The sequence below is a fragment of the Carassius carassius genome, chromosome 27 (assembly GCF_963082965.1).
Source record: "Carassius carassius chromosome 27, fCarCar2.1, whole genome shotgun sequence".
NCBI lineage: Eukaryota > Metazoa > Chordata > Actinopteri > Cypriniformes > Cyprinidae > Carassius > Carassius carassius.
Window position 1 is genome coordinate 4,582,145 of NC_081781.1, and position 72,089 is coordinate 4,654,233.

Sequence of the window (72,089 nt, forward strand, 5' to 3'; positions counted from 1 at the left end):
TTTCTTTGGCATGGCCTGCGAATGAGGAGAAAAAACAGCAAAAGATGTATTTAAAATTCCTTTTGAAAATGTAAACGGCTTAATTTATATTTTACACCATACTTGAAGTTCAAGAAGCCTTGGATATGAGCTGCAGAGATAAAAAAAAAAAAAAAAATAGTTGAAAACCCAACTCTTGAGTAAAGCCCACCCCAAAATAGAATGGTACATTCCAAACCAATATAACAGTGGCAATACACCATCACACGACCACAGTAAATGGTAAAATTATTGTGCGTCCATTCTAAGGCACGCCTAAAAAAGCCCACTGTGTCCACACACACTACCACAAGCATCAGATAGCACTTAAAAAATCCCTCTTCCTAATGTATGACTAAACATGCATTGCCAGTTCCAACAGGACAGCACGTATGAGTTTACTGTGTCACAATGCAGCAGAGCTGCCGTCCCTTGAATAACAGGATATGGTCATGGTTTGCAATGCATAAAATGCACTTAAATGGCATTTTAATGTTTTTCTGCCCACTTCCAATGGCATTTTGGAATTTGAACTTCGTTTACTGTTTAGCCAAGCAAGCTATGCCAGTCCATTCAGCAGAACTCAGATGTGATTAAAAAAGGAAGAGGTTCTTATTACAAGCGATGAGAAAACTCAATTAATACCGCCATTAGATTACTTCCAAGCAAGAGGAAAGGACCGACCTCAATAGGTCGTGGTTTAATGCTGTTAATCGTCTGCGCTATAGCACGGCCTTGATCTGCATACTTCTGCTGAGGTTCTTGGGAGTGTCTAACCCACAGCAAAACCAGAAATATATCTGCACCACAGTTGGTCTTCGAACCACCCACTTAAAACTTCTTCTAAGGACAAAGAGAACCCAAATGACATACACAAACCAAGCAGAAACGCACACGAATTTTGTGCCAGTACTTCGAGTCATTTTTATTTCGTTTGTTTGTTTTTGTCTTCTCTCCAGCATTGTCATCTTAGAATTATTATTTTTTTTTAATTGGGGCATGCATTTGTAAATATGTATAAGCAAGGCTATGATTATGGTAGTTGTTATTTATTTTGTTTGTTTGTTTTTGTCTTCTCTCCAGCATTGTCATCTTAGAATTAATTTTTTTTTTAATTGGGGCATGCATTTGTAAATATGTATAAGCAAGGCTATGATTATGGTAGTTGTTATTTTTATTCTTTATTTTCTGACTTATTTTTCTTGTTTCTATCTGTCTATATATCTGTCTCTCTCTCTCTCTCTATGTGTGTGTGTGTGTGTGTAAACATGCCATATTAAAAAATAAAATAAAATACACTTATATGTTTACAAAGATATTTTACTCGATGGCTTCAGTGTAGTTCATGGGTAAATGAATAGATAAAATCTTTTTCCAGTGAATATTCCCTTTCACTCAAGAAAGTTAAAAGTTAAATATGTTGTGAATGCTGTTTTATGTTGTTTTCAAAACCTAATTTAAACAACTGTCAAAGTCTTTTAACCTGGTTTACGCTTTTGGCACACGGAGATGGCTCTGCCTTTATGGCTGCCAGTGTGGCCAACACACAAAACAAACAAGAACTGTTTTTGTTACAGCTACCCCTGATCTGGCTGACATAGTAGAATCTTTTGTATTTACAGTTACAGTTTGGAAGTTCTGTTATGTTGTATTCAAACTCATTTGTTCACAAAAATGTACACAACCGTTTTTCTTTTTTCCACAAATGCTTAACATTTTGCTCATTGAGTATGTATGTGTATATACAGTATATGTGTGTGATTTTTATTTTATTTTTATTTTGCTCAAAAATACATCATTTATTCCTGTGATGCATGGCAAAATTTTTAGCATCATTACTCCAGCCTTCAGTGTCGCATTATCCTTCAGAAATCATTCTGATATGCTGCTCAACAAACATGTATTATTATTATTGTTATAAATGTTAAAAACAGTTGTGCTGCTTAAAATATTTGTGGAAACTATGGTATATTTTTCAGGCGTCTTTGATGAATAGAAATCTGAAACAATTTAAAAGCCCTTACTCTCACTTTTGGCCAATTTAAATCAACTTTGCTGAATAAAAGCAATTATTGAGGAAAAAAAATTGAACGAAAATGTTGTAGACACTGTTTTTACTCATTTATATACGCACATTTATTAACAAAAAAAAAACAGAAACTAAGTTACAGAATGAATTAATTAAACATTTGAAGTAGAAAGACTGAAATAGTATTTTCTTGTAAAAAGTCTAAAAAAAGTATGCACTCTAACAATTGATTCACAAATTTTGCAGAACAGTTATTATTTTTTTTTTATAAATATAATTTCTTTCTTGTCATTTGTGGAGGATGCAACAGATATACATTCTGGTGTACGGTATAGAGAATTTACAGCACTGCCATCTCTCTAGAACGCTGAGTCCACTCCACTGCACGAATGGTAGAATAAAATATGCTGTCCATATGTAACTTTATATATGAAAATAACTTTTTGTGTAATTCTCATCTAGCAGTCACATCTCTTTCTCTAGCAGAAGCAGAACCCTAGTGAGCATGTGTACCGTGTGTGTCATCAGTCAAGCTTGTTTCTGATTGGAGTAGTTGTGTGTATTTCATTCACTCCTGTCTCCCCAACACCCATTACAGAGTCAAGCGAGCGGTAAGCCAGCAGTCTATGTACTCATAAAACAAAGCTGCAGTAGATATATTTCATAGACGTGATTAACTGCACAGGAAAACTGTGACTAAATGTTGAAATGAGCATTTTCGAGACTCTGAAGTGAAGAATTGGGCCATAGAGTATTATCGTCACTGTATTTCATAGTAAAAATGTGCTCCATTCAGCAATTCTTCATTAGACTCATGCCAACATTAATTATACCGTCTGTATTTAACTTGAGTAATGTATTATTAGTCTGTGCCATTAAACACACATCCGTAAATTACGGCCAATGATGGTGAGACCATCTTTGAGGTACGGTCTGAAGCCGTGTAGAGGATGTATCAGGAGTCGCCTGCTCCTGATTACTCAGATTTACCAATGACTTAGTGGGTTTACTGAGATACCAGCGTCTCTCATCAGCTCTGTTCACTTCTGACTACAGCATTCAAACCATATGTGAGGTGAAGATGTAGACAGGGTGTCATTGACTAAGGAATCCCCAGTGTTGCTCGAGCATTAGAATTGAGTCTAGGTAGTCTCTCAGAATAAGACCGTGTAAAGCCATGCTTATTTGACCACGTACCATCCGCTTAGACAGGATGAGATTGTCCGACTGACATGTAAAGTTTTCAGCAGCGATATTTAGGGAAAAGTGAATCTGAAATTGAAAGAAAATCATAATATGCTGGTGTGCATCTGCATATATTGGGAAAGTGATTGAAACAAAACTTGATTTGAAATTTGAAACTTGGTATATTCATTGAGCAAGTAAACAGCTTTTGTTCCCTGCAGGTTAATGGAAAGTCACAACAATCCCAACTGGTGTTTTTGCATCCTAGAAGGCCACAAAGACCTTCACGACAATTTAAAATCACTGTTTTCTATTTAAAGGTCACGTTTTTTGTGTTTTTTTGAAGCTTTGATTGTGTTTACAGTGTGCAATATAACGTGTTCATGTTTCGCGTGTAAAAAAACACAGTATTTTTCAAACAATTAACTTATCTGTATACCTAGGGCTGTGCAAAAAATCAAATGCGATTTTCATGCACATCTCATCAGTAAAGACGCTCCTGTAATTAGAAGTATATCTCCAGCACGTGCGTTCAGATCAGGGTTGCCAGGTTTTCAGAACAAATCCTGCCCAGTTGCTTCTCAAAACTAGTCCAAAACTAGTCCAATCGCGCTTCCAGGAGTTTCCCTGATAAAAATTGCTTCCCATATTATACAATATAAGTTTTTTAGCAGGGTTGCCTTGGTAAAATTCACATTTTAGGTGCTAAATATCACGTTATTTGTATTGGGGTCGCTTCGACCCGCGAACATGAAAAACAACCACAGACTGGGCAACACTGGTTGGCATATACTACACCGAGCCGTAATACACTGACAATCTACACAAAATGGATGTTAAAATTGCAGACGATTCTTTGTCGATTTTGAAAACGATTTTGTGTTAGTTGTCGGTAGACTACGGCTCTGTGTAGTAACTGCTGCTCCACCTGAACCAGTGTTGCCAAGTCTGCGATTGTTTTTCATGTCCACGGTTTGAAGCAACCCCAATACAAATAATTATATAATGATATTTAGCCCCTAAAATGCGAATTTTACCAAGGCAACCCTTCCAAAAAATGTATATTTTAACCCCGGGAAGCAATTTTTATCGGGGAACCTCCTGGAACCTCCTCCACAGCCCTACGTATACCGCTGATTTCACTGTCATAAAAATGGGCTGATGTCTTCCTTGTTCTATGAAGTCCCTCCTTCAGAAATACGTAACGAGTTCTGATTGTGCCAGCGGTTCCTGTGTTGTGATTCGACACCAGCTTAGAGCACGCTGCACTCCTGGAAACGCGAATGGGCTAGTTTTGGACTAGTTCTGAAAAGCAAGTGGGTAGGATTTGTTTTGAAAACCTGGCAATCCTGATCTGAACGCACGTGCTGGAGATGTACTTCTAATCACAGAACGCCTTTACTGACGAGATGCGCATGAAAATCGCATTCGATTTTTTTCACAGTCCTACCATCTAGTTAACAAAGCTTAACAGCGTTGCCCTTTGTGTAATAAGTTACAGAAACTGTTAAACGCACCAACTTTAACAAAATACACTTACCGGGTTGTGGTCCATAAATAATGCCTTCTCCAGACAAAGAGGGAACTGCTCCATCTTTCAAGAATAATCTTTGTGCGAATCCGGCATTAAACTGATTGAGATTGAGGAAGCTGTCCTCAGCAAAATGTGCTGCACATAGTTTTACATGTGGATTATAATTTTCGGGAACCGAGTTAAACATAAATTGTAACCATTGATCTCCAAGTACAGCATCCCTGGGAAGCCCAAACAAAGATGATTGGACTCCGAGATGAAAATAACAGCATTTCAACTCCGTCGGAGCGCAACAAGACCACGCCCCCTTTTTCATGTATTCCTGTGGGCGGAGGTTAGTCAAAAAACAGTTCTAGTAACGTCATTACTGCAGGAAGTAGAAGGATGTAGTCCAAACTGGTTGTTCGATGTAGGCGAATTCTGTCAAATAAAATCTCGCTTGGCATTGAACTTTGAGCTTTAGAATTTTACAGATATTATTTATACTCTAACAACAACATTACACACTAACTAAAGTTTGAAACATGGGTTCACGAAGAATGGAACCTTTAAATATATTTAAAATGTCATTTATTCAGTGTCACATGATCCTTCAGAAATCATTCTGATGTGCTGTTTTGCTGCTCAAGAATAATTTCCTAATGTTGAAAACTGATGTGCTTTTATGAATAGAAAGTTCAAAACAATTTTTTTTTACTTTTGCAACATTATACATGTTATTACTTTCTCTTTTGATTCATTTAATACATTCTTCAGGAATAAGAGTAGAACAGGGTCCATAATTAATTTCATGCAAACAAACAAAAAAGGCTGTGAGAGATAAAAGTACAGTCTTGTTTATGTACCTGGGTGTTGATTTTTACACTTTCAGTTGATGCATTTTTAATGTTCTGCCAGTTTGCTCCTCAATTATCTGCTGTACAGCATATTAAAAGGACTGTACTTCCATCGCATACTTCATGTACAGAATGTCAAATTAATTGTGCCATCTTTCCTGACTAAAGTCTAGTCTGCTTTGCTTGTTTGTTTGTATGGAGGATATCAGGTTGTGTAAGCCTTTTGAGTTGAGTAACTTGACAGCGAGTAGAGCTAGAAGGACAGCATCATATATATCAATCAGAGATTGAAACAAGCTTCCTCCTTCCAGTTTCCTTTCAATCTCTCCATCTCTGTAATTCAGTCTTAGCAACCGCATTACCCGGAGTGTTTACTGATCAATTCGAGATTTGATTTACCACAAAACCAACAAATCTGTACATTCACGTAAATGTTATTAGTGCCACTCAAGCTTGCAGTGAGAGTCTCGTTCGCTTTTATTCATCCTCGATTAGATTTGGCAATGAGCTAGCTGCGCTAGTCCATTAGCACTGCGTAAACAAAACAAGTACTTCATAGTGTGAGTGCAGCACTTTCCCAGAAAATAAGCCTGAATTATACAAGTCTTATTGTCGAAGTTTTATTATTTATTTTATTTATTTATTTTATTTTATTTTTTGGTTTTGTGGATGTGGGGGGAAAGAAATTATGAACATTAATGAGTGTTTCTTTAACTTGGGTTGATTTTTGTGCAGTCGAAATTGTTTTGTTTTTTTACATTAAATATAGATTTTATTTATTTGTATACAGTAGATTCTATTGTTTAGACACCTTTCAAAAATATGAAAATTCTGTATAAAACTAATAATTATAATATTAAAAGTACTATAAACATCTAACAATATTAAACCATTTCCAGTTGTATTGTATGAAACTATATAATTGTTCATGTTTATTAATTGCTTCATTTATTTGTTTATTTATTTATTTATTATTCATTCAGTTTGTTTTATTTGTAGTAAAAGCACAGATAAGTTGTGTAAGGGTCCCCATGACCCAAAATTTGACCTTTAATAAAAATGGAATACAAATTTTTTATTGCGCTATACATAATTTCCAATATATTATTTTGTCATGAATAATATTTAATTGTATTTAAAATAAATAAAATTTTAGCTGCGACACTAGACTTGCTAGTAAACAAAATACATAATTTGAAATGTGGTAAATGTTTTTTGAATTTTCGTGTACCGTACGTTAAGTATATACAGACCATTGGACATTAATGAACAAATTTAACTAGTGAGAATGTGAAATGTTTAACAAGAGTATTTTCTGAAAGGGCAAAAATTGCTCATATATTAAAAGAAACACCCAAATATGGCACAATTTCCAGCGTTAAACAGATTACGTTAACAAATAAGGTTTTCAAGATATCGCCAAGTACCAATCCAATGAAGTGCTTGAAGAATTTATAGCAGAACAGTACAAAGTGTTACTGCTCCCTTAACATTTCTACAAATGTCTGTTGAGTATGACCAATTGACTGAGACATGTAATACAATCATGGGGGAAATTAGTATTCTCCAGACTACTGAAGGAGAAATTAAAGCAAAAAAGAAAACCTGAAGTAATAAATTGTCATGCAAACTGACTATTTTAAAAAGTCAAATGGACCTCATTATGACCACCCAAGAACTAGGTGTCATTTCGTCTTACCATGGGCCTTACTGAAGATTTTCACAGAAGCATACGAGTTCTGCCTTATTGACCACACGTAAGTGTAATCGTAAAACAGGGAAGATATTAAAAGGAGTAAAATAACACATTTCCTTGAAAGGTTAGCAATAATGGAAGGTTCTTTTGAAATGAACACTGTATCCGGAGTCTGCAGCCCTCCAAGGTTTGCCCTCGCACTTCCAAAGCAAGCAATCCAAGAATATCAGATCCCAGCTCAAATTTTACCCAACAAAGAAAGAACCATTTCAACGACATTAAATGTGACATGAGCACAAACTTTAGGAAAAGAAGGAAAGGTGTCCAGGTTCAGGAGTTTTATCTTAATCTCTATCTTAATCTCTTAAGGTCTTACGTAGATTTTTGCTGTTTCTGGTGAGATCCTCCAGCGATAACTCATCTGCATTGTAAAAAATATAGTGAAAATTTAATCTATCCATCTATCCATCTATCCATCTATCTATCTATCTATCTATCTATCTATCTATCTACAGTATCTATCTATAACCAAAATGCAACGTCGTGAAAATATTGAAGGGCTTTAATGAACTATGAGATGTAAAGTGTGATAAAAAAACCCCAAAGAGAAATCAGACTTAATGGCACGTTTATAATAATAATATCATAATGTAAATGTATTATTTTAATTTTACAGTAGATAATGTTTGTAAACATTGGAAATCAGAATGTAATGTTGTGAAATTTTGAAGAGGTTGAAACTAACTATGATGGGTGAAGAGAAATCAGACTAAATATGTCTTTATAATTCTAATATTGTAAATACATAATTTTTATTTTACAGCTGTGGATTGTAGAACATTTTTAAAATATTGTGCAGCAACTGTACTGGATTGAAACCAAAATGCAATGTTCTTAAAACATTTTGTGCTTGCTGGGACACTGCTGTCTAAATTTGGAAAACGTGCTTCACCCATTGTTTCCCTACCAGTGAAGCCTAGTAATACTAACAGAAAGGTGTAAATTATGCGTGAAACTGTGAACTCTTGAAAAGCTGGGTTTTATTGCAGGAACTATAATATTTTGTGAGACATGAGATGGTCAGATTCAGCATCTTACTTGAGGTAAAGGCAGAAGCTAACCAAACCAAGAAATTCCCCTAAATAAAAACACAGGCTTTTTTTTTTCCTCATCATGCTTTTCTAAATGTCAGGATGAGGAAAAATGCTTGTATTTGAAGTTAAAATTAAGTCTGGGTTAAAGGAAGACATTTGAGGGAAAGGAGAAAGTCTTCCAAGGTGTTTAAACTGTCTTGCATATGGTCATTTGCACAGGGTCAGTTGTTTGAGGAATGGTCAGCAAACAGTCGAGCAAATATATATGTTGGATCCAGCCTTAAAGCTTTTACTTCGGAGCCAAATGAGCATCTTATTAAATTTGTGACCGGTTCATAACAAAATAGCCCAAATCCCTAATCCATTTTCTTAAAAATCACACATTAATATAATACACCATAATAGCATCTAAGCTAATTAACGTTCCAATGAATTTCAGTACTTAAAATCCCAAATCAAGTCATCTGCGATTATCATCAGGTCTTACTCCAGTGGCTGCCTTCCTTTTACCCACAGTCCAACACTAGCTGAAGGGGTGTCAGGGTTACTGTTGAATCATGATCTCTCAGGGCGATAAAACCGTCTGTTAGTATCTGAACTCTGAGGATTGAACAGACCACCATAATAGAGGATTGTTGGCACCGAGGCAGACTCTTTGGTGAGCCCGTTAAATCATCTTTGCCTGGTTCCATCTCAATATAGCAGCAGAGTAAATATTTGAGTAATACTTACTGAAGGTACAGCTCTGGGTTCGGGCCAAAATCACCACTAAGGGCAAAATGACTGAATAGGGAGCATTCAGTATAGCCACCGATCATCACAGAATTCAGCATGTATGCGTCCCAGGTGTAAACCGAAATAAAATGACGCTGGTCCTGCTTTGGGACCTGCGGGTAACAAACCAATCAGGCAAAGGCTATTCTTTGAGGGTAGTGAGGTGAAGATGGGTGGTGTTCCTCTTACCCTAGATCAATAGTGCTAAAGCTTTCATTTCACACTTTGGCCAATAAATATTATTTGAAACGCTTGATGAAAACTGTAAAAAATGTATTCACCTCAGTGGAAGTTTTTTTTTTCTGTGAGTTCTCATTCATTAGCCACTATAAGTAAATAACTAGAAGAATAACAAAAGTGCAGTAAAGGGTAAGGGCCAGATTTACTAAGAGTTTGTGTCTTTTGACATTAAAATAGTAGTGTCAGGATTTACCAAAGACACGCAGTGCAGAATTAGAACTAAAAAGACACGGATAGCTATTTTTGTGCCCTGATCCTAATTGATTATGCATTTGTAGGAGTTTCTTTTCAGACACAAAATTTATGGGAGGAGAATATTAAAATGAATCACGCAACGTGATTTACTATCTTTTGCCATGGTCAAATTACTGGTATTTACATCATTATTTAAAACCCAAAAAACATGTCTTAAAGCAGGCAGTAGATTGCGCTGGCCTTCAGACCTTGTCTAAATTCTGGAACGGGTTTTTTATTTGTTATTTAAAGAGCGCGTTCGTAATATTCGCCTATAGGCAGGTGCACAACGCGCGTTCACTTTGTTTATTACACACACAGGGCCGCACAGCAACACACAAACATTTTTTAAAATAAAAAATTACGTTCCACCATGTAAATAGCGCAACTGGCCTTAAAGGGGATGGGAGATGAGACTCTGATTGGTTTATGGCACGTTACACCCAAAAAACACCCATCACTCATTGAGATAATAGGGACAACCCATTTAGACCATGCACCCGGGTTCCGCAACCATTTTCCCGTTATAAAATAGCAAAAGTGGATTCGGACACACCCTGAGTAAACCTGCGCCATGTGCTTTAGACCATGTGCTTAGATCATTCAAATAGGGCCCACAATCTTTTAAATGTTCTGTTTATGTAACATACTGTACAGTAGTAAACTTTTAAGTTGTGTGGCGGTAACCCTGTTCTTTTTAGTAGTTCATATCTCCTAATTCCGACTTTATAACTTCAAATTCTGAGAAAAAAAGAAAGTCAGACTTCAAACAAACTCAGAATTGCGAGTTAGAAAGTCAGAATTGCAAGATATAAACTTGAAATTCTGACTTTTTTCTCATTAATATCTCTCAGTTCTGAGAAAAAAAGTCAGAATTGTGAGATAAAAAGTCGCAATTACCTTGTTTTATTTTTTATAAAACTTCTTCCATATTTTTTTTTTTTGTGTGTGTAGCACAATAATTTGTTTTTTTACTTTTAGTTTAATGACATCACCTTCACTGAGATCATTTTTTATTTCTTTATTTTTGGTCCAATATATGCATAACTCATTATTGAAATATTTTTGCAATGGAGGTTAAGCAAAATGTTTACTCATGTACACAAGAATGTTGAATAAGCAGGTTTTGCCCCAGACCACCTCAAACTATTCATTTCATCAACATGTTTCATGACAGATGTGTCTGAACTTCAGCCTCTAATCACAATGCCTGCTAATTTTAGGTGCAGAATGTTCATAGCTTCGCAGTTCTGGCAAGCATTGCAGCGTAGCATAGTACACTTCTTTTATGACAGGAATTTTTAGACATATCTATATCAATGTTAACATTTTCTTGATTTGAGACAATGCTTTTTTCGTTTTAATAATCTCTGTTGTCAGACTTTGATTCTTGATTTCAGTTCAGGATTTAGAATTGAATTCGGCCAAGAGTAAAAGCAGTTTAAAAATATGCAACCAAACACAAAGATCAATACAAAACAGAGATTAGAAAGGCGGCTTGACCCAGCAACTCTGACTCACTACTGAGTCAGACAGAACTCCAGCTCAAAACATTAAAGCTGAGGACAGGGAGCTTCAGTCAGATTATGGGACTCATTGTTTTACTTCAATCTTAAATGCAGTTCTCATGTGAAGAGGCTGAGCTCTGTCATCCAGTCTCACCCAAAAGATTTTTCGAGCACACAGAGATGTTGTTGTTCACATTGTTTACTGCACAGTGTAGATCACAGTGAAATAAGGCTGATTTCTTTGTCAAAGTGAGCATTTTCAATGAAATTATCTATCTATCTTTCTATATATCTATCTGGCAACTAGAGATAGATTGACTGTAGGTTAATTATTTTTTATATAGAAATACACAATATATTGACTTCTAAAAGCAATAGAAGTATCTTAAACTTTTCATTTAGAGTTTTATTTTAATAATAATAAATGTTAATTATATTTATGCATCACAGGAATAAAATTGTAATATGTTAAAATAAAGTTATTTGAAATTGTAATAATATTTCACGATATTACTGATTTTAAAGTAAAAAAAGCTGATGTGTGTAAATTTTGCCCCATTAGAAATATTTAAAAATAATAATAATTGTTTTCAAACAGGTTTCCCCAAGCATTTTATTGTCTGTTTAAGCCTTTTCATAATAATTACACTGCTTGAACGGTTCTTCACAGCGATCTCTTTCTTACCTTTTTATAATTTAAAGATACTTCTTTTGCCACAATGAACCTTTTGTGAAACAGAAAGGTTCTTCAGATGTTAAAGGTTCTTTATGGAACCATTTAGACAAAAGGGTTCTTCTATGCAGGGTGCGATTTGTGAAAAAAACTGAGGGGGGGATGTTTTGAAACATTTTTATTCATAAAAATAAATAATGAGAACATGAACTAGATGACGTCATGCGCTAATTAGCATATTTATGACGTAAGTGCGTCGTATTGTATTGCCTCCCTATGCTCACATACTGCAATTTAATTTAGCCATTTAATTTAATTCTCAATAAAACAGTTTGTATTACTATATTTTAATGTTTCTGTTGTCAGACAACGGAATGAATATTATAATGACTGAAACGCGGTCCATGAAGACTACATAACCAGCTCTCAAACATTAATCTGCACTAATGAAATCAAATACACATACGATAAAGTCAGTGGTTGTGCTGTGACTGATGTGGGCTATACTTGCTTGTAAAATAGAGTTAGAAGCAACAGAATATCTTTTTTTTTTCACCTGAAAGTGCTGTTCCTCTCTGCGCTCGCTGAACACAGCAGATGCAGAGAGAGAGGCTCGCGCTGGGACAGCACCAGAGAGTCCAAAAAGTCGCTAGATTTGTCGCTAGTCATTTTTTTGGAGAAAAAAAAGTCGCTAAATCTAGCGACAAAGTGGCCAAGTTGGCAACTCCACTGCCCAGCGGACCGGTTTCAACCGTCTTGCAAGTGTTGATAGGCTATTACTCGTGAGGTGTAACCAATCAGATAGCGCCGTGGGCGGGACATTGAGCAAGTCTGCAGAGTGGTGAATACAGAGAGGATGAGCCAGCCAAAGTAGCGCATTTTAAAATTAAATTGACTTTAATCAAACCACAGATCCGTGATATGTTTTGGGATCCGTCTCGCCACTAGTGTAGTAACACTGATCACTTTGATTGGAGGATAAATTTATCCCCACCGGGGATAAAAATAATAAAGCAGAGGGATACATTGACCAGAAAGGGGGAAATCCCACGCATCCCCCTCGGCAAATCGCACCCTGCTTCTATGGCATCGTGAAGCATCTTTATATTTAAGAGTGTAGTTCACAATTATCTGTATGTTTCATAACATTTTGACTTATTTTGCGATGATTCTTATGCTTAGAAAGTTCTGTAAATGCCTTTATGCCTTCAGGACATGTAAAGCCATTCATAAATCACGAAGAAGGAAAACTGATGTATGTACATATACATAGGTAGCTCCTAATGCTCTCCAACAAGTAATTAGACTTGCGAAGGAAACTTTGGAAATCATCTGAAGTTCCCCAGAGACTCTGGCGTTTTGAACTGCTGTGTAGGTAGACTCATGTTTATCCTGGACGGGATTCTTGATTAAAATGGCAGAGAGTAAGAAATTGCCTGAGTTTGCAGTGGTTAGGCCACCAAACTAAAATATCCTCTTTAGCAAAATAATGTTGTTTCGCTGTTTCTTACTCTTTCGTTCAACAATTTTGATTTAATTTCAGTTCTAGGAGTTATTTTTAATGCATGTTGTACTTGTGAGTGTGCCATTCAATATTAAACATCCCCTCTGCCCGTCCTATGCTGAGGGCGATTTTTATTTTCCTTCCAAGCTGCAACTCCAAAAACAGTCGAGCAGACACCACAAGAAAGGCCCTCTAGGTCACTGGAAGATGTAGACTCACGATTGGACAGCAAAAGAAAAATATCTACTTTCATTCAAATTATACCTTACAGACCATACTGAACAATTCACATCAAATATAAACATCCTTTTGGAAATATTACTTCACATATTGAGTTTCTCTCTCTTTGGCTGTGCCATGGACTTTCTAGAGGCCGGACAGTAATTCACGAGTCCCTCTCTTCTGTAATATGGCGGATCGTCTTAATATAGTAGATCCGCACCTTCAACGATGCTCATTATTTGTATTTGTAGCTCCTGCCAACAGGAACTGCTTGCAAGTGGTGTTTGTTTCCTATAAAAGCATGTTAATTCAGAGGCGGCCACAGTGTAAACTAGCCTGGCGTTTTACAGATGTAGCCTGTTAAACTAAATCACTGTACCTGCCTGTTCATTTCGTAAGGCTAAGGGCTGGATATCAAGCCAAGTCTTAACGTGTGTGTGTGTGTGTGTGTGTATGTGCATGTGTGTATATATATATATATATATATAATATGATCTGTGCTGTTGCAAATTTATTTTTAACATTTTGAAAACATTCTGCCAATTCGGTCCTTCATTATGAGGTATTCATTTGCAGATTTTAAATATCATATCTAAAATTAACAGCCTCGAATGACTTGGTGGGGAATACAGTTTGAATTTTTTAAAATATTTTACAAATGTAATATTCATACATATTTATTTTAAAATAAGGGGGAGCTGGGATTTGACTTGAAAAAAAAAAAAAAGATTGATTTCTTTATTTTAATTACTACTATTATTCATACTATTTTTCAGCAATAATTGTGAATCAAAAGATTTCTATTTCAAGTAAAAGCTGTTCCTTTGATATTTCTATTTATCAAAAAACCTGTATCGTAAAAAATGTATAATGGTTTCCTCAAATATTAAACAGTATGAATGTTTTCAATATTAATATGTATTTTTAAGCAGCAACTAAGCATTTTATTTTATTATCAATAATTATCATTATTTTATTAATGATTAAAGGATCATGTTGACACTAATGACGAGTTATGATGCTAAAAATTTTGCTTTTTCATCAAAGGGAATAAATAATTTAAAAGTATATTCAGAAAGGGAATATTTATTTTAAATTGTAAAGATATTTCATAATATTACCCCTTTTTACTGTATTTTTGATCAAATAAATGCAGCTTTTATGAACATAAAAAAAAAAATTACTCATCCCAAACTTTTGAACAGCAGTGTATGTTTGAATTTTTTTGTTTCATGAACATTTAATGACATCAGGTGACAATAATAAGGGTTGTTGTGTTACCAAAAAGTAGCACATTATCACATTTTCATATGCATTCAGTTATAAGAGACAATTCTAATATTTAAATTAGCGTAATGCATTGTTGATGTGGGTGTGAAGAGAGAGAAAAAATATTTACACAAGAATTTGTAATGAGCTTTGAGCCGCTGGCTATGCCTTGATAATGTTTAATGCCTTTCATAATTAACATAGCAAAAACAAACCATAAATTAAAGCTATTGTTCAAACGGTTTCACTTTCTGAAGCATTTAAATATTCAGTTGAAAGTCCTTTAAGGTATAATGTGGTGATTATAGATGTTTTCCCCCAACAAGTACATATGCCACATCATTTTATAAAAACATACAATACCATTGTTTATGAGCTTTCCTTATATGTTTATTATGTAATTTTGTATCTGTACCTTGCCAAGCTACAAGCTTAAACTCCAGATAGTACCTTTTTAAAGTAGTTTGCTACACTGCAAGGGTACTGACATCTGTATATACTGCATTAAACCTGAACTAGAAATTACCTACTGTAATTATTTTATTTCAAAAGTTAAAATGCAATGCCGCACATGGAGTGAATGTTTTTTTGAACTGCTTCATTGAGCTGCAAAACAATGTGACGCATAAACCAGTAATGTCTCATTTTGTCACGTAACACCACTATGTGTTAGTGGAAAAACTACAGTGTTATGAACAACTGAGCTATTGTTATGCTATAAGTTTAGCTCCCCATACTGCTGTGCTCTGCAAAAAAGGATTTCTTCAAAATAACAAAACATTTTTAAATGAAGAAAAATACACTTAAGTGACTTTAAGTATCTGCCAGTGGCTTTCTCCTTTTAAGTATAAACTCACTTAAAGAATTTTTTCAATACATCTTAAATAGGTTAACTTTAATATCTGACACATTCCATACATCCCAGACTTTTGATACATTCTAACGACAGCATTCTTTGATCTGTTTAAACAAATACCTACAAGCAGGATCACAGAGCCGCCCAGAGCCACTGCCAGGCAAACGTCTGTGCCGTGAGAAACCAGTGAGTCACAGAGCATGATAGTGGTTTGTCACATGCTCTTCTTCACACAGCCGGCTGTCAGGTACCGAATAATGTATTGCCTCTTACAGGAATCCCTCATTTGGAGAACAGAGAGGCCGACTCATTCGCACATGCATACCGAGATGGATTCACATTGCCAGGCATATGTTGGGGCTTTATGAGTAAGAAACTGAAAGAAGAGATGCACACCTCCGCGGTGCAAGCAGCTCTCCTCAGATCACCTCAGGGTCAGTGGAGACAGGCTGCAGCACGCCGACCGGCCGTGAAAGATGGAGAGGTAGAAAGAGAGCAAGAGGGAGAGAAGCGCAAGAGTGCATATGTGGAGAGGGAGACGCTCTGCATTCACGCCCCCCTCTGAAGCTTCATGACTCACGAGGGGTGAGCAGCAGCATCACACCCACCCCTTCCCTCTCCAGTGCCAGGAAGAGCCGGCGAACCACGCGTCTCCAGAAGGAAAACAGAGAAAGGAAAAAAGTTGGCCCACGCGACTCCAGTGATGTCACGAGCATGTGACCCTGCTTCTCCAGTGACAGTGTACTGAGGGAAAGAAAAAAGATTTTTTAAAGGCTCGTGCCTATTTGGGTTTGTGTGAAGGCTCCGCTCACCTCCTGAGCAACCACAGAACCGCAGAAAAGTTCGGCTCAGGATTTTTGCACGGCGGCACGTAAATGGTTAAGTGTCGCCGGTCAACTTCAGGATTGAGGACCGCACCAACCAGTAAGTATGCTTCGATCCTCTGCAGCGAGCTTGGTTCCGTGCTGTCCAATAAGGCGACAGATTTTAGCATTTTTTCCTGAACCAAAACTGGTCATTACTTGTGGTCATGAAAATAGTTGATACAAAAACGCATTTCTTGTGGATGTTTTTTCCTTTTTTGCATCTTCTCCTGGCACGCTTTTAACCTAAGAGACGTCAAGGGTCACCGAAAACCACAGAGAAGCAAAATTTGGGCGACCATGGCATCCAACAGCCTCTTTAGTTCTGTGACCCCATGTCAGCAGAACTTCTTCTGGGGTAAGTGCCCGAGGTTTTCACCCTGTTTTTGACCATGCGCTAGAGCGTATAAGAAGGAACTGCATTTTGAAAGGCAACAATCATGTGTTGATGTTTACAAACATTTGGCTAGGCCAGCAGACGGAAAGCCTGACCGCGTGCAGGAACCGATGTAGGGAAGATCGGGCGCTGGAGTGTCATTTTTGGTGTAATGCATGCTTTTTGGGATGTGCGTCAAAATGCAAGGGTATGAAATCTAATATAAAATCAACTAAGTGAATGTTTGACATTGACTGTTAGGTTTGTGGGTGTGTACAAGCTAAAAGCCCAGAAGGGTTTCAGTTGAGAAAGCCACGATAAAATCTTCAAAAGTTGAGAGATGTACTAGATATTCTTTGCACAATTTATTTAAATTAGAATAGTGTTCATAGCTTTTATATGCATCTTTCTCAGACTATATATATATATATATATATATAGTGTGTGTGTGTTTTTTTTAATTCTATAATTTTTTTTTAAATTTCTATAATTTAATGTTTGTTGACACCTTACCTTCTGTGAAATACTATATATATTGTATATATATCTGAAGAATGTCTGACATTTTATAAAAATAACTAACAGGCAAGCACAAATCCATACTGTGCACAAAAAAAAACTTTCTCATTTCATGAAGGAAAAGTAAGAGAGGCCATTCATTCTGATGTATGGGTTTTGCCGAATCCTCCAAGAGAAATGTTGTAAAGCCGTTTGCAAGTCTGAAAGTCTGCTTTCCAAACACAGCTGTGCGAGGCCTGTTCCCTCAGCACACGTGCTGTTCTCAGCCGTACACAAACCCGAGAGCCACTTGCAGCAATCAGTGCCTTCTATTAGCAAGTTAACCTCCGACCCTCAGCATGCTCCCAGGGATGAGAATGGGATAGGGATAGCTTAACGCCTGTTGTAGGGTAGCATGTCTTGATTGTGGTTTGTGCAGATACTGTATGTGCATATGCATAGTAAAAGCCCACCTGAGACCCTCACTTTAAGTTTCTGTGTGGTTTTATTACGAGAGGTGCAGTAGATGCTTGGCTTAATGATTAATGATTTTATTGATTTGCTATATATATATATATAGTAGTATAGTATTTGCACAGTATGTATATATTACTCTGAGACTTTTAAAATAGCCATGATTTGATTTAAAGCATCGTTATATTTGGTGGATAATTGCATTCTGGTTCCAGATCTGTTATCAGAGACAACCAGTCCTGTTTGATAGCTCAAAAAAATTATTATAACTTGCTTCATATGTCTTTCATGAAGAATGAAAGAAGATGTGTTTTTAAAGACTCCAGATATAAAACATGAGTAATGCTATAAATTGATTTTATATTATTTAATCTACAGTATGTTTTTAATGATATCATTTTTTATTTATTTATATTACATTTTAATGAGACTTTGTAATTTCAAATGTAGACTTATTTTTATGTTACCTGCTTGACGTATTTTGATGAGGTCAGAGGAACATATTAGAAAAATATGATGAAAGTAAAAGGCATTTTTAAGTTCTCTTAAACAGAGGTCTCTGTAAAGTTTATATTGTGTGTTATACACATTTTGATCTGTTTGCCTTAATGCATTCAGCAGTTTACATATTTGCAATAATATATTTTATTAATACATTTGATGTTTTAACTAATCTAAAATGAGATAATTTTAAACTTCATATTAGTGTGAGTTGATATCAGGACCAGTGAAGAACAAGGAGGCAGAAAAGAAACCAGACCTAAACAGACACATTATATTTCATTCAGGCTCCACTATTGAGAGATTTGGTTTTAATTAAGTAGAAAACATTCTCTGTAACGCTGCCTAATGGCAGATGGGTGTGGAGTAATTGTCTACATGTGTGGCATGAGACAGACTCGCTAGGTTTCTCCAGGGCATATTTTGTTGCTCATTATCTAAACCGAGCTATACAGTATTGACAATTATCCCATGGTAGCAATTATCATTTAGCGAGAATGTAAGGAAGACATTTAAAAATAAAAAAGCTAAGACTGATGAAAGAAAAGATGTTTAGAGACTCTTAGGACTCAAAGTGCATAAGCATTCCAGAGAATCCAAGAATCTGTAATAATTTGAGAGCAACATCAGACAAGTATTAAAAGGCAGCTTCTGTTGCCTGTGTCGTCTGTTCAGATCCCACCGCCCGCCGTCATTCCTGAGACATCTTAAAAGCAAACCAAACTTACTTTTTCCAAACCAGTGCCAGAGCAGGGAAGCCCTCTCATCAATAGGTAATTGAAGCGAGGGGAAAATCTCTGACCATCTAAAAATACCATCAAAGCCATATTCATGTAGTGCTATTTAATTGAAGCTGGCGAGCAAACGTGTAATTTTGACAGCAGTATTTAGATATTGAATGGTCCTTTGGGTGGATTCATGTACTAATAGTCAGGTAGGGCTTTCTGTCTAAATTACATCTTTTATGAAAGGACTTTGAGGTTACAATCTCCTTAATCACTGCTGATGAATTCTTCAACCAAAATAACATCATTTAAAAATCAGTAGCAAATATAATCTATCCCACTTAAACTCAAAAAAATACTGGGTTGTTTCAAACCAAATTTTGGTCAAATATGGACTAACCGAACCCTTGGGTTAAGTTTTTAACCCAAAAGTTGGGTTAGTCCATAGTATACCCAGAGTTGGGTTGAAACAACCCAGCATTTTTTAGAGAGTACATTCTCACTAAATAGCTTCAACCATGGGATAATGATACATACGAAATGCTTCACAAGCACAGCCAGTTGTTCTTTCTTTTGGTTTCTGCAGTTTGAACTGAAAAGTGAAAAAGAGAAAAGTCACATGACAGGAAGCAGTGCCTCAACAGTGGCCGACTACCATGTCAGTGTTATAATTGCAGTCTATGTACTTTAAATCTTAATGATTGGCTCATTTTATAGGTAGAATATTGCATATTTATGTTTTTGAAATTTGTTTTAAAATGAACAAAAAAGCATTTAAAAATCTTTACACTTGTGAACTGAATTTTTAGTGTGACTTGGGTTTTCTAAAAAAAAAGATGTGAAAGTAATGGTTCACCCCAAAATGTTAATTCTGTCAATATTAACTCAGTGTCGTTCCAACCCTGCATGACTTACTTTCTTCTTTGGAACATAAAGGAAGACATTTACAAATATATTTATCCGTACCATGAAAGTCAATGGGGTCTGATGTTATCTGGACACCAGCATTACTCAAAATGTTTTCTTTTATGTTTAAATAAGTCATACAGGTTTGAAATAATTTGAGGGTGAGTAAATGACAACAGAATTTTCACCAAAATATTATAGCATTGGCTGCTTAGATAAAAGGTGTAAATGAAACATTAATTTCCATTTCAGAAGTCCAAACCACACTTTAAAATGATGTATATTATGAAAAGTGCTACTGTATATAAATCCATTTGTATAGCACTTTTCATAATTTGACTTGACTTTACAACACCACTGAAATTAGTCTAAGCTGAAATTATGTGATGACTGTATGTGTCCAAAACGTAAGATTCTCATGAGATAAATAGGTTAATAAATAATGAATTAGATAAATAATAAATAACGTCTGTTAAATTTTGATTAACATGGGTGGGATGTATTATAGTGTTGGACACCTGCCTTTGATCTTCCCGATGAAGCTGGTACGAACTGATGAATGAGAAAAGGAAGAGGTAATTTGATTACTGCACTTAGTCATACAGCTGAAGAGCATGAAACCAATCTCTTTTGTCATGGTCTCAGCATATGCACAGACTGAGTGCCGGAAATGAGAATAGCTGGACATATAGCATCACGATGCAATGGGTACCATCTCTTAATTTGGTTCAATTACCAACCCACACACCCCCTTAAGGGTAGAGGTGTTAAATGGATGAGTTGCACACCTGAAGAGTAGTTTGTTGGCACTGGGACGCCAGCCCTGGCTGTGGACACCCACACAAGCCTAATGCTGTAATCTGAGCGGCCCAGTGACACGAACAGGAAGAAGTAAAAAAGGCAAGGGATCACCTTGCGCCTCAGAGCTGGTCCAGTAGTATGTCACAGGAGACAAACGACCAGATCAGACACCACCCATCTGCTTCAGTGGAGGCCTTTGTGTCATCTTCATCGCCCTCGTCTTGTTTCCTCCCACACGTTTAAATGCGATAGCTCAATCACACTCCCCACAAAAGACCCCTATCGGCTGTAAAAAAATAAATTAAAATCACTGACATGCCACCTGTGCTGCGTCCCGCACCGGACACAAAGGTTTCTGGAAGGCGTCCCCACCTACAGCAGTCCACACACACTTTCACAAAGCCCGAAATGAAATATGCATGCGGCACAAAGCCCAGAGAGAGGGAAGGAGAGCGCACACCTTGGCACTGCATTGGGGAATTTCCTTTGATGTCACTTTAACAGTGTCCTGGGAAATCCACGCATGGGGCTGGGTTCCTCTTTTCAGCTCTCTACTCACTTTTACTCAACACGTATTCAGACAGGATAAAGAGAGAAAGCCTTTTAAAGCCTTCAGATCAGCACTTTGAACTTCAGTCTAACAGAACAAGCCTTTACACTCCAACATGTCCTCCTGAGTTTTATTTTAGATGCTCTTGAATGTTCTTTGAATAGTAAGGGTAAATATGTACGGGCAGCAAATACTAGGAACTTCAAAGCTGTAACGTGTAATTACAGCACATTAGTTGATTTGTTGGTGGCGTGCATGTCTCAGTGTTGTTTTGATGTGTATGTGGGAAATGGAATGTCTGTTCTCTTAGGCAAGAGAATGGCAAAAACACTGATTTAACTAGAATCTTCCCAGACAATTTAAAGCATATTGTAATGTTTTTTTGTTTTTGTTTTGTTTTTTAACATCAGCTCTGTTCCAAAAGCTAGTGAGCTGCTGTCAACTGGCTACAAAGAGGATATCCTAAGCATCGAACTTTACAAGTGGCTTATTTGTAATGAGTTTCTGTGATAGAAAGTCATAGGATGTCGTTCAAAAGTTTGGGGTCGGTTAGATTTTTTTTAAATGTTTTTGAAAAGAAGTCTCTTGTGCTTACCAAGGCTGCATTTATTTGATCAAAAATACAGTAAAACTGTAGTATTGTGAAACATTACCATTTAAATTAACTGTTTTCTATTTGAATATATTTTAAAATGTAATATATTCTTGTGATGCAAAGCTGAATTTTCAGCATCATTACTCTTAAAATATTTTTCTGGAAAATTATTTCATGGGATTGGTCTCACTCTTCACCAAATACAGTAACTTGCAAAAAAAAATTAATATTGCAAATACAATCTGTGCACAGAGCAGCATGCAAAATATGGTAAAATGTTTCCATCGTAGTTTACCAATATTTGTCCGGAAAATTATTTCATGGGATTGGTCTCACTCTTCACCAAATACAGTAACTTGCAAAAAAAATTTAATATTGCAAATACAATCTGTGCACAGAGCAGCATGCAACATTTGGTAAAATGTTTCCATCGTAGTTTGTCTTCAAAAAAAAAAAAAAAAATAGTTTGGATGTCTTTGGTGTTTTTATACAAGATTTTTATGCAGTATCCCAAAATGTGCACATAAATATGTGGATGGAAACCGGGCTATTGTCTTAGTGACAACAGAAACTCTCTGTGAGAAAATGCACTTCAAAGAAAGAATGATGGGATTTAACTGACAGCAGAATTCTCAGGCCAGTGTTTTTCTTCTTAATGTCATTTTTTTCTTTAGAAGAAAGGCAATATTGTCTGGGAAGATTATACTTGACATACATAAATGCGCTTTCTTTAGTCATATTTTGGTCTGTCATTCGTTATGTGCCAAATTTCGAATTAATCAAAACTTAAAAAGCAATAAACTGTGGGAACAGTGTATTTAAAGAGGTAATTGTTGTTAGTACAAAAAAAATTAAAAAAGAAAGAAAGAAACTGTCAAAGAGTGTGAAAACATGAAGATCTCGCCAAATATTATAGCTTATAAAGATGCCTTTGATCTTACTGTTTTTCCTCACTGGCATCATGTTGCTTTGCAATTTCACAATTTCTCTTAATCACAAAGAATTGAGAAACAAGGAGCCGGAAGACTCTGTGTGGAAACAAAGCAGCCTGTTCTCATCGGATTTCAAATAGCCCTTAAAACAATCCCACATATATGTGAACACGCTCTAGCCACATGTTCATACCAACCTACACTTGACCACTGGTATACACACTCAGCCCACACGCTGCCCATGACCTTCCCCTTCAGGGACAGTGGAATTTATCTCATTGGTAAACAGCAACCAAATGGCCACTGGGACACTCCTCAGGGCTTCAGAATTACAGTACGGTTAACCCAAGTCTAGGTGATGTGTCATCATGCTAAGTGTGTGCATTTCTTTTTGTGTTTGGGTCTATGTGCTATGGAAATGTGTTTCTGACATAGGACTAAAAAAATTAAATGTTAACTCCGACTTTTTATCTCACAAATCTGTCTTTTTTTCAGAACTGTAAGATTTAAACTCAGAAAAGCAAAATATTAACTCATTAACTAATTGCAAGCTTGTATGTCGCAAATTGGTGCGAAATTGATAAACTCACAATTTGTCTTTTTTTTCTGTGGTGAAAACATAAAACAGAAGTATACATGATTTTGAAAAAGTCAATTCCTACATGTTAACTCACAACTTGCAAATTTATAACAAGCAATTTGTACATTTATACCTTGCAATTTCAACATATAAAATCACAATTCTGAGAAGAAAATCGTAATTTGTGAAATATAAATTCGCAATTGCAAGAAAAAGTGTTCCGAGATAAAAAGTTACCTTTTTATTGACAGACATTGCGAGCAAAAAGTTTTTTTTTTTTTCAGGCTTAGACATTATATATGTTCTGGTTCTGTTTTATTTCAGAACCTATATAGTAAAGTATGTATTTCTCTTTTTTCCACAATGTTTAGCTAATGTTATCAATCAAATATGGCAAAAAAAGAAAAAACTGCACACTGAATTGGAAAATTAACATTTGCATATCATTTGCCTTTAGTGTTTTGTTTTTGCTGTTATCTCTATGTCTCTAAACCAATCAGAACAGACTTGCACATGTTAGGTTGAGAAGCATTGCTTTATAGTTCCTCGAGGGAAAGTTCATAGGAGGCTACTGTTTTTAAAATACAGAAAGTTTTCACTGTATTCTGTTTTGTGCGATTTATTTCCATTCGATTGTTGAAATTGGTGTTTTATAAAGATCTGACAGTCTGGCCCTGAAGCCAGTTACACAATAAACATGTATAATTACTGTAATTGGATAGCCTCCGGAGTTTTAAATCAGCACAGTAACTTATGTTGATTTAATTAGACTTAGATGTGTTGCACATTTAGATCAAGATCTTGATGTCTAGAGGAGATCTTCACAAGGATTATTACATTTTTCCTCCAGTCGCAGTATCTTTATGTAGAAAAAAAAATCTAATTGTAAAGCAATTAAAGATTATTGGAGTAAGTTTTACTATAAAGTTTTACTATTTCATGATTTATTTATTAAATATGAAATATTAAATGTTATCTTTTTTTATTAATAATACAAAAAAAAGATAATTAGATGTCGAGAATAAATACTGCATTTCAAAAAGTCACAATTTTGCATGCTGCAAGGCTTAGCAAATTCTTATAGTTCAGACGTTTTATTGTTGTTTAACCCCTCTAGTTTAGGAGTTAAATAAAAAGAGGAACACAACGCAGTGTATTTGAGACATCTGAGATCCCCGCAGTTAAATGCCAAAGAGTCATTTTGTTCAATTCTTAAAAATGTCTAGATTGCACTGGTATGTCGCAGGCAAACCACAGGCATATCTCTCCTAAAGTGCAGCGCTTACCAATAATATAAATTCTCCCAATGGGATTCGGGAAGTCAGTCAAATGTTCCTTCATGAACTGAATTTCTTCTGAGTTTGGTTCAACACCCTAAATTAGATATCATTTGGATTTCAAAATGTGGTGCACATTTTGGCTGCTGCAGAAAAATTGCTCCAACTTTTGCATGAAGCAAAGACTTTTGCTTTTACTGTAGTTTCAGTGTAGCATTCATGAAAAGAGCTGCAAATGTCATTAAACATTTCAATTTATTGGAACATGATCACTTGTGTATCATATTCAGGGGTGCCTCGAGAATATTCGCATGTCATTTTTGTGCAGACAGAGAATTAATATTTTGGTGAAGCCATCAGTGAAATCAATCCTATAAAGCATTCTGAAATGGTCAGTAAAGACGTAAAAGTGTACATCGTTCAAATGTTTAGGGACTATTTTTTAAGTGCCCATGGGTAATGAAAGGTTCATATTTTGGTTTTGGGAGTCCCCAATAACATGATGACATGCATGCAAGGTAAAAAAACACTTTAATTAACTTATAATTTGCATTTATTTTTACCTTACTTGCTCAACGACTCCCAAACGATTCACTCAATGATTATTTTTTCCAAACTCCTCCTATGCGTGACTCTAATCTGCGGTGATTGGTCCGATTGGTCCGATTGGTCTCTTTTTCATTTCATCATACCTGTAATGCCTGATAAAGCAGTGCTGCTTTGTGTACAGTGTTACCTGGGAAACAACTACATATTTGTACGGCTCCAGAAGCAGCACTTAGTGGCAAGGAATGAATTCGCATTTTCATTCAGACCAATGTGACCAATATGCTAATGTTTCATGTTGACGTCAACATGAAACAGCTTGGGTATCGTTTTAAAAAAGAATTGTTTCAATGATTCAGAGTTGACTCTTGTTTTAAGTGGGACAATAACTTTATACACAGTGCACTTTCGGTTTTAAAACTTTGCAGGATGTTTTTAATCACTTAGAGATTTGTTACACACTGCATGAAAGGTCATTTTCAAAAATCCTTTTTCTTAAAAAAAATTTTATTTTATTTTTTTTTTAGCAAGGACACATTAAATTGATCCGAAGTGACACAAGAACTTTTTATCTTTCTGTGGATATAAAAAGAGATGTCTGCGTGTTGGGAACCTATTACTTTTTGGCCATTTAAACACATTCAGTCAACCTCCAGTGCTGAGGATGAATATAATCTTTGCAGGCTGGAGTCAGTTCCGAAAGAAAATATTCCCAAACCCTAAAGTCATTGCGGCAGCATCATTACCCTATACTTGCAGTAGCATTTTCTCTCAATTACCTCCCTGCTATCACATTTCGCTTGTTGCAGTAACCGTCACGAGAGTCAGAGACTGGGAAGACTAAACTTTTTTTTTTTTTTTTACTTAGGTTTTTTGGGTTGTGTTACCATTTTCCTTTAAGCACCGGGAACGACCAACTCTAGTTGAAATGTCTTGAAAGAATAGAAAGCTGGACAGGTTTGCTCCCCATGAGAATGATCAGATTTTGAGCAAACAATGGCAGCCTTATTTTTATGTAAAAGAAATATCAGACCAGTAGCCAAACAAATCACCTGGTTGCATGGACTTTTGACGTGCTGGAATAATTCATTTAATCCACTGCTGTGCACATATGGCCAGGTTATATTTTGCCGCTTTCCTAAGGTTTAAGGTTTACTCTTTGCAGCTGCTGTAATATCCCAACTTTCTCTTTTTTTCCTTTCACCCAGACTTTTTCTATTTTAAACACCTGAGCATGAGCCCTCCTGCATCCAAACAGCGAAATAAAGCCAGAGCTGTACAGCAGCGAAGTGATAGGCGATAGTCCTCTTGCGAGTTGCTTTCTGGATACCTGCCTGTTTGGGTTGTCCTCCAGATACTCAATCCATCAGTAGTCCATATTATACATCCAATAAATCATCCTCAATCTACTCCGGGATGAGGTGAAATCCCCCCACATAAATCTGCTATTAGTTTTACCTTGCACACAAAATAGAACTAACTGACTGTGGATACATGAGAACGGCATAATAACTATAAATATTTTTCAACTAACTGGGTCGTTTCAGAAAGGAAGTAGAGCCGTGCAATCCACAGCGGAAGGTGAAAGTGTGAAGTGGAATTCTCAAGGTTAATCCGGTCCAAAATAAGCACGCTCTTGTACAGAAGTGATACCCGACCCTCGTCCAGGAGTGCCTGGTGTGAGGGTCTGCTATAGACTGATCCCTTGATTATTCCTCAGACTCTGCTGAATCAATCACTAATCCACACTTGCTCAGTTACACCGCAGATATCAGTTGGAAATGCAACCCCTAATCTATGCATGTAAAGTGCAGACCCCTTTTGTAGGGTGAATGTTTTATTTTCCTGCAGGTATTGTGAGGGTTTTGGATAATAAAAATATAGAAACCGTGCCCAAAAGGCAGTATTTTACCTCTTAAGCAATACTACATTGATCTTAATAAACAAGAAGTCAGAATTGACTAACTTGCATTACACAGTATTGGCCATTACACTGCTAATTATTTTTTATTTATTTATATTTTTATTCCAAGCAGAATTAACCAATGTGCCTCTCTTAGCAACACACCGTTATGGCATTGCTGAATGAACCAGTGTTTCAGTTCAATCAAAACACTGGTTCATTCAGTTGCAAAACTAGTGACAGTTTTTATGAGTGACCCATTGGATCATTGGATTGACCAATTTGTTTAAAACACTGATTCATTCAGGAGCACAACTAGTAAACAACTTTATAAGTGAGCCGTTGAATCATTCAGTCAATCGATTAATTCAGACTACTGATTCATTTAGTATCAAAACTATAGAACATCTTTATGAGTAAGCCACTGAATCATTCGATCAACTGGCAGTATTTTTGTGATCTTATTGAATATGCATTTGTAGGAGCAAAATTTATAGGAGGAGAATATTAAAATGAATCACACAATTTGATTTACTAATGTTTGTGCTCGTCAAATTATTGGTATTTAGACTATTATTTAACACCCAAAAAAAGGCATGTCTTAAAGCAGGAGGTAATTTGCGCTGCTCTTGGTAGATTGGTAATTAAGAAAATAATCTGTCTGCCTGTGTTCTTTACTGTGCGCATTGTCAGTAAATCACCTGCGGAATTTCCCCCTCCCTTCAGTGCTTTTATGAAATTGCGCTCTAATGCTATTTTGCCCTGTTTAGTAAATCTGGTCCTAAAAATCTTAAATACTTTTTATCTTTAATAAATCTATATTTTGTGATGTTAAATGTATAAATGATAGTAGGTATGTTTTTGTCGATATGTTCGTAACATGATTGGACAGCTTACTTTTGCTATGGTTAGCTCATTATGCAAAGAGGTTTGCAAGCAGTAGGTAAAAATACACTCAAACTAGATTCATATATACATGCTATTCATCATGTCCTTAATATTTCTAAAAAAATTTAATTATTTTTAATCCACTACCAAATGCTGGTTGTAAAGTAGCCTCGTCAAAATATTACAGTGAAACATACACTTCGTGCGGGGGAAGTGAACTGGTGCAGAATTAGTCGCACACTAACACAATACTTGAAGTCAAGGAAACCGATAATTCTCCAAACCATCACCCTCAAGCTCCTATACTTGACTTCAATGTTACGGGTATTTTAATGGGAGCCTTTGTCACATATTACCAGTCTTTTTATTCCCCCCTCACAAGCCGCAAAAGTTCCTTTTCTGTTCCTATTTTTATGTACAAGTGATCTCAATTAAGGACCTCCATGAAGGCTAGAGGCGGCAGACAGTCATGCCAATGAGAGCAAAAAGGAAATTGTCTTTGTAGCCTGCCAACCCCCCCCCCCCCCCCCCCCCGCCCCCCCAAACAAAAAACCAGCCCCCACATCTCCATCACCACCACCGCCACAGGCCCCCCACTCCACTTTCCAAAACGAACACAGCACGCTTCCAAAAAACCATCGTGTTCCTGAAATTTGTGACCATAACATGGGTCCAATTTGCTCTCCGAGCCAGTTCTTGTGCCTCTCTGGCAACACAAAGTCCTGAAGGTCTCGTCTGCAGTGATGATGTCACTAACCAGTCAATGACAAAATGGCAATTATGGGCTCAGATTAAATCTGGGGGTTGAAAGGATGTTGAGAAGGTCTTCCTGATGAGGTAAGGCTGTGAATTCTGCGTACGAATCATCACAATCCCGCTCGCTCGCGCGCATGTTCTTCTGAAGCGTGCCAAGGATGGAAAGTAGCTATTTAAAATTGGAAGCCTTCATAGCCCCATCAAATTGCTCCCCACATAAAGCCATAATTAAGTGTCTCAAAAAATGCACCACTGTGAAATGGAGCCCTGATCCAGGGACTTAAGTGGCTGTACTTTTCCTCTCAACCGACGAAAGAATGCGGGACGAGAAAGATGTGGAAAAAACACTCATGTAGCACATTACATAATCCCAGGGCTGTATGAATCTGAATTGGAGTCATTTGGATACCATTAAAGCCCTGGAGCGCAGCGTCTCTTAGTGTTTACATTACCAGTCAACAATGGTTTCTTTGTGCCGTGTCATCACTTATAATTCGCCGTGGGGGGGGGGGGGGTGTTGCTTGCAAATTTTTTTGCGTGACTACTTGTCTGGTTGTGTTGAAACTGGCCTTTTTCAGTACACTGGCAGTTTTTGATGAGCTCCCCGCGCTGGATTACGCTGTCAACCTCGTTAGGAGCTCGGCCTATCACACCATCAGCAGATAAGGGTTCAGTTACGTTCGGCTTATCACATCATCAGCGTTTGAGCTGGTTGGAATCCAGCACGAGTGTCTGATGACAAACCGCCCAGACTAGTGCACGGTAATCCTGGGTTCTTGCTTGGTGGACGTCTTCTAACTCCTCATCTCTGTAGCACATCATAGCCAGCTGTGTGGGCTTCTCTTGGCTCATTAGGAGATCAAACGAGATGCCCAAAAAGAAGTGGGCAGAGCTCTCGAGGCACAGTGAGCTACTCGAATCACGTACGTTTGCTGCTCCACGCTGATATTGCTGGCAGATGGCTGCCATACTGTACCAGCAAAGTGGATTCAGATGTGACAAATGCTCTTTGATATCTCATTGTGTATATGATTTAACACAACTCTCTGTTTGGACAAGTCGACAGTCGCTTTATTTCTCTTAAGTTTTATTTGCATCACCGATATCTGTGAATCCCACGTGCATCTGATTGAGCACACGCATCTGTGAGGAATTATTTGCATAAATCATCTCTTTTTGCATTAGGTTTATTTTATTGTCCAAACAAATCAGTGATTGAGACAAATCAGGAAAAACTGTTGGAATAGCACACATGGTCTTTTTTAATATCGTCGTAACTCTGATTTATCTTTTTATGAATTGGAAATTGATCTTTAATAACATTGGCCAATCTTGAACACATTTTCGGTGCTCGGGGCAAATGGAGATGGAGCGTAATTCAATCGCAACTTGTATAACTCAAACAGTTTTTTCTCTCTCCTAACAATGTGCCAGATGCATGTCAGTGCTTCCTGAAGCTTTTTCTATCCCTCCCACATACAAGATACTCAAAACGTACCCATGAGACCATCGCCACCCCCACTCATGCCACCCTGCAAGACTTTCATACAATATATGTGAGCAATACCTAGCTACTTCAGCCTGTTTTCGAGCTGAAGTTATGAATCTGTATTCCTGAACAAGCAGGTTATTTTGTTAGTTTTGCAGTTGTTTTTGTTTGATTTGATTGTTTTTCATGGCAAATATCTAATGGTGTCAGTTGTGAATATCATGCTTTTTCTTTGTTCTTCACATTTTCACTTCTCTGTTCTTCAAGAACTCGTTTAATGCTTATGCTTTTCCCTACTACTGAAATATTGAGATATATGTTAAAAAGCCGAAGTTGTTCCCAAGTCAAAAATTTGGCAAAACTGGCTGTGTCTGTGCTCCCATCAAAATTATGGACCTATTATTCAGATCATTTTTTTAATTGTGTGAAACATATTGCAACACTTCTGACTTGGGTTAATCACTATCCGTGAGCCTGTTGAGTCAGAGGGACAGATTGCCATCTACAGTATCACTGAGAGATGGAGAGTTAGCGTTATTAAATGACACATGCTTTAGTTGCACTGCCAGAACATTGAAGGCAGTGTATGTATACTCAGTTCAGAGAGTCAAAAGAAACTTTGCTCGAAGGGTATTAAAACGGCAGCCTGTTTAGTCTGTGGTAGAGGTGTGCGTAGTATAATATGATTCTGAAAATATTCTGTCATTATGGCTCACTCAAATTATCCCAGCATGTTGCTCTGTGAGTCACACTTTCTCAGACAGAGATATGAGCAGTTTTCAGTTAAACCCCACTTAAGTTTCTTCAAATGAAAGACATTCTATATAAGAGGGTATTTTTATTTATTTATTTATTTGTACAAATTGCTAGGAAAGTTTTACATGTATTCTCTCTGTAATAAATAGATAAATCTAAATATTTGTTGGCGAAAACTTTTTTTTATATTTTAAAATATTGTTGTAAAAAATCATAGAGTGTGACGCCCTGTACCTAATAGTGTGACAACATATTCCCAGCTCTTGGGGCATTTTGTCAAAAATAATAATAATAATAATAATAAAATAAATCTTGTTCTAAAATAGTTCTATAATAGCTTTTTTGTAGTCAACACTTTAAGGTATGCTCGTACAGAAATGTATGTAGAAATATTAAAATGTGTATTTTAGAATAGAATATACAGATATATAGCTATAATCTGCATTGCATGATATCTGAAAACACACACACACAATATTGTGTTGTTCACGTTGTAATTACTGTGTGGTTTAATATCTGCGCATGCATATTCCATTGCCATTGTGCATAGAGAAAAGTGCCTAGACTAATTTAATAATGTCCTTTCTGTGACCGATTTCAAGGAAAACATAAAAATGATATATTTTCTCATAATGCAGTAATTGAATCTATTCAGGACCACAATAGGCAATTTATACTGTTTCCATTCACATATTATAAGTGATAACAGCAATGCAGTTTTAAACGTTCACAGGCAAAGTTAAAGACTAAAGATGTAAATGCTCACTCTACTGTAGCTGCAGAATGACTTTAGTTCACGTGTTTGAGTGGCAACAGTGTAATGACTGCATGATGCTGGAACTATATGAACCACAAAAAAGAGAAATCCCTGTCTTCAAAGACCAACCACATTGGAAGCAACAAACATTGCGCCTCCTGCGATCTTTTCATCCTTTAAAGCCTAATTTGATCCCGATTACGGAAAACATAATTGAACTTACACACCAGAAACAAAATATCACCTTATATTTATTATTATCGATAACATATTGTTTATATGTAATGAAATCCGACCGACTGTAAGTCTTTATCCGGACTGGAAGCGAGTGCGTGCCAGCGCGCTCTAGAGCCGCTGGAAACACCTACGTTTAGTGAATTATTTTTTAGACTGTTTGTCTGATCTGCTATGATATGTTATATCAATAAAAATCTTTTCGGAGAGCTGACCGAACCGTACACAATTTCCTTGTGGCGGTGAATTAAGCGCCTTTTAATACAGGAAACGTAGTTAATGACGACTGCGCGCAAAGCGCCAATTGAAGTCTGCTTGAGTGTGTAACCCGCAGCACTTCCCAAACTCATCAGACTGCAGCGCTGAGCGCACGGAGAGGGACTGACGGCGCTCAGTACACGCAAACAGAGGACATACGTTAGTCTTTGGCTAATTTCGACTGTTGTGATGCGCATTCCCGTAGATCCCTGCGCCGGCCGGAGGTTCAGTCCGCCGGTGTCGGTGAAGATGAATGATGTGGATCCGAGCGCTGGACAGCAGCAGCAGGACATCGCGGTGGTGCCAAGACTCCGCGCGCAAGAGAACCGCTCCATGGCCGAGATCATCGCCGACCACCCCGCAGAACTGGTGCGGACCGACAGTCCGAACTTTCTCTGCTCGGTTTTGCCTTCTCATTGGAGATGTAATAAAACGCTACCGGTTGCGTTTAAGGTGAGAGCTTGTTTTTAAATCGGCATTTTGGAAAATGAATACATTCATTTATTAAAGTAGGCTTATATGTGTAACATTTACACTATAACGGAAAGTGCTTAAACGACTGTTGTTTTAGTTTTTATAGCAGCATAACTTTCTCCAATGAAAAATATGACGTTTGTGCATGTCATATTGTCTAAGCCGTTTTAACACACTGCTGACAGCACTGACAAATAGAGAAGAACAATATAATATTCTAAACATATTTAAACAACATTAATGATAATATATAATTTAACAAAATGTGCAAAGTGTTGCTTACTTTTTGTTAAATGTAATATGTTCTGGGGATATAGACTGAATATTTGTATTGCATTATTGTTGTTGTTTAAAGTAAAATATCTATCCATAGCGACCCATCAGTTTTAAATTATGCAAAAATCCCCCATATAATTTCATGAATATTGGTCAGTTTTGCTGAATATGTGACTGAATTGAGCCTTTGTACTATTAATACTCTTGTAAGAGTGTGTGAACAGATTTTTTTCTTTCTTAATAGCACTATACTTTACTGGAACAAAGTTTAATTTAAAAAGAAATAATGGAATTGCTCTGGCATTATTCACTGTTTTTGATGTGTAATTCTGGCCTGCGGCAGAATCTTGTGTTTATGGTCAGGCCTGTGCAGGTGTGGTTAGCTGTTAGGTAATTTGCCAGATTAGTAGCTAGATTAGTAATGATGAAATAGAATTGCAAGATCATATGCAAACACATCGCTTTAGGTGCAATATGCATGTGACTGATGTACCAAATGTAGTAATAAATCTGATGTAACCTACATTTTTTATCTAATTAATGTTTAATAAGGATAATGATAAATAGACACGCCCACATCATTTTCATTATTTTTCTAGGCACTCACACGGCACCTTTTTAGACTGATTCAATCAATTTTGCATTCAAAAGTTTAATACATCGTTTTTTAAAGAAAAATTATTAAATTTTAATAATAACATATAATATTATTAAGGATTATAATTAATTCATATATTTCTTTCAACATTAAATCTGCATAAATATGCACATTTATGCAGTTATTTGCATAAATCTTGCTTAGAATAATTTGAACTCTAAAGAACTGTCTGAAGAAACTGCTGAACAGAGTGTCTTGCATGCGCGCACATGCTCAGTGTAAAACATTGCATCACTGTTTTCTCCGCAGGTGGTGGCCCTGGGAGAGGTTTCTGATGGGACAGTGGTCACAGTAATGGCTGGGAATGATGAGAATTATTCAGCTGAGCTCAGGAATGCCTCAGGTGTTATGAAGAACCAGGTGGCCCGCTTCAATGACCTGCGCTTTGTGGGCCGAAGCGGAAGAGGTGAGCCCATATTTTGTCAGTTTTCAGTTTCAGTTTTAAATCCCTTAACATGCAGGTTACAATGAGAAATGTGTTCATATCCAGAAAATGAAACATTCATTGCTTGTTTACATTTGGTTGTGAAATCCAATCAAACATTTGGCCACACCTTTTTTATTATTATTACCGCTTTCATTTTAGAATATTAGCAGCTACCGAAAAATGAAATAACCAAAAATGGAAATATGGGTATCATGCATGTTAATCTCATCATCCTGGGATGCTTTTTAAACAGTATTGAAGGTGTTTACATGGATGCTGGACACTATTTGATTCTTTTCAGTCACTATTTAGTCTCAGCCATTACAAATGTATTTAATTATTTTTTACATTAAAATGCGTAATTACTGTAGGTATAATTCCAAATAATTGGGCCATTTTTTCCCAGTCATCTCAATGGCTAAATGTGTCCCAATTTAATTGAATGCAGTACACAAATGATATTTAGAAATTATTAATATTTACCCACAAAATGTTTTTAAAATATTTTAGCTTAGGCACATCATTTACATTATTATAATTTTTTTAAATCCTGTAAAACGATTTCATTCAAGCATGCCCAAACTTTTGACTGCTAGTGCAACTAACAATACACTTCATGCCAGTTTATGTGTGTTTACACAGGCTTACCCTATTGCAGACTGTATTATCACACCATGTGTTTTTTTATTAAGCTTAATCATTTTGTGTTTACTGTATCTATACTTGCACAATGTCATGTGGAGAAATCCTCCAAGGAGATTTGGTAGCAGAGGCACGCGGTCACACAGGGACACATGACATTCTTAGAATAATTATAGTCAGTCTGTATACTGAGCTATCAGTTACGAGCCAACACCGTTGTGAAACCACATCACCAAATTGCCGGTAAGAATGCACTCATTAAATTACAGGTCTCTGTGCATTCTGTACTAAGGCTTCTCAAACCATTGACGGAAACGTAGCTGTCTGCGTAATAGTCTTCAGTGTGTTTGCATATTGTTCAGATTATTAATCTTTTTTAATCTTGAAATGTTAAATTTTGTGCCTTTAGAATCTCTGCACAAAATTGTAAAAGTAATGATGCTTCCTGAACCCTTTACCTGTCTGCAATTGGTCAATCAGACAGATTGCCACACCTCCAAATTCACACCATTGGTTGAGCCAAATTGAGAGTCACAGGCTTCATTCGAAATCAGATGCTTCTTTACTATTTTGTAGGCAAAAAACTTTATCTGAAAATAGTATGTCTGAATTCACAGTATTCATTAGGGATGTGCGAGAATAGACAACTTGTCGACTAAATGCAAGTTTACAATGGAAATACTAGTCGACCTATTAAAATGTATGTAAAAAAAAATGATACATTATTTTGAAAAGTGGATATCTGGATCAGAAAACAAATTTATTTAATTTCACCTCAGACATTGCATTCCTGCGTTGTCTTCATGTCACTCTCCACTGGCTTAGAGAAATATCCGCTAGGAAGAAGAAGAGCAAGGTGTGGAAGTGTGTTTACCGTTTTAAAGGGGGAAACATTATGAATGAAGGGGAACTGACTGCTAACATTTTTTCATGTTATAGCCATAAAGTGCCTAATAAAATAGTGTTTATTTGCGTAGCGCTGGGGTAATATGGTGACCACTGTCTTTCTGCTTGTCCAAAAGCGCCACCTACTGTCAGAGAGTAAATTTACTTTTTCATTCATCCCGTCTGCTGCTTTTGTTCTGTAAATTATAATTGTTTGATAAAAAATAAGAACCGTTCGGATAGAAAGGTATCTGCAATTGTTTGACTGTTTGATTCATTGTTTAAGTATTCCAAATGGATGACATACACTAAGTTCTTGACTGTCTTCTGAGGGTTTCTTACTTTTAGCTCAGTTGACTTGTCAGTTTCAAAATGTCTATTTAAACCTCAATGAAATTAGTTGTAGCACACATCCATAGTATTCATAAAACAGTAGCTTATAGCTTGTACACTCCATAAAAAGGTGAAATAACAACGGGAATCTTTTGGTTCTTTGATTCGTAAAGCTTCATGAGTTTTGACACTTGAGGTTTCTTTGATTTTCAGAAGATTCCAGGTCACAATGACATGCTACATATTGAATTTCCTATATGTGCAAATTATTTTTACATTATGAGAGCCATTTGGTCATATTTAATTATATTTTATGATCCCAAGTCTTATAAAGTCAGTGTCAGCAGATGTGCTGAGATTCCACGCGTCTTGCCAGCTGTTTCCACCCACTACTTCCTGTCTCCTGCAAACCAGGGGCATTCATGAGTAGGAACCATTGGAGCGTCATGTTAATCCCTTGTTCCTCTGTGTTAAACCACCAGCACAAATTGTCTGGAAACAGTGTTTAGGGAAGTGAGCTGTCTAGATTGCTGATGCTTCACAGTGTAGCGTTGCCAAATTTCCCAGCAGCGGACGGATCTTCATTCTGAGAAGATTAAAATTAAACAAAATACTAGTATGCTGAAATCATTATCGTTTATACTACCATCTTTAAATGTCCCCTGAATTATAAGCTCAAAGTGCTCAGTCTTGCTTTGACAGTGAGTAAAGCCATTTAATGTTTTTGTGTTTGCACAGGGAAGAGCTTCACCCTGACGATTACAGTATTCACAAACCCACCGCAAGTGGCTACTTACCACAGAGCCATTAAGGTCACGGTGGACGGACCGCGGGAGCCCAGGAGTGAGTATACCTTATATTACATACTGCTGTGACTAACCACATCCATGAGGCCTGTCATCATGTTCACCTCTCTGTTGGGCCGCAATCGCACCTCATCAAAGGCTTGCGGTCGCTCGGTGCATGTGCTAGTGATTGATTTATTTATTTTTTGATTTCTGCCTCAATCTGATGTCATGAAATCATTGCCCGAAGTAATTCTTTCTGGGTTGGCAGATTGATGACTTTGAACAGATTGGAGGTTTTGGGATTGCTGTCACCATATAGAAGTATAAGTATAGCAATAATTTTTCAGTTTTATGTTTAAAAATATGGATAAAAGTTCCACAATCCCTTCCATGGCTTATGCGGAATTCATTGGATATATATACTATAATTTTCAAGTGAAATGGGATATTCAGTGGAATCATTGAATATTTTTGGAAAGTTGTGAACTTGTATGTGACGAGAGGGGAAAAACTTCATGTAGCATGTGCTTCCAATTCATGAAAGAATCACTGGTTTCTTTTCTTTTTAATTACTTAATCAGTTGAACCATTTGCTGAATGATTCTTAATCAAACGCTGGAGTCATCAGACTGAATCATTCAGATGACTCCCTTCCTCACTGAATCGTTTGTCTGACTCGCTCACTGAACTGCAGGTTATCGTGTCCTGTGTAAAGTCGAGAGCCATTACTGTGATGTGACTTAAGGCAGCATTAAAATCAAAATTGACCATATTTTACAGGTATTAATATTTTTTTTATATGAATGTTTCATCCGTGCTTGTCATTCCAATGGTTCTTTAAATACAGTATTAAAGTTTAAATATTTATTAAAGACAATATTTAATATTATTTAAACGTTTTCGATTCTTATTAATATTTAAATAAGTAATAGGTAAATTAGTAATAGTAGTAGTATAAATAATTGTAGTAGTATAAGATAAATAATAAAGAATTAATAAATGTTTGGATTTTTCAAAATATTTTATATAGAGTGTTTTATTCAATGATACTTTTCCCATAATATTCCAACTAAATGTGTAATATGTCAATAATGAATGTTTTATAATAATAATAGAATTATTAAAGTCTTATTATTATTTACTTTTTTTAATTTGTAAAAAATTTATTGAATTGTACTTTTGCCATTTTTATATTATGTACATAATTATATATATATATATATATATATATATATATATATATATATATATATATATATATATATATATATATATATATATATTTATTTATTTATTTATTTATTTATTATTATTATTTATTTTTTTATTTTTTTTTTTTTTACATAAAATTCCATAATTTAGGAGTGGCCCACTGCAAAAACAAAATCCTGCTTTGAGTTGTGCACAACACTATGAATGTGCACTTACAAAATAAATAGAGTTCATTATGACTTCAGTTTAACTATAGAGAAATGACGCTTTTCCAGGATGTTTAATGGTAGCCGGCTGGTCTGTCAGTGTTATCTTTACAAGCTGTCTGTCTGGGCGTTAGCTTAGTGTCTACACAGAGGTTCTACAGCGGTAACATTGTGCTTGCATCAGCTTGTTTTAATGGCACTTATAAAAGAGCGAAAAAAATCTACTACATCTCTCAGTGCCAACCTGGTCTGGCGAGCAGCTGTTTTACTTTATTATGAAAAAATATATACTTTCGTCTTGGCGTAGAAATCAAGCCTATCACATCCCTAACAACATTTCTGCCTCTCTTATTCTCTCTGATTTTCAGACTATTCTCAATGAACACATATGGTACTAGTATTTAGAGGCACTTAGACACAACGGCTGTATATGGTCTTGATTTTTGATTGTATTACAATGGCCTCTAGCCACTACAGGCCTCGTCTTTGATGTTGAAGACTTCCTCTATTCTTGCCTTATCTATAAGTGAGGTTTTGAAAGGCTTGCAGGCCGTGTTATTGTGCGTAGGAACAGATGAAAGGGTCGACGTACAGGAGGTCTTTTATGGACGGCTTTTTTTGTACTGCTAATTTGATATTGTAAAGCTCCTGTCTCAGCTGTGTCTTAAACATTCTTCTGCTTTTAATGCGCTGTCAGATTGCAATTAAGAATGCCACATCTGTGATACACCAAATGATTATTGCATATATTGTGTAATATTGGCTGTGTATTGGCGTAGTATTTTTTGAAAGAAGAAAATGTATTCAGTCTGCAATTAAAATGTTTCAAATACTGTGCTGTATTACCACCACATGACATCATTTTGTTGAAGGTAATTTCAGTATGTGATATCCGTTTATCATTAAAAATATTTGAATATGCACTATATTAAATAAAAAATTTCTTTGAAGATTTTGTAATGTTTTCTATTATTAATTAATGTTTAATTTAATATTTAAGCATGATTTAAATCATATTGAAATAATAATTATTAATTATTATTAATATTGCACAATTAATTGTGCACAACTAGATCATTAATATGCACAAAATACATTTATTTTGACTTGCTGTTTATAAAATATTGTTATTTTTAATCCAGCAGTTAAGTCATCACACTGGAAAGTTCAAGTGCATTGCATTGTGGGATTCAGTATTAAATGCAATGCGTTATGGCTGTAGACTGAAATTGCATACTAACGTACAACCTACTATTACTTTTGCTGCAATATATATAACTACTCTATAGTTGGTAATATTTTTAATTTTACATTTATTTTTTCCAGTTTCATTATAAATTGTGTTAAATAGTATTTTTTTTTAAGAATATCTAAATATTTCCTATAGTTATTGTAGTACTTACAGTTTAATTTAAATAAAATGAGAAATGATGCCTTGGCAGCTAGTGTAAATAAATACGTTTTAATCAAATTTAATGTTTATTTTAATGAACCATAAATAACTTTATGAATACATACTACTAGGGGTGTAACGGTACGCAAAATTCACAAAAATATGAATAAATAACTATGATTACAGTGCAGCATTACCAATCCCAGCTTGTAGGCCTGCTTCACCAGAAACGTGCCTGACGCGGTGCTGGCGCGCTGCTGCTACTGTAGGTGACATAGAGGGAGACCGCCGACAGACCAGGCTCTTGTCTTCATGACAACAATATCTATACTTCATGTTGAGCATAAATATAAAGCCTACTGATAAAGGACACCGTCAACAGTATTGAAGGCAAAATAGATTATGTTTGACTGGTGCAATATTTGAAAATCGATAATTATTCATTTATTTTTTAAATTACATTTATATCAGAATTTATGTCAACCTATAGACTTTCAAACATCAAAGTGTCATGAATTAATATGTATTTGTGTACAAAATGACATATAAACATATTTTCCTATTCTATTTTGCCTGGAAAACGCTTCCAACACGCTTGCGTGTTGCGTGAAAAATAGGCGCCGTTTTAATTTTTTAGCATGCACGCGTTTTCCTCGCGGCTCAGCCGCCCCTGAGATGCACGTCTCACGCAGGCAGTCTGCAAGCTCTAACCTGTTAACATGGGAGCCGAATTAAAAACGGACACGCCACACAACTGAGACGCTTGCGCGACGCATCCAGTGTGTCGCCGGCCTTAGAATCAGCTGCAAGGCGGGATTTCCGCCACTTAATATGTTCATTTGGCAACACGAAAATGTACTTATGTTTCGCGCACAAAATATTGCATTCCGTCATTCGGTACACACGTGCACCGTACCGAAAGCCCTGTACCGAAACGGTCCGGTACGAATACACGTACCGTTACACCCCTACCTACTACATTTACAAGAAAAGTAAATACTGTGTGAAATATTGTGTCCCATAATGCAGTGATCTTGACCTTCCCTTTCCAGCCACAATTGTTAACATAACTGCTAACTGGACGCCACTTTCCTGAATTGAACATGCAACATGATGGGGACCTGATGTGACCACATGAGAACAATGTAGAGGTGAATTGAAGTTTTGTACATTCTTTTCTCAAATATACAGTAATAGGTAATATGAAAGTCTTGAAGCAACTACAGGAACATTTATTCTGAATGCCCATGGCAGTTAAAACAAGTCTCAAAGCATGGCATCAATTAAGCAAAGACCGGGGAGAAATAAATAAATCCAAAAATAAATGAACCTGGTCAAACCTCACCTGCGCTCTGAGCACATGCAGATGTGCATGCGTTTGCTGACACTGATCGTTATGGGACTAATCACTGGTGCCCTCTTAATAATTTCACATTTTTCTCCCTGATTTTATCGAAGAATGCCTTATTTACAATTTTGCCTCATTAGACCTCAAATTGGTGTTAATGAGCAAGTAATTAGGGAAGAGGCCCATCTTGCACGTTCAGACAATGCCTACAGTGTGCTGTCAGCCAAACACCTGATGGAACATCTCTATGCGTTTATATATTTTGAGAATCATAGAAATAAGTGTAATGTGTTTTTGCATATGAAATTCTGAGTATTTCAGTCAAAATATCCTCATTATGTCCAGTACAGGGGGCTGTAATGTTCATTTGGGTGGTGTTTTCTCTCGTCTACCACACAGGCCTCATTCTGAGGCTGATATCCAGTACAGGAAGTGTATTAATGTGTTTGTGTATTTAATAGATCTTGATGGGTGCCATATGAACTGTGAATCAATAGGGCCAGGAAAGCGCTAGTCTTTGAATGTGACAGACGTCTCTCAGTGAGTTTCTTCTTGATTGGCTCACACATGGCTCGTTCTGGTAGCCAGAAGTGCTCAGCAAGTCCACACACCTGTTTTTTATTGAAGTTGTATCATAACAGTGCAGCACTGCTGTCTTAACATTTGAATTGAATTATAGAGAGGGTTTTGTGTGTAAAGGTTGTTACAAGAAAGTAAGTCATGGATATGCTGTAGCTAGTTGTTGCTAAATGGCTGCAATTCTATAAGATAACAAACATCTGAATGAAGTTAACAATGCTGTATTTATATTTTTGAGACTGAGACCACAAAGAACTGTACTGTTTTTAAGATGCAATATGGATGTTCCTGCATTTATTAATTTACTAGACACCTTTGTCTTTACTTTCTTTAATTTTTTTCATAAAATGACTGCATTACTAAAAATAAAACGTTTGGGGCAGTAAGATTTTTGGTATTTTTAAAAGAAGTCTCTTATGCTCACCAAGGCTACATCTATTTGATCAGAAATACTATAAAACTGTTTATAGTTTAACACTTTCTTTATTTTAAAATGTAATTTATTCCTGTGATGCCAAAGCTACATTTTCAGCAGCCAATACTCATTAAAAAGTTGTTCTTATAATCAGTGTTTTCAAGATTGGAAATGATGCCTAAGAAATTCTTCAAAAAAATAAAATAAAAAATGTTATCACCCTAGCTGTAAATATATAGGCAAATGTTATTATTATTATTATTTTTTTAAAGTATTAATGTATCCTATTATTAAAGTCATTTCTGTTTCATCATCAACTGATATTTTTATACATTTGAAACTGTGGATTCCATTTAATTGCATAATTATCAATTATTAATTACTAAGGGTGGCTCGTTTTGCTGAAAAAAAAACTGAACTGTTCTGTTCACCCCACACGGTTTCGGCACGCGCTGGTACCGCGGTTCAATTAAAATCACACAAAGCACCTGTAATATGGTTTGCTATAAATAACATGTAGGCCTAAAACAAACAGGGTTCAGCTAATATGTGTTTCTGTTAATGGATGCGCATTCTGGCTTCCCAGACATTACAACAACAGCGATGAGAGAGAGAAAAAAAACCCCACCCTGGACAAACCATTCACTCTTGTTCAACGCGAATGCCGTATTCTGGATTATTAGCAGTCATTTATTCCATCATCACCCGGGTGCTGATAGCGCGCACGCACAGATGAGACCTGAACATGACACGTTGATATCTGTGTTTAAACTAAAGTAATTTTATCTTTGCCAGTTTAAACATTTAAGAGCCAGAGGACGCGAGCTCGCACGCGCAGTGAGAAGATTTGTGCGTGCGCTCATCCGAAGCACGCAAAGCCGCGCCTCAGAACACGCGCAAATATTAAGCTTTCTCTTAAGTATTGTGTTTAAATGGACAAATTCAGACAAAAAATTATGTCAAAATGTCCGTCTTGGTAAGTATTCTACAGCAGACATAGCCGGCTGAACGTAGATGTACTGTATCAGTGCATTCAGTGACAGTCTTTATATTAATTGAATAGCAACAACAAAGAAATCACTCACTGCTCTTGATTAAAAAGCTTTTATAACTTTAATAAAGAATAATCTTTAATTTATACAGTCCAATATGCAATGCTGTTTTACATTTGATTACTTTATTCAATTTCTGTACCTAAAAACTTACGCTAGACCTACCTAAAAAAAAAAAAAAAAGAAAAAAAAAAAGAAAATCACTGTTTATTGTTTGTATCTTTACTCTATTGTATTTTTTTTGTGCTGTTGCTTTTAGTTGGATAGAATATTCTTCTTTTTATTTTTTAGAAAGTATAGTTTTTCCATTAACATTTTCCAGCACATGAAACAAACGGAACCATGAAAAAGTTGAAACATGTCACTTCTATTAATTACACAAATAATTTATCTTTTAATATCATACTAAAACGTAGAGCATGTGTCCATTTCTCATAAACACATGAAACATTTAGATACAAATAAAATGCAATAATATTCTTAATGCCACTCTTCATAAAAAGTAAAAATGTACAGAAATAGCACAATATCAGGAGCATTTCAGCATGTCTTCCTCATACAGATGACGAAAAAAGGGCTCATGTCAAGTGACTTAAAACCAGCATTTTGTTGGTTACTTTAATCTGTGCATTATTAATTCCAACAGTTTAGTGTCAGTGGTAAGAAAGTGAATTAAATGATCTGTAATCATTTAATAATGAGATTTGTTTTTTAGTTTTGTTTCGTTTTGTTTTTTTAAGATGCCGGCTTGCGGTTTGCTGCTGCTTCCATGAAGAGTGTGTGTGTGTCTATGTGTGCGTGTCTGAGTCTTAATAGCACTCATTAAGCGTCATTTGATCTAATAGTCAGGGTGGGGTTGGTTAAAGTAACATGCCTGCACCGGAGGCCCTGTGTAATTATGAATTCAGTGGTAGACTGTCACCCTGCTTAACACCTTTAGGAAGCGCTCTATGCATCTTTGTCTCTCCGCAGCTCAATCACAGCAGTCGAACGGCAAGACCGTAAGAAGTCGCAAAGACCGTAAGTACTGTAAATCTGCTCGAAATCCCCTTTCAAGCAGATTTGCTTGAAGCAAAAATCAAAATCTGACACATGAGTCTCATTGTTTTGACAATCTCACACATCAACAAGTTTAAAGGGGATGATAATTTAGCCTTCGCAATAACAGCGGCTGATATAACAGTAAAAAAATGGCAGCTTTGGCGCGTCGTGGGGTACTCAAAGCAGACCACACAAGACTGATAGACATTGTTTAAGCTTACAATGAATGAAGTAAAAAGAAGTGGGTTTCGCTTAGCAGAGGCGTCACTTTGGGGCGAGTTAAGTTTACAATGGGAACTGCTCACATAAAACCAACCAAAACAAGAGCAGAGAAGGAGAGAAAACCAGAACCGCAGGCTCGATCCGTTCAGGCTGCGTGTGAAGGTGCCAACCGCCGAGGTCGTGGGCTCAGGCTGTGTGTTTGCGTCTGGCTTGGATAGTTGCTGCATACATTGGTGCTGCATCATTAGTTGAGGAATACTGATGGCGCCCGGTTTCGAGTCACACTGCATTCATATCCGCATGGAGGTGATGAAGAAGTGTGCCTGTGGTTTGAAAAGGGCCGAGGGCCTTTTGCGTTTGTGTGTGTGTCTCTGTACCCCTTCTTTGCTTGGCTTGCCTCCTAAATGCTGAAATGTAAAGACCACACAGACACCTGGCAGTACTCCACAACAGCCTGGCTTTTTCCTCCCACTTTCCTTTTTTCTCCTTCCCCCTCTCTCTCTTTCTCTCTGATTTTCTTTTCCAGTTTATTCCGTTCTTCCGCTGACTTTCTCAAAAACCCTGTTGATGATGGCCGGTGATGAATTTCCATAATTTCCGGGCTGCCGTATGTGCTTTGCCCAGACGTCTATTCGATGTGAAAGATCTGCAAGATGTCTCTAAAATATTCCCTGTCAGATGTTAGAATGACATTCAGCAGATGTTTCTGTGACATTTACAGTAGGCTCACCCACAGGTAGTTATGTCATATACCAATGTTTGTTTGAGGTGAAACGGCATTATTGATAGAGACAGATAGTGAAGATATTTTGGGTTAAATTAGCTTTCTCTAAAATGTGCATTCTATTGAAATATTGCACTTGACACGGAAAGCACTTGTTAAAGGGTTAGTTCACCCAAAAATTTAAATTAGCCCATAATTGACTCATCATAGGCATCATAGGTCTATATGACTTTCTTCTTTCAGACGAATCCAATCGGCATTATATTAAAAATGGTCTTTGATCTTTCAAGCTGTTTCATGGCAGTCAGAGTTGCAGTGCTTCAGTCCAAAAGAAGTGAAATAAAAAGTGCCCATCCATAGAAAAAAGTGTATCACACGGCTCCGGTGGGTGAACAAAGGTCTCCTGTAGCGAATCAATGCGTTTTTGTAAGAAAAATATCCATATTCAAAACATAATGAGAAAGAAGCAATGACAAAGAACCCTTTAATGAGAGAGAAGCATTTCCACAGCAAAGGTTTTACAGCTTTGATTACTTGCTGTATTTTTATGTTACTGCTTTTAATGAATTTTTTTTTATCATATAGACATTACCGTTTCAAAATTTGGAATAATTAACGGGATAGTTCACTCAAAAATGTAAATTCTTTCATTAATTACTCAACCTCCAAACCCATAAGACCTTCATTCATCTTTAGAACACAAATTAAGATATTTTTAATGCATTCCGAGAGCTCTCTGACCAGACAGCAAGGATCCTAACAGGATCAAAGCTCAGAAACGTAGTAAGGACATCGTTAAAATAATCCATGTGTCATCAGTGGTTCAACCGTAATTTTATGAAGCTACGAGAATACTTTTTTGTGTGCAAAAAAGTAAAATACCACGACTTTATTTAACAATTTGTCTCCTCCACGTCACCCTGTAGCGCCATTTTGGAGAGTATCACATACACAACATTTGCAACATATGTACGTGGATACACTGTTTACGTTCACATCAAAGTGTAAACAACATAAACAGCATATCCACGTGCTGTGCTGCAGACACAGAACAGCATATGTTGTTTACATAGGGCTGGGTAAAAAATATCGATATCATTTTATGGAACGATATCAATTCCAGTGTTGCCAAGTCCATGGAATTGGGCTACTTTAACTCAAGCTGCGGGTTGTTTTTCATATCGGGTTGAAGCAACTCCAATAATGTGATATTTCAATGCGAATTTTACCTGGGCAACCCACCAAAAGACGTGTATTTTATCCCCCAGAACGCAATTTTTATAATAGACAGTAATTTTGTGAAATATAATTACAATTAATTAACATTACCAATGAACATATTTCAAATGATTTCTGAAGGATCGTGTGACACTGAAGCCACAGTTGCACAGACACTAACTGTGGCTTCAATTCATCAGTTCCTGTGTTTATTTCTCATCGCAATCAGAATTCCTTATTGGACCGTTAGTGTTTATTTAGATTTCCTTACACAAACAGCTTCTCATGCTGTGCGTCGGATATTCCAAAAAACCTCAGATCATATATTTCACACTCGTTAATTTTTTCCCCCATTGTTTACCATACAGACTAACCCCATCATCAAAGGAAGCCTGAAAACAGGAATTACTTTATTATAATTATCTTTGCTCTGTGATTCTCAACCTGAGATAAGATTTGTGTCAGCTGGAGGCTTTTCCACATCCCACAAGGCCATTTAAACATCTGGAATGAATGTGTTAGCGCTTCCGCTCTGTGATTGGACATGGAAGTGCTAGCTATCAAAAATCTCACTCCACTGGCTGGGGGATGGCAGGAATTTTTGGGACTTTCCCTCCAGCAGTGATATCATCTGGTTTCCTGGCTCTCTTACCTATCCGCATACAGATGATGTCCCTGTGCTCATTCCTTTACTCTCTGTCACTAAGACCCTTAAAGTCATGAAGCCTGCATTTCAGCAGGGGTACAGTAAGTTCTCAAAAAAAGAGGCGAGGGCATGGATGTCTGTGGTCCAACCCACTTATATTACACTTATCATGAAGTTAAAACGGCAATAAAACTACTAAATACAAATATAATTTACTATCTGTAAGTCTTAAAATGTTTTAATAATTTTTTTAATCATTTTCAAAAGTTTTTAAATTCCTTGTTTTATTTTTGTGATTATTTTATTAAAAAAAATGCATTATTTTATCTAAAGCACTTTGAATTACCATTGTGTACAAAATGTGCTATATAAATAAACTTGCCTTGCCTAAGTAAATTCTAAGCCACACTGGAGAAAAAAGATTTTTAATAGGATACTTCACCCATAAATGAAAATTGTCACTATTTACTCACTCTCCAGTTGTTCCAAAACTGTATGAATTTATCATCTATTATAATTGTCATAGCTTTCCATCATGCGTAACTATTAATGTCTCAAATTGAAGTGTTTAATTTTTTAGTGTAGTCTTTATATTTAAGTGTTTTCCCTAGTTTTTATTATTAAAAAAATTGAGAGTAGACAGGGAAGAGGTGGAAGAATCAAATGCAAGAAATATAGCAAATCAGACACAAAACCACTAGGCCACAGCTCCAGACAACATTTTCCAAAAAGCATACAGAAAAGATATATGCATACATCATAATTGTCACAGTGTGAGAGAGACCATTATTTAGCTATTAACTGTATTTGATCAGAGGTTCTTCATTGCCCTCAGGCAACCTGTCGAACTCAACAGTGCAAAGGTGCTTGTGATCTTTCTAACACTCATTCCTGGTTTTGTATTTTATCCACACCGTTGAGATTGAACCTAAAGCCTTTGTGTTAGCAGCCCAGATTGTTAACCACTTGGCTGCCCTCACCCCCAAGAGATACTTCTTGGGCGAGCAAATGTAACCAGACACATTATCCAAACTGAGGTGGCTACATATTCCTCACAGACAGAATCAAAAACAAGCCACTTAACATTCCAGAACTCTTGCTGAAAATTCCCATTGATTTGCGAATATATCTCTGGTGTTCCTATTACCTGTATGTGGTCTTATTGTAACTTCTGCTCCAGTGATTCTCAACACCCCCAGAAATATGTAAATATCACCCCTTGCAAATCTGTCTTTAGGGAGGCTGGATCAGTACACATGCACATTGAAGACTCTAAATTTACTGGTGATCGGAGTCCGCTGTCTCACTGAGCACAGAACATTATGTTTCATATGAATCACCGAGAAATTAAGTCGCACAAAGCACATCTTTGTCCGTTTTATTTCCCCAGCAGGATTTATGTTAGTATCACTGTCTGGATTCAGCTTGTCACAAAAAATTATAGTTTGGCTTTTTATAGTAGATAAATTGGCTTTGTGTGAAAAGGTATGGTTTGCTCAAGTGCTGCACTTCCTAGGAGGTTGAGTTATGCTTGCTTTTAGCTTTTACATATGTCACATTGCTTGAGTTCAAAGGTAGACTGCAATGCAACAATGTCCTGAAATTACACTCAGAGGCAAGCTAATGATTTTTCCATTAGCTGTAATGTTTTCATTGTGATGAAATACTATATTATTTTGTCTGTGTAATTTCTCATGCCTCTACAGAAGACATGCACGATATTAAAGATGAAGTGTGTAGTTTCTGAAAGATTTGCACCAAATGGAAATAATGAATTCATGTTTTTAGACTGGTTTCTTAAACACCATTCTGCCATTGGTCGGTAAAATATGCTGGAAAATGTGATTTTCTTGCTTAGTATTTGTCTTGTTGTCTAAATATCTAAACATTCTTAAATTAAGATGCATTTACTTGATTAGCAAAGTGACATAAAATATTAAAGGAATAGTTCAAAAGTTTTATTCTGTGAAAATGTACTCACTTTCAGTCCATCTGTGATTTAGATGAGTTTGTTTCTTCATGGGAATAGATTTGGAGAAATTAAGCATTACATCACTTACTCACCAGTGGATCCTCTGTAGTGAATGGGTGCCATCAGAGTCCAAACAGCTGATAAAAAACTTCACAATAATCCACATGACTCCAGGCCATCAGTTAACGTCTTATAAATATACACCTGTTTTCTGAAAATCTATCAAATTAAGTGAGTTTATATATGTAACAATGTTCGTAGGTTGGGAAGAAAGAGAAGGGAAACCGGCGGACATTTAAATAAAACTTTAATAATAAAATAAACACAAAACAGCGCGACAGCCCCTCGCGGACGAGTGGTCCAGGTGTCGCTCATTCTCATTACTGTAACTCCACCGGCCTCACTCTCGTCACAATATATAAACAACAGCAACAAAAAGATTGGTCAGTGGATTACACGGTAAAAAAAAAAATTCTTGTTTTTTGCATGAAAGTTTTCAACATATTTAAGTAATTCCATTTTTTTTTTTTTTATGAAAATTGTAATTTGCTCACTCTCAAGTTGTTTCAAACCTGTATGAATTTCCTCTGTTGAACACAAAAGAAGATATTTTTAAGAATGTTGTCAACCAAACAGTTGACGGACGCCATTGACTTTCATAGTTTTTTCCATATCATAGAATTCAATGGCTACCGTAAATGGTTCAGGAACCCATGTTATTCAATGACCTTTTTTGTGTTTACAAAAAGAGAGAAAATCATACAGGTGTGGAACAACTTGAGGGTGAATAAATGATGACAAAATGTTAATTTTTGGGTGATCTATCACTTTAAGTAAGTGTCTTGACTTAAAAATGTTTATAAATGTGTAATGAAAAACAAGACAAAAATACTAAGTACTACTTTTTTCTTTTCTTTTTTCTTTTTGTGAAGAATTGAGAATGAAATAACCTCAAACTCTAACTGAAATAACTCACTGCAGACACTAAACGTTAAGACAAATCACATAATCACAGATTTGTAAAGGTGCTGACAGATAAACTCAGATTTTTAGGGGAGGCTGAGATGAACGATTCCTTCTCTAAATAGAGTCTAGCAGCAACTATGATTTACTTAAAGCTGTCTTTACATATTAAGATACTAAAAAAGGACACCTTAAATACTGATTCATACAGTAGTTCATATTCTAGACATTCTAAAGTGCTTTAACGATTTGATTAAGAAACGTTTCTGAGAGTCTGCTGCTTCTCTTTGTTCTTCTGGCCCAGGCCGGTTAGTCAAGATATAGAGGTAACGTGTTCTGTCTGTGCCAACTGGAGCGCTGCCAACTCCAGCAGGAGTTTTTCTCTTTCTCCTGTTTGATATTTACTTTACAGCCGTCACAGAAAAAAACACTGCAGTCTGAGGGAGACACTGGGCCATTTTAATGTGGAAAAAGGGGCTAGTTGTGTATTGGGCCGCACTGCTGTCTTATCCCTCCTCTAATTTGCCAAGAATAGACTTGAGGCTATGGACTCTTAAACGCTCTTGTTATAGCGTTCCAGAAAGGTGCTGGCCAGTGTCATCATGCGTCCTACACAGAGGAGGCACATGCGGTCTTGTATTATATGGGTTTGGTCTTGTCTGGGAAGGTTGAGTGTTCAGTGTGTGCCAACAAAATGTTATTATATGCCAAACATAGCACTTCATTGTCAAAGCCAAATCCCCACCCTGATGGGACAGATTAATAGATATTTTAAGGATATGGAATATGTAATATTTAAAACTTTTTTTATGGAAATGAAATTAGATTCGGTTTGATTCCATATGGCAAAGTCACAGTAGATTGTGGCTTGAAAGACTCAAATGCCATGGGGCATAATGAAAGCCCTTATAAAGAGGGGAAATGGAACACCTGTCTCATAGTCAAACCTATGCCATACCTACACATCATAGACTGGCTAACATTTTTTTATGCTAGGAGATATAATCAATTTTTAAAACCCACTATAAACTTTTTACAGAAAATTATGTGTTAATATATGTGTGTTGGGGGGGGGGGGTTATGTTACAGTATAAAAATTATATATAATTTTAGGCCGATGGATGGATAGATATACTTTCTAATAATATAAGTTCTGTATTAATATTTGGACATGTAACACTTGCATAATATATTACAATTATTGTTGACCATGGATACATTTAGGGTGCAAATGTGGTGTGATATAATAAATATATCATATTTAATTACTCTGGGATAAGCTTCAGAATCCAAACAATCTTAGAAAGAGGACAGAGGGTTTGGGGAATGGATGGATGTGTATCATATTTAACTTTTTAAGTTTTATGTATTTGGCACACATTAACCTCAATCCAGTAGTTTATGAGTCTTTTTTAATGATTCGAAAGAACTGGTTCATAACAATCATTTGTTCATGAATCACACTACATGTTGCTTGTTTTTACATGGAGCCCTTTTTTGAGATTTTTTTTTTTAATTAAAGGCAGTATATGTTGATTGCAGGGCACAGGCCGAAGTTGGATGACTCGCCGAAGGCTGGACTGTTCTCTGACCGTCTCAGTGAACTGGAGCGCATCCGGCAGACCACCATGCGGGTTACTGTGCCAACACAAACGCCACGGCCCTCGCTTAGCAGCCCCAACTCCTTCACACCTCAGGGGCAGACTCAGATTACAGGTATGGGATTGCATATAGATAGATAGCCTTGCTTAGAAGTATTTACAAAGATAGATAGAAAAAAGAGAAGTGGTTTGAAGAATGGATGGATTTTTTAGCAGCCACAACCTCCTCACACTCTCTATATTTAGCCTTTTAGGCTTGATGTTGTTGTAATTAATCAGTTTCCCAGGCAATGTTAATTTACTAACATGCATGTTTCTTATGTTCCTGTTTTATTGATATCATCTGCACATTTGCAAAACCACACGAATGAAGTAAATTATCCTTTAAATCGCCCCTAACCTGTTAGTCAGAATTGTTGTTTCTGTAACGAACAGCGATTATGTTTAGTCATCCTCCCCAGCAATTCAGCATATCTGGTGTCTGTCACTGTTACAGTAATGTCTATTCATCTCAGCAAAAAGTGGTTTATCTGAGCTGAAATCACACACTGCAGCATGATGGACAAGTGGAAACCGAGTGTGGACAGCCTAGGGCAGTGCGTTGTATCACTGTGAGAGAACAGGATATCACCTGTCCTTAATTACTGCTCTGAGAGCGCATGTCCTGTACTCTGGCTCCTGTTACTGTACCGTGTGCAAGCCAAGTGAATGAATCTGAGAAGGAATGAACCGTATTTTGTTGACTTTAGCGATTATTTGCCTGCTTTAAAATTGATACTTGGCATGACAGAAAGCTTGAATTATGAGGCGTGTAATATTTCATCTCAGACAAACATTTGAGAATGCCTTCATTTAAATGCTTTGCTCAAGGGATCACATTGTATTTGCTTACCACACAAAGACTTTATATGAGACATACATATATAAATAGAACAGTTGAATTGTCAGTTTTAATTAAGTTAATGACAGGTTATACTAATTAATTAACATATGTGACCCTGGACCACAAAACTATAAGTCATAGTTTTTTCAAAATTTGATTTATACATCATTTAGGGGGCTGAATGAATAAGCTTTCCATTGATGTATGGTTTGTTAGGATAGGACAATATTTGGTATAATATACCAAAATTACATTATAACTATTTGAAAATCTGGAATCTGAGGTTGCAAAAAAATTTTAATATTAAGAAAATTGCCTTTGAAATTGTCCAAATGAAGTTCTTAGCAATGCATATTACTTATCAAAAATTAAAATTGTAATATATTTACAGTAGGAAATGTAAAAAATATCTTCATGGAACATGATCTTTACTTAATATCCTAATGATTTTTGGCATAAAAGAAAAACCTATCATTTTGACCCATATGATGGCTATTGCTAGAAAATATACCCCAGTGACTTAAGGATACAGGTTGTAGGACCTGCCACTAGAGGGCGTACAACCAAAACAATAACAATCGCGTGGTTTGATGACGCTAAGAAGGAGCAGGGAATGATGGGATTTGTTGTCTTCTACCCAACCACTGACGACCATCAATCAGACCATATGAAAACAATTACCACTTGTTTAACAAATATATACACTCGTGTCCATTCAAACACAATAATTGGGCATACATAGCAAATGCGAGTTCAACGATTTGCGCGAGTAGATTACATACAAAGTCAATGCAAAGACGCAATCAGACTATGGATCAGACTCGTCCTCGCGCGGGTCTAGAGACGCGATGCCCCACGTTTGGCTTGTATGCCCCATAATACTAATCTTGTTGCTCTTTATAATAGAATATGTTTTCTGTAAAGATACGATTCAAAACAACTCACCTGTCGGGTAAAACACAAGCGAGATCGGCATCTCTTTCTAGTTGAATTTTGTCGCGAAGCAGGATCTCTTAGCAGCCACAACTCCTCACACTCTCTATATACACATTTTTTTTTTTTTACTTATCTTGATGTTGTAAATATATATATATACACACACATATATATATATATATATATATATATATATATATATATATATATATATATATATATATATATATACATACATACATTATATATATATATATATATATATATGTAAATATATTTACAACATCAAGATAAGTAAAAAAAGAATTTGTCTATATAGAGTGTGTGAGGAGTTGTGGCTGCTAAGATTATATATATACTGTCATATATCATATAGGTTTGAACCAACATGCAAGTAAATGTTGACAGAGTTTGCATCTTTGGGTGGACTATGCCTTTAACTACTTTGCTTTCTTTTCTTTTGTACTTTTAGATCCACGCCAGGCTCAGTCTTCCCCACCTTGGTCATATGACCAGACATACCCGTCTTACCTGAGTCCCATGGCCTCCCCGTCTGTGCATTCCACCACCCCGCTCTCATCCAGCCGGGCCACAGGGCTGCCCTCCATCAGCGATGTGCCCAGACGCCTCCCAGGTAACCTCCAGCCTCAGCCCTACAGCAGGTGCGCCCCCTACCCCTCGCGTCAGACACTGCAGTGGGCAGTGGGGAGGTCACGTTTTATGGTGGTTTGCACATTTAGAAAGATGGGGATTTGTGTGAATAATGCAGCTTCGTTTATACAACTTTTGAATGATATTTGAAAATGTAAAGGTGAATTTACTACTGAGAGATATTTACAGTTTTTAAATTAAATCTCAAATCTAATTTTTTAATACATTTTTCTCCTAAAATGAACTTTACCAAATTTCATCATTTAAATGGCAATGAGTTTGGTGATTGAGCTGAATTTGAACCTCATTTGCAGAAAAAAAATCACAGTAACTGAATTTAAATATTCATGGTGCACCACTATTTCAACACATTTTTTTTTTTGAATGTGCCAACAAGCAGAATTGCAAAAAATATAAATTACAAATTTCAAGAGGTTTCTAAAAAACTACCTTTTTAAAAATAAAAAAAAAACCTTTACCTTTAACCAGCTTGTTTTTTATTTAAATGCTGCCATAAACGATAACAGATTACACTAATGTATTCTATACAAGCTCTTGACAAAAGTGTACAAAAGTGCTCCAAATATTTTTGGGAATTTGCTACGTAATGTGTTGGATGACTGTTCAGTCAGATTTTTTTGGGAGGGCTATTTTCTGAAATGATAATTTTTCTGTAATGGTTTGTCAGTCATATTTAACAAACCATAGCATTACATTTCAGTGTCATAATTCATTAGAAACAGTCTCAAATTCGCTCGATTTTTATTAGCTAATAGTGCTATACATGTAAACGGAGACTGTTTTTAAAATTGGACTGCACCATGAGAGTATTTTTAAAACTCGTGGGGGAGAGAAAAAAAGGTTTCCTTTGCTCCTCTTTCCATGGCTTTGATCCTGCATAGTATATTGTTAATAACAGACCAAGACATAATAACAGGCCAGTGGCGGGCAAATAAAGCCGCTTTATAGCGTTACGCTTCCCAGAGAACCTTTTGGGGAGTGGAAGGCCACTCATTTGCCCGACTTGCACCCCATAAGCTAATTTTTCCTTGTGTGCCCTGCAACACACCCAGAAATGTCACCTTTAAAGAATAAATGTAGACAGACTAGTTTCCATTTCCAAACACCTGTTTGATTCAGTGCCAAGTAAGTGTTTTCATTCTCTCTCTTTTACTGCCATACTACACCCTCATCCATTCCTGAGAACCAGGAGAGGCTTAAAGTGATTAAACAAGAATCTCCCTCACCTGAGCGCTGGCTGTCAGCTTCTGGATGCCTGCCACCCACCTGTCGTGTTTAATTAGTTTAGGTATATCATCATTTCATTTGATGCTAGCGCATGAGCTTTTGTTAATAATAGGTTTGGTGTGAGATAAGGATACAGCTCTTTGATGTCTCCTCCAAATTAACTGTAAGAGTAACAGAGCAAATATGCATTGTTGTCTATTGCAGATACAAAACTCTTCAGGAGTATTAGTCTTTGCAACATTTTGTGTTGCGGTAGTGGTAATATACTTCCGTACTCAAGGGGGCGATAGAGATACTAAAAACTTAAACTTGGGTTATTGTTATTCAGATCATGTCAGTTTTAAAGGTAAAATGTGTAATTTTTTTTCTGTGAGCAAGAAAATGTGCAAAAATAACTTATTCAAACATTTCCGGAAAAATGAAATGCTGTTGATCTTAAGATAATTTTTCTTCTCTTCAAACTGCTGCTCTGGCATAACAGTATTAGACCTGAAAGAGAAAACTATCTGTAAATGACAACTATAGCAGCACTTGACAGAAAAAACTTTTTGCATTCAGTGTTATTTTAATCTTATGTATTGTCATAGGTTTTCTTTATATTTTGTATTAACTCTTTTATTTTTATATTTTCATTTAGCATGTTCTATTTACTATTTAATTTAAATATTTAATTTAAATGTTTAGTTTAATGTGCTTTGTCATTTATTAGTTTTGTTTAGAAAATATTTCTAAGTAGTTCTAACAATTCTATATAATTAAATATTTATTGTAAAAGTCTAAATAAATTCTAAATATATATACAAAATTAATAGTTTTAGCTTTAGCAATACTGGTTGCAATATGAATTATAGGTCTGATTCATTTCCCCCAAAAAAGTGAAATTGAGTTTGAAGCATATGCGTTTATGTACTTGCCTGCCAAATTTAGAAAGTTATAGGTTTAGCTTTAGCATTGTAGCATGCAAAATAGTAAAAACTACTGCACTGTGTTGTATGGTGACATCATTCCTCATGTAGACATGACTTAAACTTCTAAATTAGCCATAGAGAACCATTATCGTCAGATGCTCAAACCAAAGATTTTAAATATAAGAGAAAAAGGGGATGGGTGTAGAGGGGAAAGGGAAACTAGCGATAGCGACAAGCTGTGCCTCTGCAAATCACCCACATTTAACCATGCCACCCAGTCGGCCCGCAGACATGGTGACAAGAAAGACGCCGTGTGATTTATGAAAACAGCTCCGCGCCAGGGAGGCGAGGCAGTTTCTTTTTGTTCCTCTACCCCTTGGCACTAGCGCTAGCTACAGACCATTAGTGGTTTCTGATTTTTGGAGGGGAATAAAGAATATGTTAAGGACAAAAGGGCAGATGGACAGTTTTTGCCTGGGTTTATAATGCTGAAGATACCAGGAGCCCACAAAAGTGCAGACGTCTGTCTCTCTCACTACAATGCTGCTTTGCGCCCCTCCTAAACGTTACCAAATGTGTGACCGATTATGCATCCTTGTTGTGTTTTATGTGCGGCAACCAATGCAGATGCACACACACACTTTTTGTATGCACAGGAACAATTTAAACATGCACACAGCATACAGAGGCATATAAATGCCCAGGAGACACAAATGAACTGAGACATATAACCGCACACATGAATACACATACACATGAACTTGTCTTTGACAAAGAGGCAAAACCACAATGAAGTGAAGCCAACTAATCGATAAACTGTCCTCCTCTGCATGTCTCCAATTTAAAGTTAATTGTGTTTTTTTTAATAGTTACATTCTGTAATTTAAATAGCTTCTTTTTTTCTTTTCTTTTTTATTAGTTTTGTTTAAAATGCACTGGATTTGTGAAAACATTTTTAAATTTTATACATATTTTATAAGAAATTAATACATTTGTGGCAGTTATACATTTATAACGTTAGAAAATATTTATTTTTTAAATAAATTGTTTTTAGTTAGAACTTTTGATCATGTGACACTGAAGACTTGGACTAATGATGCTGAAAATTCAGCATTGCCACCACAGGAATAAATTACATTTTAAATTATATTCAAATAGAAAACAGTTATTTAAATTGTAATAGATGTATCATTTTTTATTTTGTTTTTATCAAAAATAAAAAAATAATGAAGTCACATAATAAAAAATAACTCTTGGGTCAGTTGCATAAACTGCTTTTTCTATCTTAAAAAAGTTATTCATATTTATTTTTTTCTTCAAGACTGTTCATAACTCTTTAAATGGTTAGTTCACCCCAAAATGATAATTAGCCCATAAATTACTCACCCTCAAGTCATCCTGGGTGTATGACTTTCTTCTTTCAGATGAATCCAGTCAGAGTTATATTAAAAATTTTCTTTGATCTTTCAAGCTGTTTCATGGCACTCAGTGGGTGTTGCATGCATCAGTCCAAAAGAAATTAAATAAAAAGTGCCCATCCATTAAAAAAGGGTCTCACACAGCTCCAGGGGGTAAACAAAGGCCTCCTGTAGCAAATCGATGCGTTTTTGTAAGAAAAATATCCATATTCAAAACGTAATAATCACTTTAATGTAGCTTGCACCAACGGTTGTACATGGAAGCAACTCTGGGCTGATGACGTATGAGGTCAGCATTGTGCATGCACCAGTGAGTCTCATGAAAACCACGGTTTGTTAACAGGAGCAAAGGAAGCAAGTTTTCTTACTTAGCAAAGGAAAACTAGTCTCCTCTTGGCTTATATCGAAATCCTCTGATATATTTCTTTACAAATCCTCGTTTTGTACTTCTGATTAGTGACTTGTTTTTATTTTGTTTTCTCCACTGCACTTTCGTGTTTGTCACTTCTGAGTGGTGCATGTGCAAAGCTGACCTCATACGTCATTCCCCTGGAGCTGCTTAAGTTACAATTGTGAGCGCAAGCTAGATTAAAGTGATTATTATGTTTTGAAAATGTATATTTTTCTGACAAAAACTCATCGTTTCGCTACAAAAGGCCGTTGTTTACCCCCCGGAGCTGGAAAACACAATTTTTTATATAACTCCAACTGGATTCTTCTGAAAGAAGAATGTCATATACACCTAGGATGACTTGAGGATGAGTAATTTATGGGCTAATTTAAATTTTTGGGTGAACTAACCCTTTAAATTTAGTTATAAAAGGAAGATTGGTCTAAGTTGAATCCAAAAAGTAAGACCAATAACCCCATGATTTCGAGTTTTTCAAACTAGTTTTTAAAACACAGTTTTAACATAGTGGCTATGTTCATGCACTTAGCTAAACAGTGTTGTAGTTAAATGAAGAGGTTGTTGTCATGATTGTCCATTGCTGGAATTTCTGTTTTCAAATTCTTCCATACGTCTATAAAAAGTAACCTCAATCTTTGCTTTTCTGTAGGTTCGACAGATTTGAGTCCTTTTCCTGGCCAGTTTGAGCGTCAGTTCCCCACTTTCTCATCACTCACCGAGAGCCGATTTTCCAGTCCCAGAATGCACTATCCGGCCGCCTTCACGTACACGCCCACCCCCGTCACCACTGGTATGTCACTTGGCAGCGCTCACTACCACACCTACCTTCCCCCGCCGTACCCCGGCTCCACCCAGAGCCAAAGTGGACCCTTCCAGAGCAGCAGCACACCTTATCTCTACTACGGCGCCTCCTCGGGCTCCTACCAGTTCTCTATGGTTCCAGGAGGAGACCGATCGCCCACCCGGATGATGCCACCTTGTACTAGTGCATCCACAGGAACCAGCCTGGTCAACCCCAACCTCCCGGTCCAGGCCGATGGAGGTGGGGGGGTGGAGGGAGATGGAAGTCATAGCAACTCCCCCACTCTTCTCAATCCTGCTGGTAGAATGGATGAAGGCGTGTGGCGGCCATATTGAACAGACAATTATGTAAACATGGAACCTTCAAACAAACAGCATGGTTTTAAAGCACAAACCTTACTAGGATGCTCATCCTGTCTCGCTGAACTACATTCCCTTGCTAACATAAGTATTTATGAGCCTGTTGAAAGGGAAGTATTTTTTACATTGGACTTTGTTGTTGTAATACATTATTCTGGACCTTTTGACCTCTGGGATTCATTGTCATAGGATGGATTATTTGGAATTGAAGGAATAGAGATGGATCGAGTATTTCATTATCATTATGTTATTATTTACTTGTCTTGGCATGTTTATAATATATCATTTAAAGCACTGAACAACATCTGCATGACAGTTTGTGATCAAATATCTCTTTTTGTGCTTTTTTAACTTAAGCATTTAAGTTATGTGTATTTGATAAAAGTAACTTATAAAGCCATAGATTAATTAATGTATTTGGAACTTGAGTCATAGACGGAATATTTTTGTAAAGCATCTATGTTCAAGTTAAGGCAAATAATTTAGGGTAATTTAAATTTCTGTGCCTTAATTGATCACAGAAAGTTGTACGTTTAAGTCAATTGCGTTTCAAATGAAATAGGGTCTCTGTGTCTAAGTACACTACATTTGTAGTTAATATTGCTTGATGCTAAGTGCTTTTTCACTGTGTTAAAGCTTTTAACCAAAGAAACAGACACGGATGCTCGAAAGTGTTTGCCAGTGTGCTAGATCAAGCTTTCTTTGAGTAGCGTGCATGTGCTGGGATAATTTATTTAACTTTTATGTTGCTTAACCAAATGCGGCTGGGAAAGGTTTCCAGTGGGGAATATTGAAGTTTCTGGATGTATCGTACACGGATATTGTTTTCCTGATAACTGAAGCAATTCATATCCTCAAAAAAGAGGGGTATTGCACTCAGTTATAGCACTATATTACCCATTGCAACAATGCAGCAGGAGTAAATTCTTTTTTTTTTTTTTGTATTTAAACATTCAAAGTTTGGGATCAGTAATTCTTTTAGGAAATTAATATTCTGCAAAGATGCATTAAATTGATAAAAAATGACAGTAGAGACATTAACATGGATAAAAAAAAACTATTTTAAACTTAAAGCTGTTGTTTTTTATTCTTCAAAGAATCCTTGAAGGAGAAATGTATCAGTGTCTACAAAACATGAAATTTTTTTTAAAATGTCAACTGTTTTCAATCATTATAAATGTTAGAAACATTAATAATAATAAAAATAATAATAATACATTGTGGAGCAGAAAATCTGCATATTAGAATGATTTCTGACGGATCATGTGACACTGAAGACTGGAGTAATGATGCTGAAAATACAGCTTTGCATCACATAAAGTACATTTTAAAATATGTTTAGATAGAAAAATATGATGTGATATTTCACAACATTACTGTTTTTTCTCTATCTTGATCAAATAAATGCAGCATACATTTTTCTTTTCTATTAAGTTATGTTAATGAAAATCTTCATTATCAGCTTTTATCCTTCGTTCACCAGTCATCAACAGATTGATTTACCCAACTGCAATCGTCTGACAGAGTTATATTTATTGAGTGCCTTACAGTTGGAACTAAACAGACCTCACCAAACAACCGAAAGCTTTCCTTGAAGCAGTGCTTTTTATACGGCTTGTAAAGCCCATATTTAAGCAATTAAATTAAAATAAACCAAAGCTCTTAGTTTGAGTTGGATGTATTTCTGACCTTCTTTACCTTAACATTGGTCCAGTATTGCATTTCTGGCAGGACTAGTCATGGTCCTTTTTGGCTGCTTTTAATTAGGGCCGTTGCTTGAATTAATCACAGGATCCAAGTCAGCATTCCCGGTTATCCCATCCTGACGGCAAAACGGCTTTAAATCAGGACGCCTACCTATAGATCGAAATAGCTGTGAGTGTGTACGAAATGTTTACAACGTTCAGAGACCATGTTGTATATTACAGGAGGTAAATACACCACCCTAGTTTTGTTGAATTATTATCTCATTTCTTCTTTTGTAAATTAGTAGTATTTATCTGACAGGTTAACTTGTAGCAAATTTGTCTGGTTCTTGCATGCTTTGTTTCCTTTGCACATCTGTGTTTAAATTATCTGGCTTTTCTTCCCTGTGAAGCCTGTTCTCTTTTATCCATGGATAGAAAAAGGGTTTAAGGGAAATTATCATGACAACAGTGAAAGAAATTGGCTTTTTTGATTGTTGTATGTTGTTATAATAGTTTTCTTTGTAAGAGAAATAAAAATAAATTTTTGCAATGATCTCGTCCATCTCGAAAATAGTATTCTATCATAGTTTCCTGGCATTACTTTGTTCCTCTTTAAATATATCATCTCCGTCATTAAACTTTCTCCTCTGTCTCTTTTCCCCTGTTTGACGTTGATTAAAAGTCACATTGGGGCTTTAGGGAAGACTAATGGCCAGAAGTCCATGCGCCGGGTTGTTCCATTTACATACAGTTTCATTGCCCTATCAATGAACCTTGAAGATACCTGGACGGAGATGAAGGCTGGGAAGCAGCTCAGGGATTGTGCACTACTGTAGAAGAGAACGCACTGACTTGGACTGAAGTCTGGATCAACATTTGCTTTGGATGATCCTGGAAGCACACGGCTGGCCTCAGTGCTGCGTTTGTGTGTCTCTGGATGTCTGTTAAATTGGGACTGTTACACATTACTTAAAGACATAACAGGCATAATCAGAGTGTGATCCATCTCCATTTAAACCAGGAGCCTTTCTGGGATTTCAATGGGAAAATGAGTGGGAAAAGCAAGTTTCAGGTTCACACTTTAGATGTTCCGATCTGCATCCAGCAATTAATAAGCCAGAGACGACAAGTTTCTTGAAGGAATAGTTCACCCAAAACTGAAAATTTGCTTAAGATGTACTCAGATGTAGATGTAGATGAGTTTGTTTCTTTATCATAATGGATTTGGAGAAATGTAGCATTACATAATTTGCTCATTAATGGATCTCTGCAGAGAATGGGTGCCGTCAGAATGAGAGTCCAAACAGCTGATAAAATCATCACAATAATCCAAACCACTCAAGGTCATCAATTATTGCATTATAATACATAAATAGATTGTTAGTTATTAAGATGTTAAGATGTTTTTAACTTTCAAATATTTAGGCAAAAATACGGGTCCTCTATCCTCTACCCCCAGTGAAAGAGTATTCCTGTCTGATATCAGGAGACAAATATGCACAGATCAAGAACTGTTTAAAAGACAAAACGGTTCTAAACAAATATGTGGGTGGATTTTGATGTGAAAGAACAGAGGATTTACTTTTTCACTGGAGGAAGAGTTATTACAGATTATGGACTGATATTTTGGCCATAAACAATGGTTTAAAGTAAAACCCCTTTAATGATGGATTTGTTTCTTACAAACACACAGCTTTTCACTTCACAATAAATTAATTGATGGACTGGAGTCATGCGGATTACTTGTGGAGTACTGTGACATTTTTATCAGCTGTTTGGAATCTCATTCTGACGGCACCCATTCACTGCAGTGGATCTATTTTTGAGCAAGTGATGTAATTCTTTAAAACTGTTTTGATAAAGAAACAAACTCATGCACATCTTGAATGGCCTGAGGATTGGTAAATTCTAAATACATTTTAATTTTTGAGTGAAGTATACCTTTAATCTGGATGCATAACAAAGAAATTGTTCAGAATGTTTCTTTGTTTTAAATGTTCACAAAAGTCTGTTCTGTATATGTCCAAGTTTAAATTAGATTTTAAATCCAAGGTTTTCAGTGTGCTCTCAGACTTTTAGACCCCACTGTGTATTATTAAATACAGCGGAGTGAAATCTGAAGTAATGTTGAGTGTTTGAGAGGGTGCTGTACCTGATACTGTATTGTTCTTGGTCAAGAAAAACTCCCCCAGATTTTCCCTTTAACATCAATCTTTCAATTACTGTCTTGCCAAGTGAAAAACGAGAGAGACAGTCCACCCACAAACCAGTCAGCACCTCTGTGTCAAACAATCCAAGACAAACGTAACTCTGCAGAAAGTCTGTGTTAAGGCACCAAAGACGAAACATTTAAAACATATTACATACCTGAAAATGGCAAAGTCACATAAGTTTAATTTTGTTTTTGTTTTTTCCTACACACCATTAAGAAATAGTATTAATAGCTTAAGCAAAATATAGCTCAATTTAGTGAGGTTTATGCATAAAGCTAAATTAAAATCAAATGAAAATATTAATTCATAGGAACAGTCCGCCCCAAAATTATTATATGATCATCATTTATTCAACATAGTTGATTCAAAAATAAATAAAAAGCAACAAGTATACAATTACTTCAATTTCAAGTTCATCAGCTTTGAAACAAATTCTACCCATCTGTAAAGCAACTTTAGAGAAGACAATAGTGTCGTTGTTCAAATCAATTGAGTTTTACATTTGATTCATTTTTAATCCATAAGTGTCAATGTTATAAAGCTCCTCAAAATGAACACATCTTCAAAAGATGCTTTAACGAGGACAATAGTGTGATAGTTCATTTCGGTTTCAAACAAGAAGTGTAAGTTTTGTTCTCATCAGGTAGCTTAAGGTTATTTTAGTCAAACGTTTGGTAAACAAAGTCATCTAGGTACTGTTTTTAATTGGATTTAACCAGAGCCGGCCCTAGACCTTTGGGGGCCCTAAGCAAAATTCGGTTGGAGGCCCCTTTGACCATTTTAAGTAAGGCCTAAAGAAAAGCAATGACTACCTTATAACTATACTGTACATATTATATCTACTATGTTATTTTTACATTTTTTAGTCTATTAAATTATGTTTAAATTATTCTATGTATGCTGAATGTTAATTATCTTTTTTACGCTGCTGGTCCTAAGTATTTTGTTCTTATGTGGCAACATGTACAGAATGACAATAAAAGACCTTGAGTTCTTGAGTTGAGTTCCATGTTTGATGTCTAAAAGGAAAATTATGATACCACTGAGCTGAATGGCAGTGCAGTTCAACGAACACACACTAATGAACTTGCTGAATAAGAAGACTGATAAAGTGATTTTCACTGACCTTCAAAGAAACATTTTTAATTGACACCAGAGTTTAAGAGGCACAAACAACAGCCTATATATAATTTAAATGAAATCGAGCAAATAGAATAACATTTAAATAAAATATTATATATAATAATAAATAGAACATTTAAATGTTTGAATTTTTCAAATAAACAAAAGTAACAATAATAAGAATTAGGTAATATTTCAATAGAACTATTAAAATCCATATTTGTGCAGAATGATGTGCTCAAAGCAACATGGAGTCACAGTGTGCAGCGCTGCGCTGCTCAAGTGGCCATTTAAAAGTTCACGGCACAAAGCGAAGAAATGTCGAGCGCACAAATCCTAATGTATATCTGTCCAACAGTTTATTGATCATTTGTTTCTTCACAGTTTTAAATTCCAGTTATTGTGCGTTTGATGCCGATTCATAGTCCTTGTGATGTGTGTGATCTAACAGGCAGACGGTAGCGAGTCGTTTAAAAACAGCAACAAACATAAAATACAAATACACAAAATAAAGTCATTTTATGAAAATCCACAGCCTTTTATCTAGAGATCAAGCATTATAATGTAAATATATCATATGATATATTGGAGAGAGTTTTACCGTGCACGAGACGCGCCCTTTTTGAATAACGTTTATGAATGGAGAATGATTGACGAGGAAAAACGAATAAACTTTAATTTAATGATGTAAATAGTAGGCCTGTCGTGATAGTCGATAAATCAATTAATCGCACTATAAAAAAAAATGAGCTCGATAATTTTTTCGGCCGCGATAATTTCTTTTTTCAATTTTTATTTAAGAAATGTAACATGTCACGATGTGTAGTCAGTCTGGAGCCCAGCCTGTGGCAGACACACCCTTTCCGATGGCAAAGTTGTCTCGGGAATAAAGAGATAACGACTTCACTTGTCTCCATTGAATCCAATGGGGTCGCTGTGTCCATTTATTTTACTGTCTATGGTGTCAACGCGCCCAGTGAGTTCACACACACACACACACACACACACACACACACACACACACACACACACACACACACTTAAAACATAACCGACTGTGTTTACGAGAATACTTGCAGAAACAATTATTTTTAGAGTGACTCTAGGGGGCCCTCTGCTGGCTACGGGGCCCTTTGCAATTGCAAGGGTCGCTTAGTGGCTTGGCCGGCTCTGGATTTAACACCACGAGGAGGTCCAGATGCAGTCACATTAGCTCAGCTGCGCCATCTAGTGCTTTAATATCATTGCTGTTTTAATTTAGTTTTTTGTGGAGATTGACCCATTACTCAACATGAGTTCTGTGCGGTTCTTACAAATTCTTGTTTCACTTCGTTGACATATTAGAGTCAAAGGGTTTGGAGATTTTGGGTATATTTTTCATCACTCAATATATATCAGAAAATGTAAACATCCAGATAAAAAAAGAAGGAAAAAAACAATTACATCATAAATTATATATAAACAAACTCCTTTGTCAAAACTTTAATAATAAAGATAGGAATATAACGGTAATGTTTAGTAAGTGCTATACAGAAGATGCAATTTCTGGCTCAGTACATGAAAAAAATAAACTAATTTTGAGAAAATGGTCTGTGAACTTCAGAGCAGTTTTGGTCAAATTACACTCAAATCCGCCAGATGGTAATCAAGGTAGTTGTGGACTGAACGGCTCTGATATCAGTACCATGGACAGCTACCGATGAACAATAGATCTCATTGTTAAATCTATAGGTTTGTGCCAGGAGACTCGAGTTATCTTCCATCTAACCTGTCAAAGGCCGCTCAATACAAGTGAGCGTCTCAGCGAAGATCGACTTGCACATGATGGACAGAGTTCGGCACCATGCCAAAATTTCATGCAAACAGCCTTTTTTCCATTAGATTGAGCCAAACACTAAAATGTGAAATATTTGGAAGGAAACTACATCTTGAGCCTCAGCCAGTCGCAGAGGAGCAAAGACATGTTTCTCGTCAAAGAAACGGCCCTATAAACCTTTTGAGGTGACTGAGTGTTAATTGAGAACTAATGAACTGGTAATGCAAACCGGTCAAATAATGTTTCCAGAGAGCTCCCACGATGAGTGACATATAGTCCCGGTGACATTATACCTATTATATCTGATACTGTAGTTTGGAAAACGAGGCGCAATCCTGCCCAATGTTGCAAGCCAAACCGTTTTATCGATGCCCAGGTCTGGTACTCATTTAGCCCTGTCTCCAAATATCCCAATGCATGTTATTATATTAATGACAGATTTTATGGTTTATGACTGGAAAGTCAAACTTTCTCGATTTCCTGTGGAGCTTGCGATGATTTATATGGCTGAATGATAAAACGAATTTTCTTGACAGCCGAGGACTTGCGAGAGCTTCTGTGGGTAAAGCCGGGCTCAGGAACAGCAGATTGTGCTCTTATGTGGAGAGATATATCGTATGATGGAGCACCGAGAAGGAAACTCAGCTGTCCCGGTGTCGTACGCAGGCACCAAGTCATGTCCTAAATGAATTAGGGTCCTCTCAGGCGCAACTGTCTCCGCATGCAGCCACATCCTGCCACTACAGGAAGAGCAACATTTCCATACTTGAATGAAAAACTGAAATGACAATCTGTTTTTACTGAGGCTGTAATCACCCTTTCTGCTCACCATATGATTCCATGTTGAAAGCTAATGAAGAAAATCTCTTCTACAGCTCTGGCTTTGATCAATCACTTTTGAGGAAAATAATAATACAGCGGGCTCCATTATTCAAAATGAAATATAGCCAAGTAATAAATGTCTCATATAAAAAAAAATAATATGTGCATTCTCTGCACCGAAATAAGGTCATTCACTGAAAAAAGTTTTTTTTCAGTTTATAATATAAAGTAAATAAAGTAAGATTCTGTAGAATTTTACAGTGTTTTTTTTTTCAACTGCTTACTAAAACAAACAGCAGAACCACACACCAAATCTTGATAAGCCATAAGCAGATTCTCAGTCTTTTACACTTACACTCTCGGTTTTCACACTTTTTACACAACACAACACACAGTTCTCTATATGTGACACCCAAATGTAACAATTAGTTAATATTATGGCAAATGTGTTTGCAAATGTTTTCTTTTGAGATGCTTCATTTTGCAAGATATGTGAGGCATTTTTCATTTTGTGTGTGCAATTCTTGGATTTGTGTGTACGTTTTTGAAAATGTAAGCAATTGAAAAAAATCATACAATATGAATAATGTTTAGGTACAGTAAAAAAAAAAAAAAAAGGAAAGGAAACTTATATTATTTAATCGTTTTATGGGTTAAATCTGGTAAAATAGCTATTTAATGATTTCAGGTTACCATTTTTACAGTTTGTTTATTAAATGCATTGTAGGATATAATTATGGCTTTAAAAATGTAGCAATTCTAACAGTTTTATTATTTAATTTGACCAAAATATCAACATTTATTAACATTTTAAATATTTTAAAAGCTAAAAATTAATGCTTCAAATTTCTGAACAGACAATCTCTTTGTGTATGTATGTATATGTGTGTGTATATGTGTGTGTGTGGGGGGAGTAGCTATTCATTGATTGTTTTTACATAGCCTATACTTTTACTACAACAAATACTACAAATGAAATACATAAAAGGTAATATATAATTGTCTTTGTTTATACAAAAAAAAGAAGACATGGTAGAAGCTGTGTGTATATATATATATATATATATATATATATATATATATATATATATATATATATATATATATATATATATATATATAAGGAATACAAATGTCACCCAATTTGTAGAATAAACCCAAAAGTATCCAATTTCTCTGTGTTTGTGGATCTGGAGCGGATCTGTATGACAGGGCTCGTACTAAACCCTACTGCTCGGCTTTGATGTCCAGTTCGTCTGCCAGACTGGAGCTCTGCAGAGCCAGAAATCCCTCTGGTTAGATCGTCAGCTTTCTACCGAAGCCACAGGCGTGTGCCTGTCAGATCAACAATCTCCATCAAATCCCACTGCTTGTCAGTCACATGGCAACTTCATTACGATTGTGAGGAAAAACCTGATATTTTGTTTCTCCAAGAAAACCCTGGATTTATGTTTCTTCCACTTTGTCCTAATTAAAATGATATAATGCATTTGTGTCAGAATTCGGGAGACCAGTTCATTCTACTAGACCACAAATCAACAGTAAACTTTCATGTGATCCTAAAAACTAAATATTGCTGAAATCCGGATAGGAACTGCAAACATACAACCAAAATGAGGCTAAATAGGGTGACTCGCAAGAGTCTTAGAAGTTCAGCAATAATATATGGTTTTGTATACTCAATTAATCTTAAAATATCCATTTTTTACTGTCGTGAGCTTTAGAACTGACTGTTGTTTATATGGTCGAGTCACTCAGACACTCATTCAAACACTGATTCATTCTCAACTGTTACTGATTGTGGTAATTTAATACGTTGCTCATTTGGTTCACAGTGCAAACTTTGTTTGGACACAGTTGTGTACAATTTAAGATATGTGTCTGGCTGTGCCACAGACACATTGGTCAAAGTTTGATTAGAATGGTGTGTAGCTTCAATATCTACTACATCTACTGGATATGTTCTGTAACTGCATGCATTGAGAAAAGGTTTTAAAAAACATGGTGATAAATTAATCACAATTATGGTCAGGAGTCAGGGTTTTATTATTATTATTATTATTATTATTATTATTATTATTAATAATAATAATAATAATAATAATAATAATAATAATAATAATAATAATAATAATATTAACTTTTAATAAGTGTCAGCTATAATACCAAGAGAAGAAGCTAAATGCTTTTTAGAAAAGAACTTGTAAAATTTATACTTTTAAGAAATTCTAGCTGTTAAGATTATTAAAGATAGAAGCATTGATGGCTGAAAGGTGTATTTACTAAACGTTTGAGGGGTCACATGACCTTATTTTGTGTATTTGGTGTAATGCAATGTGTTTATGCGGTTTAAGGTTAAAAAAACACATTATTTTCCACAAAATGTACATTATTGTTGCTCTGTTACATTATTGTTGTTGTTATTTGAATCATTAGTGGCAAATTATTTAAATATGAAAACGTACTTACAGACTGTCCTTGCAAAGTTGGAACTGCCCCACTTTATAGAAACAGACACCGGCATTGTAGGCTAGTCTTCCAGGAAACATTCCTCGTTCTCCATAAAATGTGCTGCACACAATTGAATGTTTAGGTTGAACTGTTCTGGAACAGTGTTGTAAATACAACTTAACCACTGATTTCTAGTTGTTTCCTCTTTTGGAAGGCCAAGCAAAGTAGTTTCGCTTTTACAATGAAACAGAGATACTCCACGACATGGCAGCGGCAGCAACAGCGAGAATAAAAGTTCTTCTTTCTTTGCGTGAACATATGAAGTGACGTGAAGTGACATGATATACGGCCAAGTATGGTGACCCATACTCAGAATTCGTGCTCTGCTTTTAACCCATCCAAAGTGCACACACACAGCAGTGAACACACACACACTGTGAACACACACCCAGAGCAGTGGACAGCCATTTATGCTGCGGCACCCGGGGAGCAGTTAGGGGTTCAGGGCCTTGCTCAAGGGCACCTAAGTCATGGTATTGAAGGTGGAGAGAGCACTGTACATGCACTCCCACACCTACAATTCCTGCCGACCCGAGACTCGAACTCACAACCCTTTGATTGCGAGTCCGACTCTCTAACCATTAGGCCACGACTCCCCCTTTTTTTGGGCGGTTATGCAAATCTTCCAACATCGTGATGTAGACATGTTGGGGCATTTTTGAATGAGCCATTTTAGGAGGTTGTGGTTAACTCTTTACTTTAATAAAGAATATCTGGATTTTGGATTTGGATTTGAGACTTTAGTCTTTGCAACTTTACAGATCTTTATGCACCAAGAGACTGTAACACACCAAAGAGAAAGCAAAAATTTAAATTGCATCATATGACCCCTTTAATTACATTTTATTACAATGACACTTTGGCATTTGGTTAGAATAAAATTGTGTAAATAACGTATATTGTACATTAGGTTTAGCGAACTTGCAAACTACCTCAGTGTTCTCAAAGATTCTCAAGGATGTGCCACTTTAGGATCACATGATTATGATGTAGGCTACACCTTCTCAGTGATCGTCACCGTGATTTTGCCAAGTAAAATATTTTCAGGGATCAATATCTTTTGTTGATCCTGGATCAACATTACTGTTCAAAAATGTAGACCTAACCTAGTCTCAGCCTCAGACGTCACACCCACGGACCGTTGGCTAAATGTCTGATGCATATGGGACACAAAAGTAGAAACACTGCAGGAGTGTCGAAGACATCGTATTGGTTGAATTCTACAGGATTTCCGGGAGACGTGTGTGTCGCATTCTTTAACGTTCCGCCTGGAAACAAAGATGCTGTGGCACCAAACCCCCTCATGAAAGAAGAAAGGTGTAGCGTTTATAACTGTGATGATAAGCGTTTATCAGGAACAACTAAACACTGGAGTTTCAAAAGTATGTGAAATATTTAAAGTTTGCAGCATAGAATCTTTAAAATACATCAGAGAGTTTTACACGCTGGTCTGTTATTGTGTCAACATGTCTACACCCCGAAACGTGACGCTGAATGAAATGAACTGTAAATGGTTTTTTGACATGTCAGTCAAACTGCCTCTTGGCCGGGCCTTAGCCAGTGAAAGCTGCCATGAATTCCAGACCTTCAGCCGCCAGTCTGAAGGTCTGGCTATGCAAGACTAGACCTAACCCAATCCCTACCCTTTTTTTTTTTTTTTTTTTTTTTTTAAAAACATGTGCCTTAATTCTGATTGGTTGATTAGAATGTTGTTCCAGGATCGACAAGGATGTTGATCCAGGAACATCTTGCAGGCCAGCTTGGGGAAATAACGTTCACCCTCAGTTACCATGGCACATACAGGTAAAATCGCTATTGGCTGTGTAGAAGGACTGTTTCTAAAGGTTTATGCTTGCTGACAACACTTTGTAGCGTCCCTTCCTGTAGAAACACGTTTGAAATTCGCCATTGTTATATCGCATTTTAACGAAGCATTTTTAAAATTGAAAACAAAACACGAATCATAGGCCTCTTTGAGAGAAACGTGAATGAATTATGACAACAACATAAATTAGATCAGTTCTTCACACAAAACAATCTTTAGCCTTCAGAAAACCTGAAATATAGTACTATAGGCTGTGTTACCCACTTGCTTTTTGTCTTTTTTTGAGATCAACATATTACAATTGCTGTGTTAACATTAGTACAAAAGCTTGTTTCCAAATAAATGCTAAAAAGAAATTGCTACTTATTATCTCACAGTTCTGATTCTTTTCCCCTCAAAATTCCACGAGAATTGCAAAACAAACTCATGGGGAAAAAAAGTCAACATTGTGAAATTTAAAGATAAAGCTTAAACTGTCAGTTCTGAGGGGAAAACAAGCTTCCATACATCAGTCATATTTCAGCGAATTTTTACTTAGCGATGTATGAAGCACAGTTCTCACAAGTCACTTTTTTTGGTCATTGAGGCAAATTTGCATGACCAACTGGACATGAGTGAAATCTGCATGGAGAACTTTTTAACTCAAACATGAAATTCCCAAACATGCAGATGAAAATGGCTGGATTTTGTCCACAAAATTCCTCAGAGCAGCACTAAAGGCTATTCTTACAAAAATTTACAACATTTTTATTTTTAGATTAATTATTCCTTCCAAAAAAATACAAAATAAAAATTGATTCGCAAATTTGAGCATCGACTAGAGACGGACTGTCTCTGAGTGAGACTTGTGAATCACTTGAGTCTGTACAAACAGATTAGAGTTACAGCCCTGGACCAGAGTGAGACATGTTTGACATTAATGCTGCATTGTATATTATCAGAAACACTGAATGTGGACGCAGAGATCCAAGGCAGAGCATGTTTAAGAACTAATTACGAACCAGCGAGGCACAAGACCTATAGCATATTTTCTTACTTGTGTGGAAAAATATAGCAGGCTCCATTT

General features: G+C 36.2%; 1 protein-coding gene across 3 annotated transcripts; it reads left to right on the plus strand.

The window, feature by feature from the left end:
• Positions 1–16,088: 16,088 nt before the first annotated feature.
• Positions 16,089–60,451, plus strand: runx2b (RUNX family transcription factor 2b). 3 transcript variants are annotated; one of them, XM_059512198.1, is made up of 8 exons: positions 16,100–16,596; positions 16,787–16,893; positions 32,543–32,790; positions 33,995–34,151; positions 36,771–36,875; positions 51,354–51,527; positions 53,704–53,893; positions 58,515–58,699. In XM_059512198.1, the coding sequence occupies exons 2-8, from the start codon at positions 16,836–16,838 to the stop codon at positions 58,549–58,551; spliced, it is 969 nt and encodes a 322-aa protein (XP_059368181.1). In that variant the 5' UTR covers positions 16,100–16,596; positions 16,787–16,835; the 3' UTR covers positions 58,552–58,699. The 3 variants fall into 3 exon arrangements, with proteins under 3 accessions (XP_059368180.1, XP_059368181.1, XP_059368178.1); XM_059512195.1 differs by having other exon boundaries at positions 16,102–16,596; positions 53,704–53,865; positions 58,515–60,451; XM_059512197.1 differs by lacking the exon at positions 51,354–51,527 and having other exon boundaries at positions 16,089–16,596; positions 53,704–53,865; positions 58,515–60,451.
• Positions 60,452–72,089: the final 11,638 nt, after the last annotated feature.

What these genes read in the sequence shown, in the direction of transcription:
- runx2b (XM_059512195.1), top strand. Translation starts at nt 16,836, where the DNA reads ATGGCATCCAACAGCCTCTTTAGTTCTGTGACCCCATGTCAGCAGAAC. An exon ending in TGTGGGCCGAAGCGGAAGAG is followed by an intron (nt 34,152 to 36,770) that starts GTGAGCCCATAT and finishes GTGTTTGCACAG; the next exon opens with GGAAGAGCTTCACCCTGACG. An exon ending in TGTGCCCAGACGCCTCCCAG is followed by an intron (nt 53,866 to 58,514) that starts GTAACCTCCAGC and finishes GCTTTTCTGTAG; the next exon opens with GTTCGACAGATTTGAGTCCT.